The following is a 72,089-nucleotide window of genomic DNA, read 5'->3' as shown; positions in this document are numbered from 1 at the left end:
CCAGCTGGACTACGTCTCTCATGATGCATTATTGTCATTGACTCCCATGGGAGATGTAGTGTGATCAAGGAGCATGGTTCAAAATATCATTTTTAACCAGATCTATTTGTTTACTTAGATGGCAAACTCTTTGTAGCAGAAACAGACTCTATTACCATGTAATTGCACAGTGCCTACCACAATGTTAGTTGGGGTCTTTGAAGGCTACAGTAGTACAAATAATAAATAGGGGGATTACTTAGTACTTGCTGAAACAGGCAAATTCATTTATGTTCACACATATTTTAACCAAGTTTCATATCACTTGAATTTGTATTTGGCATCTGAATCCAAGATGGGGAAAAAATAGGTGAGGGCCAAGAAGGCTGAAGTGTTTAATGACCATTTTACTTCAATCTTCACTAAAAAAAGTTAATGGTGATTAGATGCTTAACACAATTGATACTAAAACAACAAGGGGGAAGGAATGCAAGCCAGTATAGGGGGAAGAACAGGGTAAAGAATATTTAGATAAGTTAAATGTATTCAAGGTGGTAGGGCCTGACAAAATGAATACTACAATATTTAAGGAGCTAGCCGAAGCAATCTAAAAACCATTCGTGAATATATTTGAGAACTCATGGCAGATGAGGGAGTCCAATAACACTAGAGATGGGCAAACATAGTACCTATATTTGAAAAGGGGAACAAAGAGGACCATGGGAATTATAGACCAGTTAGTCTAACTTTGAAAAGACACTAGAAAACAATATTAAAGAATCAATTTGTAAGCACCTAGAGGATAATGGAACAATAAGGAATAGCCAGAATGGATTTATCATGAACAAATCAACCTAATTTCCTTCTCTGTCAGGGTTACTGGTCTCATGAATGTGGAGGAGCTGTAGCTGTGATATACATTGCTTTTAGTAAGGCTTTTGACAAAGTCTCACATGACATTCCTATAAGCAGACTCGGGAAATTCGGTCTAGATGAAATTGCTATAAAGTGGGTGCACAAGTGGTTGAAAGACCATGCTCAAAGAGTAGTTATCAGCGGTTCACTGTGAAACTGGGGGGACATATTTAGTGGGGTCCTGCAGGAATCTGTCCTTGGTCTGGTACTAGTTAATGTTTTTATTAATGACTTGGATAACGGAGTGGAGAGTACTTTTATAAAATTGCAGATGACACCAAGCTGGAAGGGCTTGCTAGTCCTTTGGAGGACAGGATAAGAATTCAAAATGACCTTACTAAATTGGAGAGTTGGTCTGAAATTAACAAGATGTTTATTCTTGAGAAAAGAAGACGGAGGGGGACCTGATAGCAGTCTTCAAATATGTTAAGGGCTGCTATAAAGAGGAAAGTTGTCCTCCATGTCCACTGAAGGTGTGACCAAAAATAATCTGTTTAATCTGTAGCAAGGGAGATTTAGGTTAGATATTAGGAAAATCTTTCTAACTATAAGGGTACGTTTAAGTATTGGAATAGGTTACAAAGGGAAGTTGGGGAGCCCCCATCGTTGGAGGGTTTTAAGAACTGGTTAGACAAACACCTGTCAGTGAGGGGCTTACGGTTCTGCCTCATGGCAGGGGGATCGATTTCTGATCTCTCAGGGTCCCTTCCAGCCCTATGTTTCTATGATTTAAAAAAAAATGTTTATTGAAAGCTCAAGTTTTCCAAATCTTTCAAATCTCCCCTGCAACATTCAGCTAATCAGAGTTTACTTGTATTTCTAATCTTGGGCACTTAGCTCCTTTGTCTAGCTTTATTGAGTGACCAGAGAAGGAGACAGATAATTTAGTGTAAACTTGTGAGGGGAGAAATCTGTCACAATCCTGGGTTAACTGCACGTCCGACCCTCTCGTGCTCTCAGGCCTCCAGTCCTCACCTTTTACAGAGTGGAATCCCACAATTCTTTCCCTCTGGACTGGGGGCCTAAGGCTGCAGACCCTGCCATTCACTGTGATTGCCACAACAGGTCTAATACATTTGCATGGTCTCTTCTCTCCTGGGAAAAGACAGGATTATATCTAGTGACCAGCCGACTCTCCTAAACCAATGTGCTATTTATTCAGAACAAAAATCATCTCAGAGAAAAATTGTTTATGGAATGAAATTTATGAAAATTGTTTATCATAAAATGAGAGACCGCTTGCATGAATGCCTGGCTTACCAGGCGGTCACTCATCTTCCAAACAGAGACCCTGGTGGGTCTAAACTCCTTCAGGGCCTGTCACTGATTGGATGAATTCTCTTTCCCCGGGGTCAGAGGCTGCTATTTAATACAGTTTCATGTGCTTTGTCTGCCAAGGCCTTTGAACCAGATCAAACCAGTCTGTGTGCTATTAAGTCTCGAGGGGGAGGAAAGAAAGGGGAAGGTCTGAAATTTCAAAAGTTCTGTTACCTCATTGTTTCAGTACTGGGGATTTGCATTACTTACTCCCCCCTCCCCCATTTTTAGTTCCTGCAAGAAGCATTTTTTTCTGCCTAATTTAGCCAGGAATATAATTACTTGCATGCCCATAAATATACACTGTAGATTGCTGGCCTCTTTCCCCAGCGCAGGAAGGACTCATGGCCATACACAAGTCTCTTTCAGCGCACCGTTTTATTCTTCAATATAAAACTTAGACCAAACAGCAAATCAAAAAGCAGTTCCTCTGCCCACTGTGGGCTACAGCTCCCAGAGGCTTTCCCCTTGCCTTTCTCAATACTGAAAAGAGGACGGGCGGATGTCCCCCTGCTTCAGAGCCTACTGCAGGAGCCCATCTGTAATATATAGTTCCTTCTTGGCTGAGCCTCTGAGATGGCTTTTTATAATCATTTGTTCCTATTTCCCAGCTGGGTCTGATTAAGGACGGGGAGGCCTGGGGCCAGCTCGCCCTTATCTATTAGGGGCAAGTCAGCCTGTTACAATGCATATCAAATGAGTTCAATAGCCTTTTAATATCAGGCTTTCACAGTGTGGCCCTATCACAGGGACATAATTAGGAGTAATAGAATAAAATTGGAAAAAGGAAAATTTTAGGGTAAATATAAGGCTAAACTTTCACAAGCCACTCATTAGACTGGTGTGAGAGAATCTAACTACTGGGTTCCAGGTGTTTTAAGCTTCTCTGGGTCTCAGCAAGCTGCAGCACTATTTTCTGGGTATCGATTTTTCTAGTCTTCTACTGCTTCACAGAAATGGAGTCCCTCATCCAACCTACCTTTAAACCCCTGTGAATAGTGCTGATCCCCAAGATACCTCTGTAGCTTAAACAAACCCTCTCCCAGAATCCCACTGAAGATGTGAAGTATGAATTAATAAATAGGAATAGCAGATGCTATCACAAAAAGGGGTGTAAGATCCACCCTGAGGGGTACCCCAGCCCTGCTCTTATTTGAGGAGGGAGAAATGTGATGATTTAGGGAATCTGCCCAATTTATAAATTCTGGTCGATATTGTGAAGTTGCTGTGAAAATTGCTATATTGTAAATGCCCCTCTGTCTATGTTTGTGGATTCCACCATTCCTGTCAAGGTTCTGTCATATCTCTGCCAGACCAGGTACAAGGGTGGGTCATTAGAACCCAAACACTGCTTATTCAAGGCAAAGCACCTTGGGAAGATGGGCTTGCTTCAACTATGAGAAATACTTCTTCCTCTTGTCTGAAGGGAGGGGGGAGTGGAGATACTGGAAAGTTACCAAACACAGAACAAAGAAACGGAAGTGGTGGTGGTAGGATAGGAACAGGAAACTTGCGTGGGAGAGACGATGGGCACAGACTTTTCAAGAGAAGGCCAGCTGGGCTGGAAGACCAGGGAGAAGCAACTCAGTGTATAGAAGCCTGATGAGGCAGGGGACCCTGCCCATCTACCTGAATTGAGATGATCCCCAAGGACTCTCAAGGGAAGGGTAGGTTAGTAAGGGGCTTTGGGTGTAAGATGTTTGTTGTTTTCTAAATTATCTGTACTCTGTGTACTTCTTGTGTGATTAAGTAAAAGACCAGCGGTGTTGGAACCTGTGCAAAGCCTGGCTGTATGTGTTGTGTGACACCACATGCCTACTGAGACAGTTACTCTGTAACTCAAAAGATTCATACCCTTAGTGTGATTCTGGAAGAGGGTGTGTTTAAGCTGTGGATGTGTCTGAAAGGTTAGCACTAAACCCAGGGGCTAGGCAGCTGCTTTCCAACTCTTAGGAGAATTTGCTAGATAGAGGGTATGCATGCCGAGCATGTGCCTAGGGCCCCTAAGACTGGGGAAGTGGGTGGGCCCATTCAGGCTCTGGAGGCTTAAAACACATGGTTATCCAGCACCTGACTCCATTGTGTGGCCTGGAGGAAGCAATGGACTGGAGCTGTGACATAAACTTCCTCCACTGAGGCTGTGTCCCAAGGAGGGACATGGAAGCCCAACCATTTTTCAAATTGAAAATATGAGCGGGTAGAAATGTGCAATTGGGAACAATCCTGCACTCACATCGAGTTAGGCTGGATGGTCTAATAGGTCTTTTTTATCCTTAGACATTATGGCAAATCATACTGAATCCAAGACTCAGACCCTATGGGCTTTACTAATAATTCAGTGGGAGGGTTTATTGCTCACACAATCTCACAAACTGGTAAATGCAGAGAGGAAGGCTGGCCCAGTGTTCAGGGTGCTAGCCTGGGAGACACAGGTTCAATTCCCTGCTCTGGCAAATGCTTCCTGTGTGATCTCAGGGTAGTTACTTAGTCTCTTTCTGCCTCAGTCCGTCCCTACATCAAAGGGCTGTTGTGAGGACAAGTGCATCAAAGGTTAGAAGTTGCTCAAATACTATGGTAATAGGGCCCATATAAATACCTAAGAGAGAGCAGCAGAGCCTAAGTTGAAACATCCAGATCCAAATGGGGAACTGAACCGGCCCATGTGTTAGGGGTTTGAAGCAGGTGGTATGATGCAGGTCCACTTCTAAGCAAGCTACAGTGCTCCCTTACCTTTTAGCCTACACTTCAATTCCTTCCTATGTCACAGTGTGAATTATATATTACTTCTACTGATGTAGATTCACATCTACTAGCTGCTGATCGTCAAGGACATTTTGTACCACATATTGACTTGAAAGATTTAGGTCCCAGGAATAAAAGGCAAGTACTTTAATCCACTCAGCCAGACCAGACTCTTGATTTTACATTTCAGTTTTTTCTTCTGGCTTTAGAAGACCTTTTAATATTTCAAAACTGTGCCAACTCCTTCAGAAGCTTTCTAAAGGGTGAACTGTAGCAGCTGTATTCGAACTGCTGCTGAATCTGCTGTATTTGTTCAGCCCTGAAATGTCCTTGATAGATGTGAAAATAAAATGTTCCAACAGTGCTGAGCTATAAACATACAAATGACCAGGGATAGCAAAATATATGTCCTACAAAAAGCTATCATTATGTATTAGAACATTTGTTCAGCTTTCTGCATGAAACCCAATTATTGCATTAACCTGATTGTACAGCAGAGCTGGTCGAGTTATAGTCACCAAATTATTTTTATAAGGAACTTCAAGAAAAGATTCAAATTAAATATTGGCTGTTTGATTCCCACATTATACAACCTGGTCTATTGTAACATCTTTATTTAGAAGCAAAGAATAAATTAACTGGGGGATGGGGAAATCACATGACTCATTTACAGTTAATAGAAATAACCTTGTGAATAACAATGATAGAAATATTTGCAGCATCACATTAATTATTTGGATTTATACAAATGCTGGAAAAGAGGTGCCTGCCCTCTGGACACTATTGCCTTTACTTGAAAACCAACCAACCAAACAAAAAGACCACCAATCAAATCAGGCCCCAATTCAGAGCACAAACTTAAAGTTAAGCTTTGCTTAGGCAATTACCTGAATTAGGGATGCTTTTTGGAACGGGGGCCTCAGTGGCCAAACCTAACTAGAGTACAATGCAGTGTAACTCACCACAGAGAACCAAGTAACTTGAAAAATTAAGTCCTTCACCTATTTTAGACCCTGACTCCCCAATCATCATCATCAAATGCCTGGGGGGGAAGAAGATTAATTTTGCAGTGTGCCCTGAAAGGACACCAAGTTCGGACTGTTATGGACCAAGGTGTGGGAGGAGGAAGCAAAGCCAATTCCAAAATGACAGGGAGGGATCGAGAATGCACTATCAATAGCCCCTTCTCATGTATGCCAGTGAGGCTGCAGCTCACACACCTCTGCTGATGGCAGCTGCAATGGCATAGCCTGAGGAGCGATGCAGTGTCTTAAGTAGATAAGAACTGAGAAAGTTAAGACTTTATAGGTCAAAGCCAACATCTTAAACTTCAGTCAGTAACCTGCAGTCAGACAGTGCATATCATGGCAGATGGGTTGAATATGCTCAGTAAATATGTGAATAATAAATAGATCTAATGCCTCTCTGTGCCAGGGTGGACAAAGGTGCTAGAAGTGGGGATGGCAAGTCGTCATCTCACTGATGTTCTCCCGGGAGGCTAAGTCAGTAAGGATTAGTGAGATGCTTGCTATTCAGAGGTCCTTAAAATAGGAGATAAATGAGTAACTGCCCCAGCTGGCCCTGCCCCCCTGTCCTGTCAACATGTAGGAAGTGTTGCAGGTCTGATGGTGACTAGATTGGGAGAAGCAAGAGAACACTCTTTAAAAGCTCTTTTCTGCTGAAAGGGCTCCTATTTGGGTACAGAGTTAGCTGTCAAGGAGGGAAGTCTGTGACAGATGGGCTTCTGCCTGAGTTTAATAGTAAAAATGCTATTGCTCCCTGGGGCAACTTAATATATTAGCAGAACTAAATTTTATACCAAACAGAGAGAATCAGTTCTTTTTCCGCTAGAATCAGATTTTTGAGATCACATTAAGTTAACCTTAATCAACTTCATGGCAGAAAAGACTCTTCTGTAATTGAAGATGAAGGCATTTTGGCCAAAAGACCATGTCAGAGGGTTACTGGCCCTCTGAGATCTTTTATTAAAAACTCCAACTGTCATAACAACAAAGGCAGACAACAGAACATACAAAGAAACATAAACAACAACATACAATAGTCAAAAACAGAGACCATACTAATGCAAGACAATACAAACCTCCCCCTCCTTCCAACATTTCCGATTCCTGTGACAGAAGAACCCCAGCACTGAAGTCTTGCCCCATCCTCCAAATACAGGCCCATTTGGCATCCAACGTCCAATCTAATAGAAGTCAGTCCCAGAACAGGTGCTCCAGAGTCCATTACATCCTCTGAAGATTCTGCTTCTGAGGTCCTCTCAATGGACATAAACCCAGCTCCTCGATTCACAGAAATGAGTCCCTCCATGGAAAAAAACAAACAAAAAAAAGGACAAAAAAAGACAATGGAAAACAATCATAGCCCACAGCAAGAGCAAAATCCTCACAATATTTGCATAATATTGATACTCCATGCCCTTGACATACTAGTCAATAAATCATACTCTTTGTCCAACCTAATTACCCCACCCAATACAATAATCTCTTTCCAATTCCTACCATATAGTGAACTAAAATATATTCCAACATCCTCTTACTCCTTCACATGGTTGCCCTGAACTTACTTCCAAAGGCCTCTGGTCCTATACACCGGACTCCTCCCTCATCCTCAAAGGAAAGAGGCCCGACCCAAACTGAACCCATTTTAAACATGGATTTGACTCTATCACTTCCTGTCCTTCTCCAGGCCAAAGTTCCTGTCTGCATGTCTCAACAACCCCGGCTCCTTCTGGATTGTGTGCACCAACTCCTCTGGGGAAGACCATGTCTGAGGACTCTTCTGAAACACCACCTCATTCCTCAGCTTCCAGAGGACTGTGCTAATGAGATAAAGGGTCTACCCCTCCCATTGCTGATACCCTGGCCGGAAAATACCCATATCTCTCTTGTCTTAAATTAACTAGCACTTTCAGCACTCTTGCTAATCCCACTTGCACCTTCTGAGTCTATGGGCATTCCTTCAACAGATGCTCCAGAGACTCTTGGACCCCCCCCCCTATGACTTTGGTAGACCAAGTGCAAGCTCTGACCAAGGCCGTAGGCATTAGCTAAGAACTGACAAACTCATAGCTGGAAACCAAACCAGCTCACTTGTACATTAGTTTTGTTCAAAGTAGGTATTACATTCTTATAAAATTATTTAGTGTTTAGACTCTATGACATGCTTGTAAATTGCTGTTGCATTAATCTCACTTGTAATATCTGTATTCCATGTTGAAAGGTAAAATACAACTTTTTATTTTATAATTGTAAAAGTGCCTTCTCTGAACTCAGATGAGAAGAGTGGCTCTCCAGCCCATTCAGGAGGACTATCAACATTATGTGGGCCAGTGGAGGGTAAAAGCTGTGTTGATTGCTGATTTACTCATGGAGGAGTACATGCAGAAGGCCTCGTCCTACCACTAAGGATCGTGGACATGAAGATTTTTCATCTCTTTGCTGTTTGTACTCTTACACGGGCTGGAGCTAAGAAACAAAAAAGCAGAGCTCCCAGGGCTGACATCCAATGGTGACAGATTACTGCATCTCTGTCGCCTTTTGAATCACAGACTGAGGGCAGGTCTACACTGAAAACACTGCAGTAGTGCAGCTGCACCCCTGTAGCACTTCAGTGAAGATGCTACTACACCAACAGGAGGGCTTCTCCCGTTGCCATAGTTAATCCACCTCCATGAGAGGTGGTGGTTATGGTAACAGGAGAAGCCCGCCCATCAACACAGCACTTCTTATACCAGGGGTTCATAGAATCATAGAATAGAATATCAGGGTTGGAAGGGACCTCAGGAGGTCATCTAGTCCAACCCCCTGCTCAAAGCAGGACCAATCCCCAACTAAATCATCCCAGCCAGGGCTTTGTCAACCCTGACCTTAAAAACCTCTGAGGAAGGAGATTCCACCACCTCCCTAGGTAACCCATTCCAGTGCTTCAGTTAAGTTGGTATAACTGCGTCACTCATGGGTGTGGATTTTTCACACCTCTGAGCAACGAAGTTATACTGATGAAAGTTTCTAGTGTAGACCTGGCCTCAAACTCATTTGTGTATATATGCTTGCTTGCTTGACCTTGTAAATAACTAATTTCTTTTTCCTAGTTAGTAAGCCTTTAGTTAGTTTGTTACAGGATTGGCTACAGACATTGTCTTTGGTGTGAGATCTAAGGTACAAATTGATCTGAGGTATGTGACTGGTCTCTTGGGACTGGGAGCAACCTGAATATTTTGTTGTTTTTGGTGTAAGTGACCATTTATCACTAAGTCCGGCTTGCCTAAGTAGTAAGACAGACTGGAGAGCCCAAGGGGACTGTCTGTAGGTTTACGATAAGACTGTTACTGTGATCGCATTTGTTACTGGGTTGTTGAAATCTAATTGTAGAACATGCCATCCATTTGGGGTGTCTGCCCTGCTTTTGACAGTCTGCCCTGAGGTTGGAACTTTGCGTCGAGAGCCATTCCAGACAATATGACACCCCCTGAACACAGCTGTTGCCTGGGACACACCTGGTCTTGGTTTTTGCAAGGTTTTTTCACACTTCTCACCCAGCCACTTTACCATGGCAAACCCTCCAACCATCTCTTTATATTTAAAGGGGACCCTCCGGGACTATAGAACTGTCGGAGTCCCTAAAATGATCATATCATCTGGGCAGCCAGCCAACTACAAGGACTCATATACTTGAGGCTTCAACACCTGCTGATACAGCCTCTAGCTGGTCTGTTCTCTGTTCCCCTCCTCCCAGCATATCCCCCATATCCATAAGAACTGGAACACTGAAAAAAAGGTATTCAGGGAGCTGGTTCTGCCTACTCATCCTACTTCTCCATCCTTGCCAGGGCTTCACAAGCTTCCCTTCCCACCCCTGCAACAGTGCCCACCCCTGCTCCCTGTCTGCTGAGGGCACTAAACCCAGACTGGAATCATTCCCTGAATAAGACCCTCTTGGTTTCTCAGGAACTGCTTCATCCCTTGCAGATAAAAATGCAATTTTAAGGTCCTGAAAAAACATCTCTGGGTGTCTGATCCTAAGCCTCCATGTTCCACCTCTCAACAGACCAAAGACCTCCTAATGAATGGATACATCTTCTGTCCCAACAAGAAGAGAAAAAAAAAATCCCATCACCCTCCCATCAACTGTCCTGTTTGCAGCACGTACACTCTGGCCAAATGAAGGACAAGCAGAAGTGAGTACTGATTATCCTTCACACACTCTGAAATATGGAGGGTCTATGCCAGCTCCTCCATCACTCCACCCCCCTGCTCCAGGGCCCTTTCCCAATGGTGTCTCACAGTTACCCCTTCCAAGCAGAACTATAGTTCCAAGAGCTTCAATACACCTTCCTGTTGTCTACTCTGCAGCCCTTCCGAAGTCAGCAATGCTGGACCATGGCCACCCCTGTCCCACTCATTACCCAACCATAATGCCTTTTTCTCTCCAAATGTAACTTGCCCCCTGACACTAGCCATATGCCACAGGAGGCCTGTCATGCTCCTCTCAATTTGGGACCATGTGACGTATCATCCACAAACACTGCCACCCTACGGAAACTGACGTGGCCCTGCTCTCTTCCCGACCCCCCATCCACTTCCAGAGGGATTCAGTGAGAACACATAGGGCAGTGGGTTGAAAGGACAGCCCTGCCTCATCCCAAACCTCAGTGGCTAGCCTTCTGCCTTAGCCAGCCATTAACCAAAGGGTAGCTGACTGCCCCCTTGTGCCGTGTCTGCAGCCAAGAGGTGAAGGTACTTGGGATCCCATAGTTGTGTAGTGTAACCCACACACCTCCTGGGTGTGGTGTTCTGGCCCATCTAGTGGCACTGAGACCACTTAGAGAGAGATTAATGAGTCTGCTCGAGAGCCTTAGTTAACAGCCATGTGGCTTTTAGCTCATTCAGTAGAGACTCGCACATTAAGCTTTAGAGATCCTAGGTTCAATCCTGACTGCAGACGACTGGGGTCTGTCAGCGTTATAAGTGGGGGCTCGTCCCGGATTTCAGCTGGGAAGTTTCTAAAGCTCAGGACACGCTTCCTCAGCTAGGGGAAGTATGTAACCCACACACCGCCTGGTTGTAGTGCTCTGTCCCATCTAGTGGTACCGAGACCACTTAGAGAGAGAGATTAATGAGTCTGCTACAGCCTTACCTAAGAGCCAGTTGGCTTTTAGCTCATGCAGTAGAGGCTCATGCATTTAGCTCCAGAAGTCCCAAATTCAATCCCACCTGCCAATGACCAGGGTCTGTCAGTGTTTCAGTAGCACATCCCACAGATACTTATCCCAGCCTTGATCAAAGGCCTTGTTTTGTTCCTGGAAATACACGACCTTCACCAGGCACTTGCTGCCCCTGCCTCAAACACGTCATGAAGATTGCATGGTGAGTCTGCTAGCAGCCCACCCTTGACTGCACTGGCCTGGGCCCAATGGATCAGCCTTGGAACCATCCTACTAAGCCACTTCAGGAGCAACTTTCATAATCTGTCTTCAAGAGGGTGAACAATCTCCAGTTTTGTAACAGCAACCTGTACCCCCCTTAGCAGAGAAAAGTGCTGTTCAATATGATTGTAATGGCAAATTTGCATTGAAATCAAGGGGAGTTAGGCTCCTAAGCTGGGTAGACACGTTTAAAAATCTTACCAGGCCTATATCTGCATCTTTATGCACCTAAATTCCTTTGAAAATCTGGCTCTCTGCCACTTGGAAATTAAAGATATGATTTATACTTTTCCACCATTGCCAGTAGGTCAGAAGGTATCTATGATTAATGAAGATACTGAAATCTTTTTTTGGAGAGATGCTTCATAAGTTTCGCATTTGGCTGTTGAGAATGAGTTGAGATGAGCTTACAAGAGAACAAATATGAGAAGGATTTTGTTTTCTGGTGACACGTAAGAGATAATGGATCCTAAAATATTAGTCATACCCTTTCTAGCAGTGTAAGAGATGCAGCTACCAGAAAGTTGTATGATTCTGCCGTGTCTTTGATCTTTTATTAACGTAAGACACACAAGAAAACATATCAACTAGATCTCTGTACCAAAGGATATTGATTAAAGCTAAATACAGGACGTTGTATGCTGACACTCAGATATTTTGATACTTTTTGTTTTAGAAAAAAAATACAGAATGAATATTATGACACGTTTTCTTAGAGATTTGTCAGCAAAGTTGGCTTTCATGCTAGCCAGCTGGGGACTTGGGGCTCTGCATGAGAAGAACTACTCAGCTATGTCTTGAGGCCAATACTGAAAAGGTCTTGAGATTCTCTTACATGGAAGGAATTAAAGTAAGCCGAAAAGTGCAGGAAAACATAATGTTCCATCTAAATGATGGAACTGATTTAGTTGTGTACATGTCTTTGTCTCTAGAAAATGACATTGAAATAGGTTTGAATGTAGGGGATGATATTTCTTCACCAACTTATTATTTAAAATGATGTGGAACCCAAAATGTGCTAGTCCAATTCCAAACACAACCACATAATGGATTTTATCTGTGATGAGCAAAGCAGCCATTTGCAGTACATTTGCTGAGACCCTTTGGCCTATAGCATTTAATGAAGAGTTTGTTTTGTTTATTTTACAGTTCAGTGGAATGAAAAATAATTTTTCTTAAGCATTCCTCGAGGCCATAAGACAGTGAGAAGGGATAATTTATTACTGCTGCATGCTCACAGGAATTTGAAGTTATCCATAAAAAGGCAGGGAGGGGGGGGAAGCAATAAATCTAGATAACCTTGATTAAACAAACAAACAAACAAACAAAATGTATTTATACTTCATGAGCTACTATATTTCTCATCCTGATATTGTTCACCATGTAACGTTCAATATTTGATAGGGCTGAATGAAACTGGTGATTTTTTTTTGCACAAAAATACAAGTGAAATATTTCACCTATTCATTGAGTGTGATTTTTGAACCCCGGACTAAAAAGGGATTCAGAATGGAAAATAAGAAACCTGGAAATGTGCCTTTTTTTTTTTTTTTTTGCCTGCTCTCACATATAGGTTGGTGGAGTGAGGAGCTCGGTGGAGACAGGACATCTTCAGTTTTAGTCCTACTTCAGGCTTATTAATATTTGCACCTGAAAAACCCTTTACAGCTTTACCAATAGGATGAGGTAAGGTAAATAACAACTGTCCTTCATTTTACAAATGGGTAAGCTGAGGCTCAGAGAGGATCAGTGACTTACCTCATGATACTGTGATCTAATGTATTAATTATAGGGCTGGAACTTGGAGACTTGAGGCTCAATATTGCTCTTGTTGAAGTTAAAGGCAAAACTCTCATTCATTTCAGTGCGTGCAGGGGTTAGCCCTTATTTTCCTGGCACTGACTTGCTGTTTTTGATCTTTGGCAAATTGCTGACCCTCAGTTTTCACCATGTGTAAAATGACAGCAGTGGCACTGAGGATTTGTAGAGGATTTAAGATGTTCACAGATAAACAGGAAGCCATTACTAGATCTCCAGTTTACAGAACTGTGGGTGTCACATATGTACTAGGGAAGCACTTCAGTGGTGCTAGGCTGAATTTACATCAATGTAATGGGGAGCAGAATCTGACATAATTTTTAATTGCATTGAAAGATCTAAAAAGAGGCTGAAAACCCCTATGAGGGGCTCTTAACTCTCATTGAAATCAATGGAAGTGGAAGGCACTCAGTGCCTTACGTGTTCAGTACACTGCAGATTTGGAATAAAAATGTCAAAGAAGATTTAGGAACCTAAATCCTATTGAAAGTCAATGGAATTGATGCTTCAAAATCACTCTGGCACTTTTGAAAATGTCACCCAAAGTCTCACTGAAACTCAGTGAGACAGACTGCAAACTCCTATTTTCAATAGTGACTTAGGCTCCTAACTCACTTAGGGGCTTTTGAAAATTTTACTCTTAGGCTTTACTTGCACACCTAAAATTCCCACTGACTTTAAAGGGTGTTTGGGCTTGGAAAAAATGCATGAGTGGACTCATGGTATGTTAGAAACCGCTGAACTGTTAAAATGTGTTCTATCATAGGTAGAACTGCGTGAGATTTTTTTGGATGAATAGTTTATTCATCTGAAAAATGCAGTTTTGGTCAACCTACAACTATTTACAAAATTGGACCCAAAATGGATAGCAGAGGAGGGAAAGTGGTGCTGATGATTCTCTTCCTCCTTTCTCCCTTATAACCTTCATCATGGTGGTTAGGGCACTCATTTGGGCTATGGGAGAAGCACGTTTAAATCCAAGCTCTGGAATTGACTTTTCTGATTCACCAAAATTTCCAGATAACTTCAGATTTGGTTTGACCTGAACCAAAATGACTTTAGTTTTTCATATCTGTCCCTGAACTGAAAAATCAGTTATTCACACAACCAATCCCTCGAAGGTGAGCTATAAGTCACACCAGACTGTGGAGTGCTTAAGCAGCCTGCAAGAGGGGGCTAATGGGAAAAGAGCCTGCAAAGTGGCCCCTGGCCATGAGGGGGTGAGTGAATGGCTACCCTGCTACAGTATGTATTTGCATTATTTTGTATTTCCTTTGAAATTCTTTTGTAAGCAAGGACTAATATGGAGACTCTCCTGGGGTTTCTGCGCTTTTTTTTTTTTTTTAGTGGAATCCATTGTTTTAAAACTCAAATGCAACACTTCTTATGTGAAGGGTTGGGAAGTCAAGGTGAATGATACCATAAGTTATATTTAAGTTATGTCATTATTTTTGGGAGATGGCTAAGAGCTTTAGTTCAATTTTCTTATTAATAACACTTCTTGCTCCTCTCACTGTGTTGAAAAGGATGTGTGTATTACAGCGAAGGAAGAAACTAGTTAAAGCCTGCTGCATGAATAGGTCCAATCAGGTGCTGTTAGGGCCTGATCCTATGAGCTTTCAGCAGAAGGCATTCACATTAAAATTTCTTTATATTGGAATTTGTTTAATGAACTGTTTAAGTACCTTGACTTTGAGAGCTGTGGTCACAGTGTGAGATCTGAGACACCATCTCCATGTACAAAACATATAGGAACCTGTCACTTTAACTATTTATTGACAATACAAAACCAGAGTGATAACAATGAAAAAAATGTACAGCAAAACAGGAGGGAAAAATACTATTGAAATCCCTCTGGGTTAGGGAAATGGGTAACAGAGTCTAGTGTGATCAAATAAATGACAAACACAGAACATTTCTTCCACATATGTGTAAGCAGGGTCTGAATGAACTCTCCCCTGACAGCTAGCTGGGAAGGAGGAGAGACTTCAAGAGCAAACTGTATTTATATGAATATACCTACACAGAGTAGGTATCTAGCAGAAAGCAGTTGTATAGTTCCAAGTGATCAGCTTTGGCTGGTGTTGGGTTACAAATCTCTTTAGTACTGAATACAAGGGTAGTGAAATGTTACCAGTGTTATCTTGACTGTATGACTGAAGGGGAACAGAATTGTGTTGAGCTTGTCCCGATTGAGGGGTCACCCTCACCTGAAAGGAACTTGCTAAGGTAGGGGCACGAATGCCAGACCCCTGTGAAAGTAAGAGAGGTGGGGACAGGTGTTCCAGCCAAGTGGTGTGGATTTTCCCTAAGGGTCCCTGGTCTGGTTTAACCTGTTCCTCTCCAGTGTTCAAAGATAGAGCTAAATAGGCTTCCTTAGGAACCTTTTGTTATTTTAAATACTCAATAAAAGCTGAAAACAGTTGTGGTGGGGCAGTGTTTCTTCCCAACTTGCTGAAAGCTAAAAGTCACTAAGAGACTGATCTAAAGAGGTTGCAGCAGAAGGTGACTGACGTGTGGCCAGCAGAAGCAGCCGGCGAAAGTGGTGAGCAGTCAGAAGCAGCTGACTGGGTGGCCAGGCAGTGAGGAACAGCGGCTGGCGAGGTGGCCAGCCAGAGCAAGTCCTTAGATGGTGGAGCAAGCCAGGTGCCTTCTTCTCTGGGTGGGAGGTGAAATCACACAGATTCACCTCTGAATCCTGGGTCCTCACTGACCAAGGACAACCACTATGAGATATGGGAGCAGAGGGGGGCACAGAAAAGGAACTTTTGGTTGTAGAACTCAAGAACATGAAGCAGAAGACTCTGCCCCACACACTCTGGGGCGGGTGTCCTGCTCACAGTTTTATGATTATGAATCCTGCTTACGACATTTTCCCTAATGAATGTCAGGTGACTTCTCTCCTTTCATTAAAAGTTTATTTTCTACACTCGCTCTGTGCTTGTGAGTGGGGAAGCATTGCCTCTCAGAGGTGCCCGGGGTGGTGTGTAATTTTCCCAGGTTACTGGGTGGGGGCTTGAGCTGGTTCTGTGTTCTATGATTGAAAAGGAACCCCTAGACATTGAACCTGGTCCTGGTTGCTGCCAGCTCCACCTGGAAGACCAGTTATGTATGTATATGCAAGGGACCATCCACAGCAGATGTCCTATACATGCACAAAGAAAAGACAATAGTGCTTGATTGCCCCCTTCTTCCCTCCTCTAGACAGAAGAGGGTGTCATGGAGGCCAGACCCAGGCTCCCCTGCTCGACACCCTCTTCTAGTTCAGCCCTGGGATATCCGAGTGGATCTTCTAGTGGCAAATCTACTTCTAACAGCTCCCACCTTGACTTCTGCTGCCATGTGGGAAGGAGGCAGTCAGTACAGGGATGCGGAAGGGCAGCCATCCCTGTAAAATGGCCCCTTTCCCATGGATCTGTTGGTGCCCTTCCCCAGAGATCCATGTGGCTGAGGTACTATACCATCTCCATCCTGCAGCCGTGAAAACTAGATGCTGTGCTGGGAACTGATGTGGAGTTTGCTTGCTTCTCTTGCTTCTTTCTGAAACAGAAGACATTTGAAAATATGGCTGTTCCAATAACAAGGAGATCTGTGAACAGAAGCCAAATTTAAGAGAATAATTAGAGCAGCAAAAACAAACCCTGAGCAGGAGAATGTCTATTTCAGCTAATGAGATAATGACGAATTCTTCAGATGCTTTCAGGGTGGCTTGATGGTACAGAAATTATGATCTTAACACTATATATCGCCTTTTATCCTGGAGTATGCCAAAGTGCTTTGCGTACCCAACAGATTGATGTACAAAGGAATCCCTTAATCCAGGACTAATATAAAGCTGCCTGTGTGGTGATGCATGGCAATTACTGAGCATTGCATGGCAGCACTACAAAAGGTAGAGAGAAAGTAGATGTATCGACTAAAAATGAATGGAGCACAGAGGACCTGATTTTGCTCTCAATTGCACTAGTTTTACATTGATCTATTTCCAGAGGCTTCACTGGTTACTCCAGTGTAATCAAGATCAGGTCCTCCTGTATTTAGAGATGAAGGGCCTCATTTTCCACCATCTTGCATGTTTTGCATCTGTGCAAAAGAGGGTATGTGCTCCTAAATTGGAATGAGAGTGTTTTACACTCATTTTGTTGTAGGTGTGAATGAGGGTGGAGAGCTGAGGATATTCAGACCCTAAATGTTGTCCAAAAATGGGATCATCTGACCTGGTAAGATGGGGAACATATTTAGGAAAATAAATCTGAAATGAGATAGCATTTAAAACTAATGAAGTCTGAAGACAGGACAGGTCCTGGCTATTGGACAGTGCCCAAAATATATATAAATTGTCTTTTGGAAACCTGCTACAAGAGACACAGTAATACATTTATTTCTGTCTGGGTTAACCTTTCTCGGCTGGGTAGTTTGTAGTTTGCCTGCTGTTGACCAATTTTTCTTTGCTAGTGTCTTCTTTCATCACCTGTGTTTATGTACTTTTGACCCTTTCCCTAGCAGAGGGTCCCCTGCTTTCTGTTGTGGCTTTGTTTGTTTAATCTCATGCTTGATTCTCCTTACCAGACTACTTTCCCAGTAGTCTTGTTTAATAGCTAAATTGTATACATAGATTTCCAAGTGCTGTAGGAAGGAGGTAAATTGAGATTTGGGCCGCATTTCCTATTAGGCACAGTAGGCACATGCCTAGGAGTGTCTAACTTTTAATCCACTTTTAAATTTTAATACATACAGCTCCCCTGCAGGCGGGTGGGCTGCTGATGCAGGTTGGCGGCTGCCCAGGATGTGGGTCTGGAACAGGGTGAGCATCCAAGTCAGCCCGCCTGGGGGCGCTGTGGCCTGCAGCTGGGTGGGGCAGATGCTGAAGGTGCTAGGAAGGTCCCAGCCCCTTCCCAATCTCAGCCCCATGCCAGGGAGTGAGAAGGAGGGTTGTGTCTGGTGCCCCGTTCACTTGCATGGGCAGAGCTAGAGCCCGGCTGCCGCCCCGGTCTGCAGGAGGAACAGAGGACATTGGGGGACCACTTGCCATGGGGAGCAGAACAGTCCCTCCCTTACACCTCACCTAGGGTGGGTGGGCTGCACTCCAGCTCAAGCTGGGAGTGCTGTCTGTGGCAGAGGGTCTCGTGCCTTCCTGGAGAAGCTGTGTTTATATCTCTTTTCATTTAATTTTTTTACAGAAAACACCAAGACCAGCTGTAGGTGGGGAGGCGCTGAAGATGGTATGCCTAGGGGCATGTAAGGTACAAATCCGGCCCTGCTTGAGATATTTTTACCTAATGATGAAGGTATGACAGGGGCTATCAGGTCTTCCCTGCCCCCTGCTGGAGAGGTCAACATCCCTACAGCCCCTTTCCTCCCCCAAAACCCATGCTGGCCTGGGTAGCAACAGAAATTAGTTGTCCAGTATCACAGAAGAGCCAACAAGAGACATTCACAAGCAAGATCTAGCAGGCAAGCAGAGCAGGGGGAATGCTGGGTAGTGCTGGGATAGGGAAAGGAGTTCTTCAGTACTAATATGGGGCCAAATGGTTACTTTTTGTGTTTGTTCTCAAGCTCAAAGGTGAGGACAGCCAAATTTTGATTTTAATTAACTACTAAAGCACTAGCACTGAGTTCGCTGCAGAAGTCACCTTGCTCCAGGAGAGCTACCACCAAGGGCCTTATTTCTGATTTTATGTGTTTGATTAATTTTTTTAAAGGTGCACTCAATTGCATTAGTGTGTGAGACTTTTTAAGGTACTAAATAAATCCTTCTCTAAAAAATGACCCTTGTCTAGGGACCATTCCGTTCATCTCATCCAATAGCGGTGTGTACCTCAAAAGGTGCTTTGAGGACATTAGCTGTGGTCAGGTTGAGCCTAGGTGTGGCATTATCTCCACAAATTATAAGAATACTTGAGATGCTGGGCTCTTCCAATGCTTGTTGTTAATATATTCATTCCTCACAGAGTTGGCTGTAGCCTGAGGCTGGTAGAAAATTTTGTCGGCTTGAGAATATGCTTTTTTCCCCTTTGTCTGTTGTCAGTTTCTTAGTGCACCCATTGTCTCGTCTTGTCAACTCAAGAGGGAGTGGTGGCGGAGGACAGAAAATTGATTCTTTTAATGAAGTCTGCACTCTGAGGACCGGATCCAAAACTACTGCAGTAACTGGAAAGACTGCAGTAAGCTTGGAATCAAGCCCTGAATGGTCTGTATTGAAATTCTTCAGCTTATGGATTTTGTGGTAGCTCTGTCTCTGAGAGCAGTTCTGCAGCTAGGCCAGCCATAGAAAATTATCCTATGGTCAATGCTTTGACTTTCCATTGAGGTGCCATTTCATTGTACATTTCAGTCAGACAAATGTGTAGAGAAAATGCCAGTCAAATATATAGAAACAATCCCTTTCTCAGACTCCACTTGGGCCAGTGTACTAATCAGTCAAATGGAGCCACAGAGGGCCGTGTTTGTTCTTTTTCTATCCCTTAAAGTTCAGAAGGGATTTAAATACCCACACCCTACTTAAGCTCATCTGCCGTCCTGCATACTAACCAGGAGGAAAAGAAATTTAAGACTTCTATAAAGCATAATCAGAAGCAAGATCCAGGTGGGGATTTAGATAAGGTTTGATGAAATCAGAGTCTTTTTAATACTGAAAATGAATACTGCTTGTGACAGTCAGGGTGCCAATCTTCAGATAACTTACATTGTGAGTGAGGAAAAAAGTCTCCATTCAATGATCTCACATCATTGGAAGATTCCTCTCTTCTGAAAACTCAAGCAAATTTGATGGGCCAGATTGCTAGCAGTGGTACATCAGTGTAACGCTATGGACTTCTTGAAGCTAGGGCAAAGTATGCCAGCTAAGGATCTGGCCTAAACAACTAACAGAGGCTATTTCTAGTGGGCACATAATATTGTTCCCAGCATTGCACTCAGTAGTCAGTCAAATCATATCAAAAAGTCAAATAGCACAGTCTGAAATATAGGGCTACACATGTAGAACCAAATTTTGAACAGCTTGCATGGAGACAGATCCTTACGCTACTTAACTGCAGGATGAGTATGTGTATAAGGGTAAGTATTGAGTTATTACTGTACCATGCAAGTGACTTTGACAATTAAGTGTCCTAATACTAAAGCCTGTGTTAAGCCTCTGAGAATGCCCATGGTGAATTCAGTGTTTCCAGAAGCCAGAGTAACCTTAGGCTAAGTTGTATGCTGATGCAATCAATCTGAAGTCCTGTACTTTCTCTTCTGGCTCAGTGCATATAGAATTTGTAGATGAGCCTCTTTGTGCCAAAATGTAGACACACACTAATGGATGGAGTAATGGGCATAGCTATACAGGGCCATATGAAGTGTGTTCAAGCTAGGTGGTTGTTTGGGGGGCAGGCATCAGATAGGAGTCACAAGTGGAGATGGTCTCCTTTAGTGTCTGCTCAGTCAACCTCTCCAGTTCTCACAAGAGTCAGCATGTTTGGCAGAATACTTCTCCCTCCCCACCCCAATGAATGCACTTGGATCTCAGAGACACAGTAACACTGCTAGCATTAGTCAGATGACAGCATATAAATGGAGCTATCTATATACTTCCAAGCGTGTGCTTGCTGTAATGTTGCCAACCCTCCAGGATTGTCCTGGAGTCTCCAGGAATTAAAGATTAATCTTTAATAAAATATTGTAATTTGATGAAACCTTTAGGAATGTGTCTAACCAAAGTTAGCAACCCTAGCCCAATGATATGCCATTGTAAGCAGGGTCTGAATGAACTCTCCTTTGGCAGCTAGCTGGGGAGGAGGAGAGACTTCAGGAGCAAACTGTATTTACATGAACAAACCTACTTTGCATAGCTATCTAGCAGTCTGGAATTGTATAGCTTCAAGTGATCAGCTTTGGCTGGTGTTGGGTTACAAATCACTTTAGTATTGAATGCAGGGGTCGTGAAAGGTTGTTATCAATGTTATCTTCATTGTATGACTAAAGGGGAGCAGAACTGTGTTGAGCTTGTCCTGATTGAGGGGTCACCCTCAGCTGAGAGGAACTTGCAAAGGCTAGAATGCCAGACCCCTGTAAAAGTAAGAGGAGTGGGGACAGCTGTTCCAGCCAGGAGGTGTGGGACTCTCCCTAAGGGTACCTGGTCTGGTTTAACCTGTTCCTCCCCAGTGTTCAAAGATAGAGCTAAATAGGCTTCATTAGGAGACTTTTATGTAGAAGTGCTCATATGAGAGCTGAAATCACTTGTATTGGGAAAGTGTTTCTGCCCAGCCTGCAAAGAAGCTGGAAATCACTAAGGGACTGATGTGCAGAGGTCACAGCAGAGAGGCACGTGGAGGCAGAAGGTGACTGACAGTCGGTTGACGAACAAGCAGCTGGTGTGGTGGCAGCCAGCCAGAACAAGTGCTCAGTTGGTGGCGCAAGCAAGGTGCTTTTTTCCCCAGGTGGGAGGTGAACTTGCACAGATGCACCACTGAACCCTGGGTCCTCATTGACCAAGTATAACCACTGTGAGTGGGGTATGGTGAGGGAGCAGAGAGGGGCATAGAAAAGGAACTTTTGGTTGTCGAACTCAAGAACATGAGGCAGAAGGCACAGCCCCACGCACTCTGGGGTGGGTGTCCTGCTCACAGTTTTATGATTATGAATCCTGCTTGTGACATTTCCCTAATTAATGTCTGGTGACTTCCCTCCTTTCATTGTTTGTTTCTTTTCTACACTCAGACTCTGTGCTTGCAAATGGGGAAGTATTGCCTCTCAGAGGCGCCCAGCAGTGGTGTGTAGTTTTCCCAGATTTCTGGGTGGGAGCTCAAGCCAGTTCTGTGTTGTTTTGTTGAAAAGGAACCCCTTAGATATTGAACCTGGCCCTGTTTGCTGCCAGCTCCCCCTGGCAGAAGGGTTAAACTATAATAGATGCCCATATGACTTCCTCATTAATAGGAAAAAGACTTCTATGGCAATGGCTTATGGCACTGGGGCTTAAAACTGTCAGATACTGTCAAATTACAATAGTACCTTAAAGGCAGCTGGTTACTGTTTACTTATGGTGGCACCAACAATGTGTTTGGAAAGCACCTAACACTAGAGCAGAACGTCCATGCTCCAAAGAGCTCAAAATCTGACAAACAAGTAAACAGTTTAAGGGAAGAGAAACAACAGGTAATTTACATACATGTTAACTCACTGTAAGCAGCAGAGCAGAATGCATTTAAGAAGGTCTTAAATATGGACTGTATCCGAGGCCTTGCTGGTGCACTTAGGGACGTTGTACCAAACATAAGAGGCCATATGGGAGTAGACACAGAGGTGATTGTATGAGAAATTGAGAAACACGTGGCTGAGGATGGGAATATTGGCAAAGTCCAGGAGTAGGGAACAATGGGAAACAGGATAATTTAGGGAGGGGCAGTTATACAGAGCTTTGAAGGGGGGTGTCTAGAACTTAACTTTGAAGTGATAATGGATGGGGAAACCAGTGGAGGAATTCATTGATTTGTCCACATCTTTCCCCTCTTTGGACAAGGAAGAAGACTGGTGTAAAGGGGAGACCAAGGATGGAAGCGTTCACTTGAATCTTAGTTGCATAGAACAAAACCAGGGGTTTAAGCATTTATAATATTTTATTTTGTAAATTCAAAGATACAGACTAAAATATTGGACAAGGCAAAATGGTATCAGAAGATAATGCCACACTGCTTTATACTGGAACTCCATTGTCTTCTAATCATATAGTATAAAATATGTTTATAGTGTAAAAGAGAAGAATGTCTTTATAAATAGCATAGAATTCTTTTCAAAGTTACTTTTTTCAAGAGACAAAGGCGTGAAAGAAAGAAAACACTTAAAATACAATGTCTGTGCACCTGACTAGTTTTGCTGCTGACTTCACAGGGAGCAGGATCATGTCCTATCATTGTAAATATTTTGAATTCATCTTTAGATTGCATTCTTGTACTTTCTTTTGTAATCTATAAATGACCTTCTCATAAGAGGCTACTTCAGTGAAAGACTGTCAGTTCTTTCTGTAGAAATCTAACATTTCTAGTGCCTCTAGAAATTTTACCTTGACACATATATTAATCCACGTGAAGTTTTTCTTTTGAAAGTCATTCCAGATAGGTAACTACATATAAGAGGCACAGTTTTGGGGCAATGTATAAGGTTTGATGCTCAATTCAAAGAAGAATGGACAACTGAAATGTATTAATTCTATCATCGTCGCTGATCCCTCAGGGTCAAGGATGATCTCTTCCACAGCTTTCTATTTTTTATGGGTCCTTCGGTGACTGAGGAGTTCAATCCTTGAACCGCAAATTCAGTGGCAAACATTGTAGGTGATGTTGGAAGGCAGTGTTGGGCTGTTATTGCTGCATGACAATCATCAATCCTTTCTTTTCTGGTGCTTCTCTGTGACCTGGGCAAGGTGATTTTCCTCAAAAGTGTTCGTTCCTTCTCTGACAAGTCTTTTCCAATTAGCCCTGCCCTGGGCTACTGTCTCCCAGTGTGTGGTATCGATGCCACATCTCTTGATGTTTGTCTTGAGGGTGTCTTGGAAGCATTTATTTCGGCCTTCCTATTTCCTTTCTCCTTTGAGTTGGGCGTACAGCAATTGTTTTGGTAGGCGTGCATGAGGCATGCACACACAGTGCCCGCTCCACCTCAGCTGGTGCTGGATAATCAGGGACTCAATACTGAAGGTGTTGGCCTCCATGGAGACACTGATGTTAAGGCAGTGATCTGCCCACTTTATGTTGAGGATCTTCTGGAGAAAGTGCTGGTGCTGGCATTCCAAGTTTTTTAGGTGTTTTCTGTAGGATACCCAAGTCTCGTAGCCATAGAGGAGAGTTGGGATTACCACCGCTTTGTAAACTAAAAGTCTAGTGTGTGTTCTGATGTGGTGGTTATTGAACACTCATCGAGACAGTCTGCCAAAGGCAAGGATGGCACAGTGGATTCTGTGCCAAATCTTGACGTCTGTCTGCTCTCTGTTTGAGATGGCTGCCAAGGTAGGCAAAGTGTTCTACATTTTCCAGTTCTCTGTCAATATAGAACTTCTTTGCTGGGTCTGATGATTGACTAGGGACTGCCTGATGGAGAACTTTTGTTTTGCTGACGTTCAGGGTTAGCTGTAAGCTTCAGAGAAGCAGTTAAGAGCTGTTTGTAGATCCTCCTTTGAGTGTGCAACTACAGCACAATCATCTGTGTACTGCAGTTCAGTTATTGTTGCTGATGTTACTTTATTTCTGGCATGGAGGCGAGAGAAGTTGGAAGAGGTTGCCATCAGTCTGATACTAGATGCCAATGCCCTGCGGTGGGCAATGCTGGATTATGTCTTCATAGCTTCTAAGAAAATGGAGAAGAGGATGGGCGCCAGTACACAACCTTGTTTTACGCAGTTCAGATGGCAAAGAGTTCAGAGATCGAGACACTGCACAGGATGGAGGAAGTTACCTTGGTGATAAATTTGCTTGGGCAGCTGAACTTTGACATGATTTTCCACAGAGCCTCACAGCTGACAGAGCCAAAGGCTTTGGTCAGATCGATGAAAGCCATATACAGCTCCTGGTGGTGTTGAGATTTTTCCTGGCTGGGAAAATCATGCTGGTGGTGCTTCATGATGGTCTGAAGCTGCACTGGGACTCTAGAAGTACTTCCTCAGCAAGAGGGAGCAGACGATTCAGTAAGATTCTAGCAAGACTCTTCCCAGCAATGGAAAGGAGGGAAATGCCTTGATAATTGCCATAGTCAACTCTGTCACTGTTTTTGAAAATGGTGATGATGTTAGCGTTGCGTAAGTCAGCAAGGATTTCTTCATTGTGGCAGATATTGAGGAACCGCAAATGAGGCTTCTTTATCAGTGTTTCGCCCCCCACTTCAGCTGGTATGCCATCAGGACCTGATGCTTTATTGTTCTTCATTTGCTTAATTGCTTTGTGGACCTCCTCAGATGTTGGTGAGTTTCCCAAATTGGGTGCTCAGGGATGGAATCAATGATGTGTTCAGTCAGTCAATTCTTGATTCCGAAGCTTTTGGTAGTGTTCTTTTCAGCGCTCGTTGATGAATTCATTGTCTTTAGTTCTATAATAGTGTCCTAATTTATTCCTGAAGACCCAATCCTGCAAAGAGCTCCATGTGGGTAGATTCTAAAAGTCAGTGGGACTCCATGGAAGTACAGGATGCACCTTTGAAGAGTTCTTCGCAGAATTGGGGTCAAAATGATCTATGTCCGTGATACTCAGACCTAAGTGGTTCAAGAGCCAAACTAGCAATCAGCTTTATCCCAAAGGGACACAGTAGTGTGAATTCATTGTTTCATTTACTATTTTTGTATAATATAATTATTTTCACAACAAAATGACTGACCTGGTATTATTTTAGCAACTACAATTGGTTAATAACATAATAAAAGCATTGTGATTGGTTAATAACTTAGACTGGTTAATAATAAATCACACTGTGGTTTAATATCATGTGCAGCAAAGAGCTGCAGGAAACACATTAAAGAGCCACTTTCAGCTCTCCAGCCTCAGTCTGAGTATCACTGATGTATGTGCTTACAGGGAACGAAACTGACAGGTGAATGTCATCTCTGGTCTATCACTTGTCAATTACCATAAGCTTTCTTTTAAGGATGGTTACTCCTATTGTTAACTAGGGGAACATGGTAGCTAATATGCAAATGAGTTTCCCTGAAATGATGATAAAAATATTAGTATTACAGTAACATTACACTCCAACTGAGATAAGGACCCTATTGTGTTAGGCACAGACAAACACACATAAGAAAAAGTCCTTCCTCCCAAAGAGATTGCAAACTAAATAGACAAGACAGACGAAGGAAGCAAAATAGAGGCACAAAGACAGTAAGTTGCTCAAAGTCGTACACTGCTATATCTGAGAATAGAATCCAGGTCTCCTGAGTTCAAATCCAATATTAGATCTACTAGGCCATAGAAATTATGTCAGCTGTCTTGCACCAAAAAAAGGAAGGAAAAGTTCTGATGCATTACTTTTATACTGGAATCCGCTTATAATTTATTGTGTTAACCTTGGATGTAAGGACGAGTTGGAAATATGCAAGTGAAACAGGCCCCAGCACTAATGGGGGAACTCTGACTTGTTGGCTCCTTTTGCATGTACGTACAACAATGCAGATTGAATGAAAAACAGTCCTTATCCAAAAGATCCCAAGGACCCATGAGCTTTTAAAGACCTAAATTACATCAATAAAGTCTTGACACAAGTAACAGTACTGAACAACTGTTAAGGGCATGTTTTTATGTTGAAAGGCAAAACTCAATTTAAATTTTATTTCAGTTTAAGGAAAACAAGTGAAAAGGAGAAATATGAAGTCCCATGCACAGATTTCTCAGCAACTTGCAAATTTAAATTGCTCCATTGACTTTAATAGTTACGTTGTTTTACACCAGCTGAGGATCTGACCCTCATATTTTAGGATGTAGTTAAAGCCACTAGTTCTATGTAGAACATTAGATCTTAGTTATGCAACAAAGATCCAATCTGGTTTTCTTAATACTGAAAATTAATGAAGTTCTTACATTCTTCACCATTTCTATTTCATTCTCTGTTGCAAGTGCTGTTGTGTAATATTTTAGACATTGAGTCCTCGACATTTAAGATTACTCAGGCCTCTTGCGAGTAATGCAGACATCCTCTATTCATGCTGACTAAACAAATAATTAGATGCCGGGGTCCAAATTTCAACACTGGATAATTTTCCAGTCTTCTAACTCCAGATCCAATTATTTCAGACTCTTCAAAAAAACATTTTACCAGAGCCTGAGAGAAATGGCAGAAACTTGGCAGTCTAAACAATTTTTCTATCCCAGGTTATAAGTGTGCTTGTGTGTGTATTGGTTTTATAATGAAACCTCTGTCTGTCCATATTATGCTATGTATATTATATTTGTCATTGGTTTAGAAGATCCTAAACTTTCTCTGTGGAGTATGGCAGAGATTGTAATACTGGAGACATTTGAGAAACTAACCCATTAAGATATTCTGTGGCAAACTAACCAAGTCTGTTGTTCCTTGGTAATCCCTACTGTTCAAACAATGATCATTTAACTCAGCAGTGCGGCAATGAAAGCATACAATTTGTCTTTGTGGTCACCATTAAAATCCTTCCAATTTCTCCTGTGTAAGGAAACAATATTACCATGGTATTCCCTATAGAGAGGATTCCCATTAGAAAGGATACTTAGGAAATACCAGGGTAATGTTAGTTAATTGCAGAGGTGCTTCTGAAGATCTTAAGGTATGGCACTGTATATCACGTAGGTCCAACCACATCATTAGAGCAAACACAGTTGCCAGTGGATCAGATCCTCACTTTAAGATTCATCCACTTAATTCTGATATAATACATGATGCTGTAAAAGTTCAAGACAGAAACTGGCTGAAAAATACAGGTCTTATCCAAAGCCCATGAAAATCAGTGGATTTACTCTTACTCACTTCCATGGGCTTTGGGTCAGAGCTTATGGGCCAGATATTAAGCTGGCATTAATTCAGTTTCATTGAAGTCAGTGGAGCTACACCAGTTTACACCAGCTGAAGATCTCTTCTTATAGGCAAGGAAGTGCCAAAACCAGAGAGCAAAAGAAAATACAAAGAAAGGGAGAGTGCTGTCTAGCAGCAGCTTGTACAGACAACTCACATGGACCCGAGTGTTTAGTACTTTTGGGGGAAGGTGTTCTCAGACACTGAATCTCTGGTGCCTTAGATGCTGTGGAAAGGGAGTTCTTTCTCTGCAACTGCTCTCAATGCAATTAGCAGCCAGCCCTGCAGAGAGGTGGAAAATTAATGCAATCAGACTTCAAAATCTTCCCCCAGTGCAGCATCTCTTACTGGAGCTTTTCCCTGTAGGGGCATTAGAGGATCAGTAATGGTGTGAGTGTATACTCCAATCACAGATGCAGAGCCAATTGTTCCTAATCAATACAGAAGTAAAGACAGAAGGGGATGTGGCTGTGAAGGTATTACTGTACAATAAGTACAGTATGGTACATAACCTCTGTGCATGAAAATATTGGGTATTAAGAACTGTACAATACTGGCTGCATGATGCAGTGGGTAGCATTCTGGACTGGGACTCAGTAGACCTGGGTACTCTTTCCAGTTCTGCCACTAATCTGTTGTGCAACTGGACAAATTCACTTCATCTCTATTCCTCTGTTTTTTTTTTCCTTCTCTTTTGTAAGGGACTGCGGAAGACTTTGTTACGGCCTAGCTAGGGAACTTCCGCTTTCTTGGAGCCAACGGGTCACTGTAGGACATGGAAAACCAGCTATAACCAGCTTTAGGCCGCTTCTGTCTGCCCTGCATGGCCCTTTGCCAGGTAGCGGAAAGCCCCTTAAGGAAAGTACCTAATTATATATTCATGAGCTGTTTCTGTGTAGTGCTTATTATGGCTCGCTGTTTACCCCTTCGTCGGACTCCGTTCCAGGCAGAGCTCTGGTGCGCTGGGTTCCCCGCCTCCATGACAGCAACGCTTGGAGTCCCCGTTGCGGGTGTGTCACTTACCTTCAATAAAGCCAATAACTCGCTGCTTTGCTGCGTGTAGGCCTCGTTCTTTCGGAGGACTCCTGATAGGCCTGTGGCCTAGCACAGAACACCTTTCTTTCTCTATCTTGCCTATGTAGATAGTAAGCTCCTTAGGCCTGGGACTGTCTCACTATGTGCCTATCACAACTGGGCTCAGATCTCATTGGGACATTTAGGGGCTATGCAGATAATATATATAATCAGAATTAAAAAATATATTCTTTTGACCATTCCAGAACATACCATTCATATAAATCTTAAAAACCATTTGTTTCTTTTAAAATCCTCATACTACTTTTAAAATTGTGTTAGCCTTTCGATTGTCAAGTTACACATTTTGTAGTACCAGTTCAAGGGTTCAGTTTCTTTGTCAATTTCCAGAGCCTTAGGCCTAGTTTACACTACAAAGTTTTCCCTACATAGCTATGTTGCTGAGGAGTTGGGCAGGGGAAGGAGGGTGGGATTAGCACCCAGTAGCTCACATAGCTAAGCCAAAAAAACCCTCAGTGCAGATATCACTAAACCAACAGAGTTCTGTCAGCATAGCTAATGAAATTTTGGAAAGTGGTGTAGCTATGCTGGCAGAAGAATGCCTCCTGCTGCTTTATGCCATGTCTACACTATGGGGTTCTGCTGGCATAGCTATACCAGTCCAAGGCTCTGTAGTGTACACAAACCTTTAGAATGGTTCTCATGGTGCCTGTTGATGCTGTTAATATTTATTGTATTGGGGACACTTAAGCCTTAAACATCAATTTTGATTTGAGTTAATAAGGATCCTGGGGATCTCTGGGAATGACAGGCTTGTGCCCTCTTATGGATAACTTCTGTAATATTTTATAGTTTTCATTACAACATTTAGTTATTTCCTTCTAACTTTCTCTGTTATTTGTTGAGCGCTGACCGTGTGGAGCCACTCTGCATTTATTCTGTGCAGTTATTCTTATATTGCACTTGTGTAAACGAGATCAGAATCTGTCCCAATTTCATAAAAAGAAAAGGAGTACTAGTGGCACCTTAGAGACTATCCAATTTATTTGACCATAAGCTTTCGTGAGCTACAGCTCACTTCATCGGATGCATAAAGCGGAAAATGCAGTGAGGATGTTTTATACACACAGACCATGAAAAAATGGGTGTCTATCACTTCAAAAGGTTTTCTCTCCCCCCCACCCCACTCTCCTGCTGGTAATAGCTTATCTAAAGTGATCACTCTCCTTACAATGTGTATGATAATCAAGGTGGGCCATTTCCAGCACAAATCCAGGGTTTAACAAGAATGTCTGAGGAACAGTGGCGGGGGGGAGGAGCGGCTAGGAAAAAACAAGGGGAAATAGGTTACCTTGCATAATGACTTAACCACTCCCAGTCTCTATTCAAGCCTAAGTTAATTGTATCCAATTTGCAAATGAATTCCAATTCAGCAGTCTCTCGCTGGAGTCTGGTTTTGAAGTTTTTCTGTTGTAATATCGCAACTTTCATGTCTGTAATCACATGACCATTACCAGCAGGAGAGTGGAGTGGGGGAGAGAAAACCTTTTGAAGTGATAAACACCCATTTTTTCATGATCTGTGTGTATAAAAACATCTTCTGTATTTTCCACAGTATGCATCCGATGAAGTGAGCTGTAGCTCACGAAAGCTTATGCTCAAATAAACGGGTTAGTCTCTAAGGTGCCACAAGTACTCCTTTCCTTTTTGCGGATACAGATGAACACGGCTGTTACTCTGAAACCTGTCCCAATTTTATGTTTTTTATAGCACCTAGTGCTCTGTCAGCGCTCAATAAAGAATACAATAACTGTTGTTCTGTATGTATAAGGCTTCTTTGTGTAAGACTAGAAAGTTAAAGAGCAGTATTAAGATGTATTGAAATGAGATGTATCTGTCTTTTTCTTCATACTGGTGGTATTATTATTAAGGGTCCCACAGTAGGTCAATGAAGAAGTCAGCAACAGAACCCAGGACTTCTGATTCAGAGATCAGTGCCATGTCCACGAGATTATGCTGCCTGTTAGAGCATGCTATTGGTAGATCATATTTGCTCATGCCACTCAGATACCTAGGGCCAGATTCTACTGCAAGTTATACTGGTGTCAGTTGAGTGTAATTCCTTGGAAGGCAGTCCTGATTTTGGCCCAGCATTTATTCTTTTGAACTTCAAAGCAAGTGAAAGGTTTTTGTTTTTTTGTTTTTTTAAAATGTTCTAGATTTCATGAGACTAAAATTTGCCAGGAATAAAACCCAAAGTACACAGTCTAGTCCCTGTTAGCATCTTCCCTTTCTCTCTCACAGAACAGAACTGCTTATAGCTTTCTTATGAAGTCAGCACTAATAGAGGTGAGGAGGTCAGCAGAAGTTGGCTGTTCCTTGTCATTTCATCTTCTACAGAAATCCAGGGAAGATCTCATTTTCTGTTACCTTATGCTAGCTAAAGAGAACAGGGAAAAGCAAAATGTATGGATTTTTTTTTTAAGCTGCCTAGTTGGCATGTTTGGATTCCTCGTTTATTTCTTTGTCACTGTGATAAGTGAAAGTATTTACAATGAAAGTTAATGAGTATGTCATTGCTCGTGACAGTTCATTTCAATTAAAACTGTTACTGTTTTCTCCACTGACTGGGGAAAATATTCAGAAAAAGCTTCTGTGGCAATATGTGGAGTCAACCTTGAGTTCTCCATTGCTCGCTGGGATAGGGAGCATTGTGAAGTCCACTTAGCCCTCAGGGGAAGAGAACGTGTCCTTCTTGAAGGAGATCCTCTTTGTCTAGAACACTCAAAATATTATTTCCACTGTCTGTGCCCCTCCGACTTACTCAATCATTGTATCCAACCTGCCCCCCAAGTCCAGTGGTGCAAAAGAAGGCAAATGGAGCTGTAATGAACGTAGAGGATTTTCCCACATGCTCCCACCACGCAATCTCCTCCAGAATGTTCTTCTGATGCAACCATGTCACAATGGTTCTGCTTCATTCAGTTCCCTCTGTGAACGCTGGGGATCGGGGAACAGGGTAGAATTCACCCAACAGGAATATAACTTGATGATTTTTATGGCCTTGTTCTGAGTTGATGAAACCAGCATGGTGGAGTGTGAGCACCAACAACTGTCCATCACCTGTTAATAATTCTGTTGTCAGCCCAGTAGCAATTTCAGAAGGTAAATCCTCCTTAAAGCTGAATCAATGTATCTGAGCATGATAATCAATGCAAACGTGCTGTGGGGGGCCCAATCCTTTTTTATAAGAGTAAATGATATAAAGATCTAGTCCTGCATGCTTCTATGCTTTCTTCTCACTTTTCATTCCTTCCATGTCCCCATTATGTGATCTTTGTTTCCATGGTCTCACCTTGTTGTTCCAATTAAAGAGCAATCATAGGACTGGCAGGGACTTTGATAGGTCATCTAGTCCAGTCCCCTGCACTCATGGCAGGACTAAGTATTATCTAGACCATCCCTAACAGGCGTTTGTCTAACCTGCTCTTAAAAATCTCCAGCGATGGAGATTCCACAGCCTCCCTTGGCAATTTATTTCAGTGCTTAACCACCCTGACAGGAAGTTTTTCCTAAGGTCCAACCTAAACCTCCCTTGCTGCAATTTAAGCGCATTGCTTCTTGTCCTATCCTCTGAGGTTAAGAACAATTCTTCTGTCTCCTCCTTGCAACAACCTTTTATGGACTTAAAAACTCTTATGTCCCCTCTCAATCTTCTCTTCTCCAGACTAAACAAACCCATTTTTTTCAATCTTCCCTTATAGGTCATGTTTTCTAGACCTTTACTCATTTTTGTTGCTCTTTTCTGCACTTTCTCCAATTTGTCCACATCTTTTCTGAAATGTGGTTCCCAGAACTGGACACAATACTCCACTTGAGGCCTAATAAGTGTGGAGTACAGCAGAAGAATTACTTCTTGTGTCTTGCTTACAACACTCCAGCTAATACATCTCAGAATGATGTTTGCTTTTTCTGCAACAGTGTTACACTGCTGATTCATATTTAGCTTGTGGTCCACTATGACCCCCAGATCCCCTTCTGCAGTACTTCTTCCTAGGCAGTCATTTCCCATTTTGTACATGTGCAACTTATTGTTCCTTCCTAAGTGGAGTACTTTGTATTTGTCCTTATTGAATTACATCCTGTTTACTTTAGACCATTTCTCCAGTTTGTCCAGATCATTTTGAATTATAATCCTATCCTCCAAAGCACTTGCAACCCCTCCCAGCTTAGTATTATCTGCAAACTTTATACATATACTCTCTATGCCATTATCTAAATCATTGATTAAGATATTGAACAGAACTGGACCTAGAACTAATCCCCACGGGACCCCACTCATTATGCCCTTCCAGCATGACTGTGAACCAGTGATAACTACTCTCTGGGAACAGAGTTATGCACACCCCTTATAGTAGTTCCATCAAGGTTGCATTTCCCTAGTTTGTTTTGATACTGTCTCACATGACCTTTTCATAAAGTTTTACTAAAGTCAAGATATACCAAGTCTACCGCTCCCGCTCAATCTACAAAGCTTATTACCCTGTCAAATGAAGTGCTCAGGGTGGTTTGACACAATTTTTTCTTGACAAATCCATGCTGTCTGTTATTTTTCACCTTATTATCTTCTAGATGTTTGCAAATTGATTGCTTAATTATTTGCTCCATTATTTTTCAAAGGATGTGATCATTCCCCTCTATTTGACATTGGTTAGGCGTCATTTGGAGTACTGTGTCCAGTTTTGGGCCCCACACTACAAGAAGGATGTGGAAAAATTGGAAAGCGTCCAGCAGAGGGCAACAAAAATGATTAGGGGACTGGAACACATGACTTATGAGGAGAGGCTGAGGGAACTGGGATCATTTAGTCTGCAGAAGAGAAGAATGAGGAGGGATTTGATAGCTGCTTTCAACTACCTGAAAGGGGGTTCCAAAGAGGATGACTCTAGACTGTTCTCAGTGATAGCAGATAACAGAACAAGGAGTAATGGTCTCAAGTTGCAGTGCGGGAGGTTTAGGTTGGATATTAGGAAAAACTTTTTTGGTAGGAGGGTGGTGAAGCACTGGAATGCGTCACCTAGGGAGGTGGTGGAATCTCCTTCCTTTGAGGTTTTTAAGGTCAAGCATGACAAAGTCCTGGTTGGGATGATTTAGTTTGAGAATCGGTCCTACCTTGAGCAGGGGGTTGGACTAGATGACCCTCTGAGGTCCCTTCCAACCGTGATATTCTATGATTCATACTTCCTATGTTTCCTACACAGTCTGTAGTGTTACTCCTTCTTTCTTTATTGAAAGACACTGAAGATTTCTTTGCTCTTCTACAGTACTGTTCTCTGAGGATCTCAAAAACTTTACAGCGATTAAGTCTCTCAGAAGCTCTGTGAGGTTTGCTACACCCATTTAACAGAAAATTAAAATGAGGCACAAGAGGCTATGCTTAAACAAATTATTTACATAGCATCAACCTTTACTAGATGCCTTATGGACAAATAAAATGGCAAAGTATGCCCTAAAGATCTCTTCATCTTGAAAAATGACTTCCCCAGGATCACATAGCAAATCAGTGGTAGTGCTAGGAAAAATATTTCAGGAGTCTTGACATGTAGAACCCTGCTCTAATCACTAGATATACCTCCTCAGTGAAGCTTACTGTTGGGTATTTGCTCTCTTGTGGGTTCTTCTTCCCAAGGTAGACATCAACACTGTTTAGTTTTAGGAGAAGATGGAGTCTCTTTCTTCCCTCTCAAATGATGAGAAAATCCTCATTAACTCACGTTTCTGTCACCATTATTTTTCCTTCTTCCTCCTCATTTATTGCAGCAATTTCATTAACATGTCACAAACTCAACCTATTATCAAGAGCAAACATCTATAACTATTTTATAAATGATGAGACTTGTGATGTCCCATCCCTATACATTTTTGAGGACTCTCTCCTCTCCCCAGTGTGAAGCCTCACTTTGGTGTTCATTTCAGTTTTGCCGGCAGAACAATAAAGAAAGCTGCAGCAGACAGTTATGTGTCCATCAGCTCCCTCTGTCTGCGAACCCCTTCTCTGCTGGCTCTAGAAACAGAACAAGTTATTATTGTTCAATCCATCATATTTCAAGTAACAATCCCCTCTGCTTTGTTCACCAGCTGGCGGTATATTCCTCTGAGAGAAATCAATACACTAGTCGCTATTTACAGGAATGCTGTTGGTGGCAATGGCAATTGTTCCATTGTTCAAGTGTCCTTATATCTGGAGAGGGCTGTCAAGAGCCTCTTCCACTTTGGCCTACTTTTCTCTGCTGCGTCCATGTGAACATGTTGGGCCAGTTAAGTTATTTTGTTAATGATAAACTGATTACAAGATAACTGAGAGGAGGTGAAGACCCTGAGGCTTGTCAGATTAAGGGATGGTTAAGAGGCTGTGGAGGACTGGTCTTGGCCCTGGTCTACACTAGGACTTTAGGTCGAATTTAGCAGCGTTAAATCGATTTAAACCTGCACCCGTCCACACAATGAAGCCCTTTATTTCGATTTAAAGGGCTCTTAAAATCGATTTCCTTACTCCACCCCTGACAAGTGGATTAGCGCTTAAATCGACGTTGCCGGCTCGAATTTGGGGTACTGTGGACACAATTCGATGGTATTGGCCTCCGGGAGCTATCCCAGAGTGCTCCATTCTGACCGCTCTGGACAGCACTCTCAACTCAGATGCACTGGCCAGGTAGACAGGAAAAGAACCGCGAACTGTTGAATCTCATTTCCTGTTTGGCCAGCGTGGCAAGCTGCAGGTGACCATGCAGAGCTCATCAGCACAGGTGACCATGATGGAGTCCCAGAATCGCAAAAGAGCTCCAGCATGGACCGAACGGGAGGTACGGGATCTGATCGCTGTTTGGGGAGAGGAATCCGTGCTATCAGAACTCCGTTCCAGTTTTCGAAATGCCAAAACCTTTGTCAAAATCTCCCAGGGCATGAAGGACAGAGGCCATAACAGGGACCCGAAGCAGTGCCGCGTGAAACTGAAGGAGCTGAGGCAAGCCTACCAGAAAACCAGAGAGGCGAACAGCCGCTCTGGGTCAGAGCCCCAAACATGCCGCTTCTATGATGAGCTGCATGCCATTTTAGGGGGTTCAGCCACCACTACCCCAGCTGTGTTGTTTGACTCCTTCAATGGAGATGGAGGCAATACGGAAGTAGGTTTTGGGGACGAAGAAGATGATGAGGAGGAGGAGGTTGTAGATAGCTCACAGCAAGCAAGCGGAGAAACCGGTTTTCCCGACAGCCAGGAACTGTTTCTCACCCTAGACCTGGAGCCAGTACCCCCCGAACCCACCCAAGGCTGCCTCCTGGACCCAGCAGGCGGAGAAGGGACCTCTGGTGAGTGTACCTTTTAAAATGCTATACATGGTTTAAAAGCAAGCATGTGAAAGGATTACTTTGCCCTGGCATTTGCGGTTCTCCTAGATGTAGTCCTAAAGCCTTTGCAAAAGGTTTCTGGGGAGGGCAGCCTTATTTCGTCCTTCATGGTAGGACACTTTACCACTCCAGGCCAGTAACACGTACTCGGGAATCACTGTAGAACAAAGCATTGCAGTGTATGTTTGCTGGCATTCAACCAAAATCCGTTCTTTATCTCTCTGTGTTATCCTCAGGAGAGTGAGATATAATTCATGGTCACCTGGTTGAAATAGAGTGCTTTTCTTCAGGGGACACTCAGAGGAGCCCATTCCTGCTGGGCTGTTTGCCTGTGGCTAAACAGAAATGTTCCCCGCTGTTAGCCACAGGGAGGGGGGAAGGTTGAGGGGGTAGTCACGCGGTGGGAGGAGGCAAAATGCGACCTTGTAACGAAAGCACATGTGCTATGTATGTAATGTTAACAGCAAGGTTTACCCTGAAAGAGTGTAGCGACTATTTTATAAAATGTGTCTTTTTAAATACCGCTGTCCCTTTTTTTTTCTCCACCAGCTGCATGTGTTTCAATGATCACAGGATCTTCTCCTTCCCAGAGGCTAGTGAAGCTCAGAAAGAAAAAAAACGCACTCGCGATGAAATGTTCTCCGAGCTCATGCTGTCCTCCCACACTGACAGAGCACAGACGAATGCATGGAGGCAAATAATGTCAGAGTGCAGGAAAGCACAAAATGACTGGGAGGAGAGGTGGAGGGCTGAAGAGAGTAAGTGGCGGGCTGAAGAGAGTAAGTGGCGGGCTGAAGACAGGGCTGAAGCTCAAATGTGGCGGCAGCATGATGAGAGGAGGCAGGATTCAATGCTGAGGCTGCTGCAGGACCAAACCAGTATGCTCCAGTGTATGGTTGAGCTGCAGCAAAGGCAGCTGGAGCACAGACTGCCACTGCTGCCCCTCTGTAACCAACCGCCCTCCTCCCCAAGTTCCATAGCCTCCACACCCAGACGCCCAAGAACGCGGTGGGGGGGCCTCCGGCCAACCAGCCACTCCACCACAGAGGATTGCCCAAAAAAAAGAAGGCTGTCATTCAATAAATTTTAAAGTTGTAAACTTTTAAAGTGCTGTGCTTAAAGTGCTGTGTGGCATTTTCCTTCCCTCCTCCACCACCCCTCCTGGGATACCTTGGTAGTCATCTCCCTATTTGTGTGATGAATGAATAATGAATGCATGACTGTGAAGCAGCAATGACTTTATTGCCTCTGCAAGCAATGATTAAAGGGAGGAGGGGAGGGTGGTTAGCTTACAGGGAAGTAGAGTGAATCAAGGGGCGGGGGGTTTCATCAAGGAGAAACAAACAGAACGTTCACACCGTAGCCTGGCCAGTCATGAAACTGGTTTTCAAAGCTTCTCTGATGCGTACCGCGCCCTCCTGTGCTCTTCTAACCGCCCTGGTGTCTGGCTGCGCGTAACCAGCAGCTAGGTGATTTGCCTCAGCCTCCCACCCCGCCATAAACGTCTCACTCTCACAGATATTGTGGAGCACACAGCAAGCAGTAATAACAGTGGGAATATTGGTTTCGCTGAGGTCTAAGCGAGTCAGTAAACTGCGCCAGCGCGCCTTTAAACGTCCAAATGCACATTCTACCACCATTCTGCACTTGCTCAGCCTGTAGTTGAACAGCTCCTGACTACTGTCCAGGCTGCCTGTGTACGGCTTCATGAGCCATGGCATTAAGGGGTAGGCTGGGTCCCCAAGGATACATATAGGCATTTCAACATCCCCAACAGTTATTTTCTGGTCTGGGAATAAAGTCCCTTCCTACAGCTTTTGAAACAGACCAGAGTTCCTGAAGATGCGAGCATCATGCACCTTTCCCGGCCATCCCACGTTGATGTTGGTGAAATGTCCCTTGTGATCCACCAGAGCTTGCAGCACTATCGAAAAGTACCCCTTGCGTTTATGTACTCGGCGGCTTGGTGCTCCGGTGCCAAGATAGGGATATGGGTTCCGTCTATAGCCCCACCACAGTTAGGGAATCCCATTGCAGCAAAGCCATCCACTATGACCTGCACATTTCCCAGGGTCACTACCCTTGATATCAGCAGATCTTTGATTGCGTGAGCTACTTGCATCACAGCAGCCCCCACAGTAGATTTGCCCACTCCAAATTGATTCCCAACTGACCGGTAGCTGTCTGGCGTTGCAAGCTTCCACAGGGCTATCGCCACTCGCTTCTCAACTGTGAGGGCTGCTCTCATCTTGGTATTCATGCACCTCAGGGCAGGGGAAAGCAAGTCACAAAGTTCCATGAAAGTGCCCTTACGCATGCGAAAGTTTCGCAGCCACTGGGAATCGTCCCAGACCTGCAACACTATGCGGTCCCACCAGTCTGTGCTTGTTTCCCGAGCCCAGAATCGGCGTTCCACAGCATGAACCTGCCCCATTAGCACCATGATGCATGCATTGTCAGGGCCCATGCTTTCAGAGAAATCTGTGTCCATGTCCTGATCACTCACGGGACCGCGCTGACGTCGCCTCCTCGCCCGGTATCGCGTTGCCATGTTCTGGTGCTGCATATACTGCTGGATAATGCGTGTGGTGGTTAATGTGCTCCTAATTGCCAAAATGAGCTCAGCGGCCTCCATGCTTGCCTTGGTATGGCGTCCGCACAGAAAAAAGGCGCGGAACGATTGTCTGCCGTTGCTCTGACGGAGGGAGGGGCGACTGACGACACGGCTTACAGGGTTGGCTTCAGGGAGCTAAAATCAACAAAGGGTGTGCCTGTACATCAAGGAGTATTTCAGGCAGGACTGCACGGATGTTTCCAATAAGAAATGGTGCACCTAAGTTATCGTTGTTATTGGAACAAGGAGGTTAGCCTGGCCTCTGATTGAGACATGGCTAGATTTACCTCGCTGCACCTTCTCTGTGAGTGACTGCAGTGTGATCTAGACAGGGGAGGAGGCAAATGAGTACAAAACAAATCTGGTCTATTTCTTGTTCTGACCCACTCCATCTATCTTTTACATCTTTGGCTGGCAGCAGACGGTGCAGAAGGACTGCATGCCATCCACATCTCATGGCTGCTTGGCAGAAGATGGTACAGTACGACTGCTAGCCATCTTCATCTCTTGCCTGTCTGGCATAAGATGGTACAATATGACTGCTAGCAATCCTCATCTCTTGCCTGCCTGGCAGAAGATGGTACAGTACGACTGCTAGCAGTCCATATCGCCTGCCCGCTCACCATAAGACGGTTCAATAGGACTGCAGGACTAAAGAGAATGACCTGGTCAAGTCACTCCAAATTTAGTCCCTGCGCCCATGTCTGCCCAGGCGCTCCCAGCCGACGTGGCCAGGAGCACCTCGGAAACGACGAGGACGACTACCAATCGTATTGCACCGTCTGCTGCCAGAAGGCAATGGGTTGCTGCTACTGTGCAGCAAAGCCGTACCGCGTCTGCCAGCACCCAGGAGACATAGGGTGACGGTTACCTGAGCTGGCTCCATGCTTGCCGTGGTATGGCGTCTGCACAGGTAACTCATGAAAAAAGGCGCGAAACGATTGTCTGCCCTTGCTTTCACGGAGGGAGGGAGGGAACGGGGGCCTGACGACACGTACCCAGAACCACCCGCGACAATGTTTTAGCCCCATCAGAGTACTCCATTGTGAGTGCTCTGGACAGCACTCTCAGATGCCCGATTGTTTGCCATTGCTCTGACGCTGGGAGGGGCGCTTACAGGGTTGGCTTCAGGGAGCTAAAATCAACAAAGGGGGTGGCTTTACATCAAGGAGTATTTCAGGCAGGACTTCACGGAGGGTTCCAATAAGAAATGGTGCACCTAAGTTATTGTCCTTATTGGAATAAGAAGGTTAGTCTGGCCTCTGATTGATACATGGTTAGATTTACCTCGCTGCACCTTCTCTGTAAGTGACTGCAGTGTGATCTAGAAGAATGAGTCCCCTAGACAGGGGAGCGGGGAAGCAAATGAGTACAAAACAAATCTGGTCTATTTCTTGTTTTGATCCACTCCATCTATCTTTTACATCTTTGGCTGGCAGCAGACGGTGCAGAAGGACTGCATGCCATCCACATCTCATGGCTGCTCGGCAGAAGATGGTACAGTATGACTGCTAGCAGTCCGTATCGCCTGCCCGCTCACCATAAGACGGTTCAATAGGACTGACTGCAGGACTAAAGAGAATGACCTGCTCAAGTCACTCCAAATTTAGTCCCTGTGCCCATGTCTGCCCAGGCGCTCCTGATCGACCTCACAGAGGCGACCAGGAGCACCTCAGACATGACGATGACGGCTACCAGTAGTACTGTACCGTCTGCTGCCACAAGGCAAGGGGTTGCTGCTACTGTGTAGCAATGCCGTACCGCATCTGCCAGCACCCAGGAGACATAGGGTGACGGTTACCTGAGCGGGCTCCATGCTTGCCGTGGTATGGCGTCTGCACAGGTAACTCAGGAAAAAAGCAAAGGAGTACTTGTGGCACCTTAGAGACTAACCAATTTATTTGAGCATGAGCTTTCGTGAGCTACAGCTCACTTCATCAGATGTTTACCGTGGAAACTGCAGCAGACTTTATATACACACAGAAATCATGAAACAATACCTCCTCCCACCCCACTGCCCTGCTGGTAATAGCTTATCTAAAGTGATCAACAGGTGGGCCATTTCCAGCACAAATCCAGGTTTTCTCACCCTCCACCCCCCCACACAAATTCACTCTCCTGCTGGTGCTAGCCCATCCAAAGTGACAACTCTTTACATAATCAAGTCGGGCTATTTCCTGCATAGATCAAGGTTTTCTCACATCCCCCCCACCCCCATACACACACAAACTCACTCTCCTGCTGGTAATAGCTCATCTAAACTGACCATTCTCCAGGTTTAAATCCAAGTTAAACCAGAACATCTGGGGGGGGGGGGTAGGAAAAAACAAGAGGAAACAGGCTACCTTGCATAATGACTTAGCCACTCCCAGTCTCTATTTAAGCCTAAATTAATAGTATCCAATTTGCAAATGAATTCCAATTCAGCAGTTTCTCGCTGGAGTCTGGATTTGAAGTTTTTTTGTTTTAAGATAGCGACCTTCATGTCTGTGATTGCGTGACCAGAGAGATTGAAGTGTTCTCCGACTGGTTTATGAATGTTATAATTCTTGACATCTGATTTGTGTCCATTTATTCTTTTACGTAGAGACTGTCCAGTTTGACCAATGTACATGGCAGAGGGGCATTGCTGGCACATGATGGCATAGATCACATTGGTGGATGTGCAGGTGAACGAGCCTCTGATAGTGTGGCTGATGTTATTAGGCCCTGTGATGGTGTCCCCTGAATAGATATGTGGGCACAATTGGCAACGGGCTTTGTTGCAAGGATAAGTTCCTGGGTTAGTGGTTCTGTTGTGTGGTATGTGGTTGTTGGTGAGTATTTGCTTCAGGTTGCGGGGCTGTCTGTAGGCAAGGACTGGCCTGTCTCCCAAGACTTGTGAGAGTGTTGGGTCATCCTTTAGGATAGGTTGTAGATCCTTAATAATGCATTGGAGGGGTTTTAGTTGGGGGCTGAAGGTGACGGCTAGTGGCGTTCTGTTATTTTCTTTGTTAGGCCTGTCCTGTAGTAGGTAACTTCTGGGAACTCTTCTGGCTCTATCAATCTGTTTCTTTACTTCTGCAGGTGGGTATTGTAGTTGTAAGAAAGCTTGACAGAGATCTTGTAGGTGTTTGTCTCTGTCTGAGGGGTTGGAGCAAATGCGGTTTTATCGCAGAGCTTGGCTGTAGACGATGGATCGTGTGGTGTGGTCAGGGTGAAAGCTGGAGGCATGCAGGTAGGAATAGCGGTCAGTAGGTTTACGGTATAGGGTGGTGTTTATGTGGCCATTGTTTATTAGCACTGTAGTGTCCAGGAAGTGGATCTCTTGTGTGGACTGGACCAGGCTGAGGTTGGTGGTGGGATGGAAATTGTTGAAATCATGGTGGAATTCCTCAAGGGCTTCTTTTCCATGGGTCCAGATGATGAAGGTGTCATCAATATAGCGCAAGTAGAGTAGGGGCTTTAGGGGACGAGAGCTGAGGAAGCGTTGTTCTAAATCAGCCATAAAAATGTTGGCATACTGTGGGGCCATGCGGGTACCCATAGCAGTGCCGCTGATCTGAAGGTATACATTGTCCCCAAATGTGAAATAGTTATGGGTAAGGACAAAGTCACAAAGTTCAGCCACCAGGTTAGCCGTGACATTATCGGGGATAGTGTTCTTGACGGCTTGTAGTCCATCTTTGTGTGGAATGTTGGTGTAGAGGGCTTCTACATCCATAGTAGCCAGGATGGTGTTATCAGGAAGATCACCGATGGATTGAAGTTTCCTCAGGAAGTCAGTGGTGTCTCGAAGGTAGCTGGGAGTGCTGGTAGCGTAGGGCCTGAGGAGGGAGTCTACATAGCCAGACAATCCTGCTGTCAGGGTGCCAATGCCTGAGATGATGGGGCGCCCAGGATTTCCAGGTTTATGGATCTTGGGTAGTAGATAGAATATCCCAGGTCGGGGTTCCAGGGGTGTGTCTGTGCGGATTTGATCTTGTGCTTTTTCAGGAAGTTTCTTGAGCAAATGCTGTAGTTGCTTTTGGTAACTCTCAGTGGGATCATAGGGTAATGGCTTGTAGAAACTCGTGTTGGAGAGCTGCCGAGCAGCCTCTTGTTCATATTCCGACCTATTCATGATGACAACAGCACCTCCTTTGTCAGCCTTTTTGATTATGATGTCAGAGTTGTTTCTGAGGCTGTGGATGGCATTGCGTTCCGCATGGCTGAGGTTATGGGGCAAGTGATGCTGCTTTTCCACAATTTCAGCCCGTGCACGTCGGCGGAAGCACTCTATGTAGAAGTCCAGTCTGCTGTTTCGACCTTCAGGAGGAGTCCATCTAGAATCCCTCTTTCTGTAGTGTTGGCAGGGAGACCTCTGTGGATTAGTATGTTGTTCAGAGGTATTTTGGAAATATTCCTTGAGACGGAGACGTCGAAAATAGGATTCTAGGTCACCACAGAACTGTATCATGTTCGTGGGGGTGGAGGGGCAGAAGGAGAGGCCCCGAGATAGAACAGCTGCTTCTGCTGGGCTGAGAGTATAGTTGGATAGGTTAACAATATTGCTAGGTGGGGTGAGGGAACCATTGCTGTGGCCCCTTGTAGCATGTAGTAGTTTAGAAAGTTTAGTGTCTTTTTTCTTTTGTAGAGAAGCAAAGTGTGCGTTGTAAATGGCTTGTCTAGTTTTAGTAAAATCCAGCCACGAGGAAGTTTGTGTGGAAGGTTGGTTCTTTATGAGAGTATCCATTTTTGAGAGCTCATTCTTAATCTTTCCCTGTTTGCTGTAGAGGACAGGACAGGCCTAACAAAGAAAATAACAGAACGCCACTAGCCGTCACCTTCAGCCCCCAACTAAAACCCCTCCAACGCATTATTAAGGATCTACAACCTATCCTAAAGGATGACCCAACACTCTCACAAGTCTTGGGAGACAGGCCAGTCCTTGCCTACAGACAGCCCCGCAACCTGAAGCAAATACTCACCAACAACCACATACCACACAACAGAACCACTAACCCAGGAACTTATCCTTGCAACAAAGCCCGTTGCCAATTGTGCCCACATATCTATTCAGGGGACACCATCACAGGGCCTAATAACATCAGCCACACTATCAGAGGCTCGTTCACCTGCACATCCACCAATGTGATCTATGCCATCATGTGCCAGCAATGCCCCTCTGCCATGTACATTGGTCAAACTGGACAGTCTCTACGTAAAAGAATAAATGGACACAAATCAGATGTCAAGAATTATAACATTCATAAACCAGTCGGAGAACACTTCAATCTCTCTGGTCACGCAATCACAGACATGAAGGTCGCTATCTTAAAACAAAAAAACTTCAAATCCAGACTCCAGCGAGAAACTGCTGAATTGGAATTCATTTGCAAATTGGATACTATTAATTTAGGCTTAAATAGAGACTGGGAGTGGCTAAGTCATTATGCAAGGTAGCCTGTTTCCTCTTGTTTTTTCCTACCCCCCCCCCCCCCAGATGTTCTGGTTTAACTTGGATTTAAACCTGGAGAATGGTCAGTTTAGATGAGCTATTACCAGCAGGAGAGTGAGTTTGTGTGTGTATGGGGGTGGGGGGGATGTGAGAAAACCTTGATCTATGCAGGAAATAGCCCGACTTGATTATGTAAAGAGTTGTCACTTTGGATGGGCTAGCACCAGCAGGAGAGTGAATTTGTGTGGGGGGGTGGAGGGTGAGAAAACCTGGATTTGTGCTGGAAATGGCCCACCTGTTGATCACTTTAGATAAGCTGTTACCAGCAGGGCAGTGGGGTGGGAGGAGGTATTGTTTCATGATTTCTGTGTGTATATAAAGTCTGCTGCAGTTTCCACGGTAAACATCTGATGAAGTGAGCTGTAGCTCACGAAAGCTCATGCTCAAATAAATTGGTTAGTCTCTAAGGTGCCACAAGTACTCCTTTTCTTTTTGCGAATACAGACTAACACGGCTGTTCCTCTGAAACCTGTCAGGAAAAAAGGCGCGAAATGATTGTCTGCCCTTGCTTTCACGGGGGGAGGGAGGGAACGGGGGCCTGACGATATGTACCCAGAACCACCCGCGACAATGTTTTAGTCCCATCAGGCATTGGGATCTCAACCCAGAATTCCAATGGGCAGTGGAGACTGCGGGAACTGTGGGATAGCTACCCACAGTGCAATGCTCCGGAAGTCGATGCTTGCCTCGGTACTGTGGAAGCGCTCCGCCGAGTTAATGCACTTAATGCACTTAGAGCATTTTCTGTGGGGACACACACACTCGAATATATAAAACCGATTTCTAAAAAACCGACTTCTATAAATTCGACCTAATTTCGTAGTGTAGACATACCCTTGGAGTGTTAACTAAGACGCCCCACCCCCAAAGCTTTCAACTCTGCTCTCCAAGTAAACCTACAGCTGGTTTCTTGTTTCCAGTGGCTGCAAAACAAACTGCAGGGCTCAGTTCACAAACCCTTTTCATGAACCCTTGTGGTCGTTGTATAGCCCAGGTGTGGGTTGGTTGGTTGGTTGGTTTGTTTGTTTCAAAGTTCTCACTACAGATTTTCTCAGGCCAAACACTCTATAGACGTGCAAAGTAGGATTGTGATATTTGTGACTGGAACAATCCCCTCAAATCCTGTTTGATGCTAGTCGCTGCTGTCCTTGCACTGCTTCTCATGCCTCTCTTCTTCTTACCCCTCTTGTTAAAGGGGAAAGTGCACTAAACTGGCTTGCTATTTACAAATTGGAACCAGATTAAACTGCAGGCTAATCTGACAATGTGGAGTCAAAGTCCCTGCTAGGAAGAATTTAAAGCAACCAAAAAGAATAAATTACTTGGCCCAAGAAGTCAACCTTGATAAATCCTATTTTAAGACCTGGGTTAATTTAAGAGGCAGAGTGAATAGAAGAAAAACATAAGTCAATCTTGAGTCTCATTTGTTTAGCTTCATGTTACAACAGGGTTCTAGAAATGAGAGAAAATCAGGCGGTGGCATCCAAAGAACGTGTGCACCTGTTTTCTTCAGTGAGACTAATCAATGTTGGATTTAATCTGAGATTTGCTCGCATTTAGTTCCCGCAGTTAATATCCCATTTTTTCTTGTCCCCCATAGAATTTTACCCTGTATATATCTCTGTTCTTACAGGAGATGGATCCAGGCACCCATGCAACTTTGGGAAAGCTTGAATCTGGAGGAGGATGTGAAATGCACAGCTGAGCCCTGTCTCTATTATCGGTAAAGCTGATCACAAAATGGTATTTCTGCTCCACAGGAAGTTCTGATGTTATTTAAAAAAATCATTCTGAATTGGGGAATAAAATTGAAACTTAGAAACGTTCTGCAGAACAGAAATACCAGAAAAACTTGATTTGGGAACATTTCATTTCAATAATATAAAACCATTTTGTTTTGATATTGCATAATGATAGATTTAATATTAAACTATCATAGTAGGATGTCTTGAAATTAAGAACTGTATAAATACAATACTATATCATTCTACTTGTATTTATTACGATATTAATTTTAATAAAGTTGACATGAAATGTTTCGCCATTATCAGAATAAAACATCTTGATATTACATAAATGTTTAAGTGCTTTTGAATGGGAACAAATTGTTTTTGTTTTGAAATGTTTCCTGGAAACATTTTCATTTAGATAAAATTTCATTTTCTAATGGAATATTGTTCTGCTGAAAATTTTTCAATCACCTTTAATTATGGGTACTTAGGTAACATTGGGTAGAGCTGGATAGAAAATTTTTAGAACAATAATAAATGTCATTCTAAATATGCTGTTTCATCAAAACCAAAACTTTTTGTGGAAATATTTCAGTTTTGACAAAAATTTCATTGCAAAGGCTTTTGGATCGAGCTTGAGAGAGGTACAGATCTCTGCTGTACCTCCTTCAGAATGATCTAGAATGGAAAACTCTGTTCTAAACTGAGCAGACGTGAACCTTGATCTCCCACACCCTAGCCGAAGGCCCAACTCACCAGAGTGCATACACATGCCCCATAGCCTTCCTAGCCATTTCAATCCCTCTTCCTGAATCAAAAACCGCAGTTTTTGTTAGGAACATTGACACAATTCAATTTTTGTGAAAACCAGTGTGGAACAAAAACAAATATCAAAACCTTGGAAGTTGCCATGAAATGAATTGTCATCATCCAGTCATTCAAAGCACTGTGTGGGTTAGTGATGCAGCAGAGAATAGACCAAGGCTGTTAAGATAAGGATCTTTTAAAAGATTTTTAAAAGACTTGATCAACACATTGCATGCTTAGTTCCCTTTAATATGAGAGAGCTATGTGCCGAGTTATAAAAGCAATAGAAGAAATTCAGGCCCAAATCCTGATCCCATTGAAATCAATGGCAAAACTCCAGTTGATTCCAGTGGGACCAGGATTGGGAATTATGAGCTTGCATCTTTTTGTATAAATACAAGCCTGAAAACTGCATCCACATCCCATCAAATTTTGGAAGAGTTCAGGTCTGGAACCAGATCTGATTCTTATTTTCTGTTGCTTTCTTGTTGCAGAGTTGAGCTAGTGACAGGAACTCATTACAAATGGCTGAACATCTCCTGTATCTTAAATGGAAACCCCTGGAACTTGAGAAAACTAGGATCCTTTTCTGAACTTTGTCTCTCAGGACCCATTTGTAATTTAAAATGGCTTGTTCTCACAGCAGTGCTCCTTTCAACTTGTGGGTTATTTTTATGCTCTGACATAAGCATTCCTTTTATCTTCTAACAATGGGCCTGATTCTCTTCACTTACAGGAGTGTGAACTGGAAGTAACTGCACTGAAGTCAGTGGAATGACATGGGTATGTGAATGGAGAATCAGCCTGTGGTTTTTAGTGTTCTGGGTTGGTTTCTCTGTGAAATTTTGAAAGTAATCACACTAAATACACTTGCAGCATTTGCCCTAAAAATAGCAAAGTGCCACATGAAGGGCTCTGATGCTGTCTTGAAAAGTGTGATTCATAGAAAGCGAGTGGAGTGATGAATGGAAAATTTCCAAGCCAATATAATTATGGTGATATCCTGAATATACAGGATGAAGAAAATATACAGCTGTTTTTACATGTGCTCCTACATAGACGCCTCAGGCAGGAAAGACTATGACAATTGGCTGACTGTTACTGGGGTTGAAGGGGATGTATGTATGACTAATTGTAATATGTATTGCAGTAAATATTAGATTTAACTGTTTCAAACTACTAATGAAGAGGGGTTTATTTATTTTTGGAAGGGATTGACCTTGTCCCCCTCTAGTCCCAGTACTAAGGGGGAAGATTGGTTACCATTACAACTTTGCAAGAGCTGCTCAGATACTGCGTGTCTGTAGGTAGACAGTCAAGAGATTTCCATACAAGGTAGAGAGAGATCTGACTCATAAACTTCAGATCTGCATTGAGTCCAAACTTCCTGAAAGTTCATGTGTTCAGATCCAGGAGTTTTGGTTGGACCCACTTCTGAGAAAATATGTGGATGTTCCCTCCTATTTTTGCTCTTATTTACTTGATGTAATTTCCCTCACTAATAGCTCCTTTCAGCCAAACAAACAATGGTTTAGTAGCTCAAGTGAAAATCAGTAGCGGACACTTTTTCAGTCTGTTTTACCATCAAGTTATTTACTTTCAAAGGTTAACATTTTTATCCACGTTCTCAGACATACTGTACTATCTATCCTAGGTACTTATTCGGCCCCATGACCATAGTGTCTAAGCACCTCAATCTTTAGTGGAATTGCCCTGCCCAATGCCCCTATGTGGTAGTGAAGTACTACTACTCCCATTTTACTGGAGGAAGTAAGGGTATGTCTATGGTATGCAAAAACCTCTGACCATGAGTCTCAGAGGCTGAGTCAACTGACTTGGGCACGCAGCGCTTCCACTATGGGGTTAAAAATAGCACTGAAGTAGGTTCCTGCTTGGGCTCTGAAACACAGCAAGGCAGGGTAGGGGTGTCTCAGAGCTCAGGTTTTGGAGCCCAAACAGGAGTATCTAAACTGCTGTTGTGAGCCCCGCAAGCCCAAGTCTATTGACCCGGGTTCTGAATCTTGCTGCCTTTATTTTATTTTATTTTATTTTATTTTATTTTCAGTGGACACATACCCCAGGTTACTTATCCAAGATCTCACTGGAAGTCTGTGATGGAGCATTGAAGTGAATGTAGGTCTAAAGTTCCACTCTAATCCAATGGTTAGGATACTATACTTACTCTCTTGAGGCTGGTGTAAACAAAATTTTTGTACCATGTCAACGATCTCTATATTTAGAAACTGATATCATTAAAGTGGTACAACCCATGTGAGTGGTCAGTTATTCTGCTACACAGGAGCTTACATGAGAACATCTTTTATTTTTACATAGATTCTAAAATATTTGGAGCAGGGGACTCTTGTTGTGCTGTGTTTTGTACAACACGTATCACAATGGGCCCTGGTCTATGACTGGGGCTCCTATCTGCTACGGTAATACAAACAATAATTTCCATAAATTTAACAGCTCGAGCAGTACAAAAACTATAGACAAGCTCATAGTTTTACATGCTGTTTAGATGTGTAGCACTTCTGAAAGGCTGGCAAAAATAACCCTTTCATCTATTTGTTCTGTGAGAAGGGTAAAAATGCCTTCTTGGTTCATTATCATATGCCTTAATCCATGGTGAAAATTTATGAGGTCACTGGGACTTATACTAGCAGATTTGGTAGCCTTTTATGTCTCAGTCTAAATACATATCAATCTGAATTTGGGAAGTATTTGTCATTGGCTTTGAGACAGATACAAGTTTTTATTATAGCTATAATTTACACTATTCTGTTTCATTGAGTTTTCTTTTAATTTTCTTTTGTTGGTTTGCAAATGTTGGCACAGTTGTAAGAGCAGGATTTTATAATTGTACTATAAGAATAGAGGTACTAATGAATGTCTTGATTTCATTTTACCAGCCACCACATTTGAATAGCAGAAAGGAATGACCCTCTGGGACATTGGTAGAAATGCATCTGACAGACTGCCAGTGTCTGTACTGATGTTAAGGCAGGGACAGACCAGAACAATCCTTATAACTGATTATGGTCACCCTTTTGTTTTAGGATAAGTTATGTCTATTATGGTTTCCTATATGTATTACAAATTAGGCACTCCAGTTAAATACACATTTCTTTTTAAGGTTTAGTAAGTAAGAGACCAGATCTTGTATTGTGTCTATGTTAAGGAGACTCAAAATAAACTGACACTGTTTATATTCTCAAAGGTCTCTGTAAAAAGACTGTTTGTGTGAATGAGGAATGTATCCATCAGAAAAAGATAAGGTGTGAAGGCCATTGTTAACCAGGTGGTCAAGAAAGGAGGAGCAAAGACACTTATTGAGATTTGTTGACGCCAGCAACGCGCATCCATGATTGAGGAAGGACAGATTGACAACCCTGAGGTGAAGACTGGCACCCCTAAAGACAGGACAATTGATTAAATCGGAACCAGGACAGGATGACCCTCTCGGAGGTGTATTGGAATGTTTAATCAAAAGATACACCAATTAAGAAGTAACCGATCACAAACTGACACAGCAAAATCCATAGACTTCAACAGAGAAAAAAGACTATATAAGAACAGGGCGCTTGGCCATGGGACTTTGGGTTCATCTTGCCACACTCCAGGAGCATCGGATTGTGACAGACAGAACCCTGCTCCCCTCTGCGACCAATCTGGCTGGCCATTAGATTGATCCAGACTCTGGACTGGTAACTATAAACATCAACTGGCAGGACTGTGTGTGTCTGTGTGTGTATATGATTGAAAAACATATGCTAACTGTTGTATTCTCAATAAATGCGGCATGCTGCCTTCTTCCCTGTAAAGATCCTGTGCGCTTCTAATAAGCATAACACAGCTGGGAGTGCTTTTCTCTTTTTGACTTTTTGTTAAAGTAAATTAAGAATTTCAAATATTTTGCAAAATAATGCAAATCAAATCCATCTTTAGCAATTTGGTTTGAAATCCTAAAATCCCAGATTTTGCCATATTTGCTTGTCAAGCAGTGTTTTACTTTGTGAGTAGTCCCAATGAAACCTGCACATGCCAAGGAGGGTACTAATCAGTAAGATTAAGGGCATTGTAGTCTAGCCCATAGACATTAAAGAAGGAAAACCCCTGAAGACTTTACCCTTTCTCTCAGTGCAGGATTATCCTTTACAGTAAATTTTCTAGTTCTTTGTCTGGTCTAATATTAAATTACTAAGAACATAAGAATGGCCATACTGGGTCAGACCAAAGGTCCATCTAGCGCAGTATCCTGTCTTCCAACCATGGCCAATGCCAGGTGCCCCAGAGGGAATGAACAGAACAGGTAATCAAGAGATCCCTTCCCAGCTTCTGGCAAACAGAGGCTAGGGACAACATCCCTGCCCATCCTAGCTAATAGCCATCAATGGACCTATCCTCCATGAATTTATCTAGTTCTTTTTTGGACCCTGTTATAGTCTTGGCTTCACAATATCCTCTGGCAAAGAGTTCCACAGGTTGACTGTGTGTTGTGTGAAGAAATACTTCCTTTTTGTTTGTTTTTTAAACCTGCTGCCTATTAATTTCATTTGCTGAACCCTAGTTCTTGTGTTATGAGAAGGAGTAAATAACAGTTACTTATTTACTTTCTCCACAGGAGTCATGATTTTATAGACCTCTGTCATATTCCCCCCCACCCCCTTAGTTCTCCCTTTTCCAAGCTGAAAAATCCCAGGTTTATTAATCTCTCCTCCCTTATAATTTTTGTTGCCCTTTTCTATACCTTTTCCAGGTCCAATATATCTTTTTTGAGATGGGGCCACCAGATCTGCACGCAGTATTCAAGATGTGGGCGTACCATGGGGGATGTTTTTCCCCCATCATATTCTTTTGGAGACTATTCTACAGGTTAGGTCTTAATCCTGCATTGAAAACTGAACAGGCAGAGCTCCACTATAATGATATTATAATTAGGCCTAAGTAAGTTTACTCTAATTGTAAGTTCAATTGTAAAAAGTATATCAAAGTTCATGAAATGTTACAGTAACCCATTATAACAAATCTTAATAGAAAGCAAGGCAAGTTGCTTTTAGTAATGAATATTAGAAACAGATGGAAAAGAACCAGAGACTAAATTAGTTCAAACAAAAAGACCACCTTGATATGTTTCAAGGGCTATGTTGAAATCCTGCTTGTTAAAATCAGAAGATGTGGAACTGGAAATTAATAAACCCAAATTAGTGTGTCAGTATTAGGCCTAATTGATGAACAAAATAATTAAGGGGTGGGCCCCACCCACCAATCCCTTGTGTGTTCTTAAAGAACAGATGGAGCTACTGAAGTAAGTTTCACCATCACTGCTTCCACTCCCACCATCTCCTGGGACTTTGCCATCCTAATCCTGAGATGTTCTGATCAGACTAGGCCAAAGAGAGAGACAGATAACATCTGAGGAAGTGAGCTGTAGCTCACGAAAGCTTATGCTCTAATAAATTGGTTAGTCTCTAAGGTGCCACAAGTACTCCTCTTCTTTTTGCAAATACAGACTAACACGGCTGTTATTCTGAAACAGATAACATCGCCACCTCTACTGGCTCCAGCTGAATGCCAACCACCTAAAATGAAATGAGATTATATTTTAACAGTAACAACATCTCAACTAACTTCTTCTCTTTTTCCCCAAAAGGACAGTTGTTACCATCTTTGATACCCTCTAAGACTGTAAAACAAAGGGAGTGGGGGTTCCTTGCAAAAGCACTCTCCTGCTTAAGGGAAAGTTAACAAGAAATGTTAAAATGAAAGCTTAATACTTGACATTTCAAATGCTTTAACTGTCCTTCCTTTTCTATATCTGTAATAAAAAAGGTTAAAAGGATTTTTAATGGCATGTTTGCCATGGTACTAAGCAGGCTGAGGTCTCTGTATACCAATCCTTGTTTAATGTCGGACAGTGAAAGTTTATAACACCATTATCTCTTTTGACCTCTGAGATCATTACCACAGGCTCTAGGCAGGGACAGGGTCTGCTCAGCCGTTCTCAGCCTTGTATAGCTATACACAATCCTGTGATATCAGGAAGTGGGGGTTTCCTGATATTTAGAATTTAAATATAATTAAAAATCTATATTCTTAAATAAGATGCCGCCACCACCACTGTACACATAAAATGACTAGAGTTAGCAGCAGAATTTTGTTGACTACCAGGCTCTGTCAATAGCTGGCTTCATCCTCCTGCATACCCAGTTTCCTTGATTACATGCTCCCCCCTTGGTACTTAGTGGTTCTCATAAGCCAGATTTTCAAACTCTGAGACAAAGATGTGTTGGCACTTTTGTGCCTAATTTTTGTTAGAATACCTTGACGCACCAAGATTGGATTTTTGGGGCACACATCTCACTATACATTTCTACACACAGGTACCTAATTTGTGTGCACGTTCACAGTATCTGGGAGTGCATGTTGTGTACGCAGCTCCACCTGCAGGTGACTCTTAGCATTTCAAGATATTTAATTAGGAAGATGCTGTTCTCCAGCACAAGTACCTCATATGTGCATGCAATTGCATGAGCAAATTAGATGCACATGCATATCTGTATCCAGTCCTAGGCTCCTTCATGCCAGTTGTTTAAAAATATTCAATTGTGTGAAAGATTGTGCCCATTTCTGGTTTCTGACTTTCAGTTTTAGCTGTGCAACTATTGAATTATTTGAGTTTTAGTTCTTAAGTGAGCTTAGTGCTCGTGGCTGCATCTTTTTAAAAGTGTAGCCCAGGTTCTACTTAAAAGGCTACCCTGGTGGGTATTTAAGTAAAGCATTATGTCTCGAAATCAGCGCTGGCAGATGTAGCACAACTCCCTCTGAGGAGTCAGGATTCAGTTTGGTGCAATAGTTTGCCCTACAGGACACTTCTATTATTGATGAAAATAGTTTATGTATAAGTTAGAGCAAGAAAATGTGTGCATCATTCCTCAGATATTATTTCTGGAGAGTTTTAGATGTGGACTGTGATGGCAAAATTGGCCCTTTAATTTGGGAAAGTTGGGCTTGCAGTTAGGGTACTGGATGGGGACTTAAGAGTGCTGTGTTCAAGTCCTAGCTTTACAACTGACTTCCTACATAATCTCACTGTGTCAAAGTCCCCCATCTGTAAAACCTGAATAATAATATTTTGTTTCGGGTGGGTTGTTGGGTTTTTTTGTACTATGATAGCATATAGGAGCCTTTGTCATGCACCAGGACCCCTTTGTCCAAGGTGCTGTACCAACACACAGAACAAAAAAACCCAACAACTCTTCTTTGCCTTAAGGTACTTACCATCTTAAGTACAGGACAAGACACAACAGATTGATACATGCAGACGGGAAGCACAAGGAAACCATGACACAGTAATGGTCAGCAGGATATAGAGTGATCTCAGCACACCAGCTGCCTAACTGTTGTTAATCCTTCCTCTTTTCCCATCGTATGTCTTGCCTGCATAGTCTCTGTGAAGTGGAGATGGTGTCTTGGTAGGTGTAGGTACAGGCCATGCACTGTGGAAGTTTGCTCTCTTGGCCCTGTAAGCATGCTGTAACACTAATAACTACTCAGTTGTCTATGGAGTAAGGAAAAGCAAGAAAGGCACTTGCTATCTGTGGAAAATCTGCTGATGTACTTGTTCATTAGCCATCCATTTCAGACCAAGGACCTTAATTTAGGCTCCTAAATCCCTGTTTAGTCATCTAAATATTTTTTGTTTAAAATTACCAAGGACCTGTAGTTTCCACAAAAGTCAGTAGGATTTCTGACTGCTCAGTACTTCTGATAATCAGACCTTTTATTTATGCAGCTGCTTAAGTTAGGGTGACCAGATGAAACATACAAAATATAGGGACACATGGGAGAAGCGCAACCCCCACTCCCACCCCCCCCAAAAAAAAACAAACCGCCAGAGCGGCCAAAGCTGCAGTATCGGGACAAATGGCGTCCCGACCGTGCATCGGTCAGGAGGCGGGACAAAGAACTAAAAATCGGGGCAGTCCTGATTTTTATCAGGACGTCTGGTCACCCTAGCTTACGTATACATTTAGGTGTGTTTCAAAATGTTGGCCTATGTTCAGCTAATCAAAAAGCAAGGGAGCATGCAAACTTCCCAGCTCTTCACAGTACAATTGGCTAAGAACTGTAAGTTAGGAATAAGAACTGCTCTTGCATTCACACAATCTTCTGTACATGAAACCTGATTCCCAAACAATTAGCTAAAATACCCTGGATCTAAGGCAAACTTCATAATCTCACATTACCAGCAGAAGAATACATTGCTTACCGAGGGGATGGGGGAAATCTTTATTTGCAGTTTCACTGTCTTGCAGTCTCTGGTGTGGGTTGAGGTAACATTTGAGAAACATTTATCCTGGGGAAAAGTGAAGGCACCTGACGGCAAGGTTAAGAAGTCAAATGGCAGATGTTTGAAAAGTCAAACATCAAGGGAGTTTGAGAAGCGAAGCAGCAGTTGCGTAGCAAGGCACAAGGGCTCACCTAAGAGAGCACCTGTCACTTTCTCATGCACCTGTTCAATTTTTAGTTAGTTATAGTTAGTTAGTTAGAACTATAGTTAGTGTGTGCGTGGATGGGTGTGTGTGTGTACACAGTGGTAGTTTAAGAAGAATGGACGATAGATAGACATGGGATAAGAGTGCTTGTCTCTATTCAGGTTAGTGGCATAGCTAGCCCAGTGCAAACCCTTAGTATAGTCAGGCAAAGCAGGCATTTGCACTGATGAGCTTACTCCAACTTGAAAAAGGGGTAAACACCACTAGTGCAAATAGCAGCTTTGTCCGTCTACATTGGATGTTGCATTGTTGTTGCTACATTGGTAGCAACTGGGGTAAATACCAATGTAGATTAATGAAGGCCTTATTTGCTATTTGCTACAGTCAGTTAGCAGTAAGGCCAGGTTGAAATCCTTGTCATGCCTACTATCTTTGAGGTCAGGAAAGGAAAGTGGTGTATTAATGTCACCTATACATTCATGTACACCTGTAAGATAGTGCTCTCCTTATGGCAGCTTTTGATAAAGAGCAAGAGTGGGAATGTGAAGTGTAGCATAGTGCTAATCCTTAGGATATGTTGCCTGATTGGAAAAAGACAGGAGACCAGGCACTTTAATGACTTTTCACAGTAAATATAAATAATCCCCAAAGGGTAGTTGACTTTGCTGTGGATGCTTATTTCATAAGCCAGTAAAGAATGAAAGATTTTATCCAGCATATTATGGGGATTACTTTTTAATCCTCCAAACCCAGGAGCACTGTAGATTCAAAAATGTGAATATATGTCTGTTTCTCACGTGCTTTTGGTATAATGTGGAGCATGTATGTAGGTATCCTTTGAATGTTTCATGCTAGGATCTATATAGAGATTAATTGAAGCCTCACCGCAGCCTCTGATAAGCATTATTTATTATATCCATTTTCTCAATAAATGAAACACGTGGAAGTGATGGTAATGGATTGACCCAAGCCTGTCATAGAACCCCGCAATACTTACTGCCTGGTCACAGCTCTAACACCACATTGCTTTCTGTGGGCCTGATCCGAAGCCCATGGGAGTCTTTCTGTTGAGTTCAAATGGGCATTAGCTCTGGTGCTACCTTTCAGTGAAGAAATCTCAAGCATGAACACTTCTTCCAGCTGCTCTACATTTCCATGAGAGGGAAGATGTAGTATACATATGCACACCACCTTTTCAGAGCTGTTTAATTTCACAATGCTCATAACCTGAATTCTTCCCCCTAGTGCATGTGTCAGTGACACATTGATTCTCTGAAAAGTGGAACTGAATAAATCAATAACAAGATGTAAAAATATATTAAACCTAGAGTTACCTATGAAGCTGTCATATTCTAAAAAGGACTTTCATGGGTAGGTTTTCCCTTTTAAATGTTTTTTTCTCTGTTATTATATTGTATCATATTTTAAAGTTCAGTGTAAATGGGGGAATAACATTTATTCTGTTTCTTCCCAGAGCTACCTATTGCTCTTTCCACTTCCTCATCGTTTTATGGTCATATATAATGTAATAAGTATTATACTATGAGAGCAGTTACGGAGCTCAGTTCGGTGCAACTTCAGTTATATAACACAGTGTATTAGGCAAATAGCTTTCTATCACATAGTTAAGGGAGTGTTCTAGCAAATCTAGCTACAGATTACAACCCACCTGGGTATGAATTGGCTGAAATTCAGATGGAGTGTCTCCTCCACTTTCTTTTCTAAAATCAAATAATGTATTAAAGTGTTTTCATTGGTATTCCATCTTCAAAGATCTTTACAAATATTCACGAAATAAGCCTCACAACAGCTACTGCACCTGAAATAGATAAGTACACCTTATTAACATACAGAAACAGTGTTTAGGAGACTTTCAGAAGCAGAGCCAGGAGTTGAACCCAAATATTCCTTGTTCTCAGCCAATTGTTCAGACCCAATAAGCCACATATTTCTTTCCCCAAAGAAAATCTTTGAGGCCCTGAGGCACAAGGTATCTAGCTACCCTAGAAAAAATAACACACTCTAAATTTCTTTAGTAATTCTTTTTTTTCATTCAACACACACTGGCTGCACCTAGAATCTTGTGAACTGGTGGAACTTTTTATCTAACTCCAGATCCATATCTCCTACCTTGAATAGGAATTTCATTAAACTGGTAGAACCTTTCAAACCAGTGGGACTTAGCCAGCCCCACACTTCAGCCTTGACTCTACACTCCATCTGGCCCCCATGCTCAGCTTCTTCATTTCTTTCCCCCTCTTACTGCCCTTTCTTTAACATACTTCTCCTTTCATGTATCTTTCCATTTCATTAATCCCCTCCCCACTTCATCCACCCAAAAAGGGGAACTAAAATGATGTTTGCAAACCATCACAATGTTCACTCTGACTGCATGATATCCCTTTTCCCCACCATGTTTTGACTATTCACGCTGTTCTCCCCTCCTCCCCCCGGATTCGTTTATCTTGGGAGTAGCATTTACCCACTCCTATTACACGTAAACAGGTTGGATCCCATGCTGGGTAGTAGAATACTGTATCACTAAAATAACAGCTTCCTGCTCACAGCGAGGCCTGTGTTTTGGGGGTTGGACTAGATGACCTTCTGAGGTCCCTTTCAACCCTGATGTTCTATGATTCTTTGAGAAAACATTCAAAACTCTGCAGCTGTGAACTCTGATGTGCAAAATGTCCCATGACATCAAGGGTTGCAGTGATTTTTGAAAATCCCACCCTTGGACATAATTTCTTAATGATGCAAGCAGAGTAGAAGCAAATTAATTGTTGAAGTTGAGTGAATGCACACAGGCATTGTCTTATGTGGTAGTCACACTGCCCCAATATGGAGTAAAACCAAAGGAGTAACAGTGGATTATGCTACTGTAACTTCCCTCAAGGCTTCCTCTTTGTAGTCAAATCCTTTTGCCTTTGTGTGGTTAATGGCGATTTTGCTGTCATGAAGGTTTCAGAAATGAAACTGATGGGGGTGTAATTGTAAACTATGCGTTTTTTTAGTCCACTTAGGGCATAAACGAATTATATGTAGTGACTGGAGTTTGCCTTTAATCAGGACAAGCAGTTATATTAGTGAGATTACAGCTGACTTTCAACAACCAGAAAAAAAACCATCTTCCTCTGAGTAAATCTGGTCCTGTAAAGCCAATCCATGTATTTGCAATGGAATTAATGTCTCCTTGATATCCTTACAGCAAGACGGTTTTAATCCATCAATGACAGATGGTAGGCCAGTCATTGGTCCACTTTGGTGTCAAGTCTCTACGGTTCATTTTTAATTTGGAAAATTGTGTTTGCCAGGGATTGCTCTCAAATCTGCTCCTGGACTCGACATTTTGAAACAACCAACCTGTTTTAGATGAAAAATGCATTTAAATAAACTAATGAAACGGCTCCACAAAAGAATATTTTCCAAGAAGTGTTCATTGAAAAATTCTGCAAGGGCAATATTATTTCTGATGAACAGCAATATATGATCAGTTTTGATATCTAGAATGCTGAGCAGGGGAAACAATCATAAAGGTAGACATCTATTTATTGTTACCGCCTACCCAGTTAGGGGTTGTGGAGACAGAAGATCACTTGTCAAAAGGATAGCTGAAGTGGAAATAGATTTCAGACTATAAGATTAAAGAACATGTTCTTGAAGAGAGTGTTATTCTAAAGTTTGTAAACAAAGAAGAGTTTAAAACATAGAGAAGACCTAATCAAAGGAAAGAAACCCTGTATCCTATATGTGATGAAGGCTTCTGTGAGAATTTGTTTGCCAACAGTTTCATGAGCCATAAAGGGAAAAAATCTCAGTTTCAAACACAACTCCCCCCCCCATCCCCATGTGCAGAAATAGTTCACATCTTTTTGATTTGAAACATTTGCACGCTAAAATGGAACAAAGCTTGGCAATGAAAGAAAGAAAACAACTCCAAGAATGGTGAACAAATGCCTCAAAGTTAAATTTGGACATTGCAGAATATCTGGGCCAGATTCTGCAGTTAAGATAGTGTAAATCCTAAGTGTGGGTGGGTGGATAAATGTTCTGCTCTGCTATTTAGATAGGCATTTGTGTGACTATTTGCATTGCTTTTTAATAAAAGACAGTACTTATCATATGCAAATCCAGCATTTCACAGTAAACAATGTACCCTCTGAACTGCAAGCTATCGCACCTCCTGCTCTGTGTATTGTGGAATGGCTTTCAAAACACACAGCAAGGTTTTATACCGAGTTTATTTAATATCTAACTTTATTGTCCCTTTAACTTTGTTTGTTTTTTCCCAAACTCATTCTGATGGTGATTATTATTCCACATTTTGGCATAACAAGTGAAAAAATTGATGAAAGGTTATAGTAAGGGAAAGGAGAGAAAAATCAGTCTAAAGAAAGGCAATAACTGTTCAAACAGGAGCAGCCCCCCTTGGTATGTAAGCATGTAGGTGTGGGCTACAGAGGTTGAAGGTCATTCTCAGTTTTGGAAGGCTGGATAGCTTGGGGATGGAACAGATTGGGGTTGGCTGAAGCTTACTGTAGGATCATTGCTGTGACATATACAGTTCAAATATAAATAATGTAATTGTTTAATACACGTTCTCTGTGTCTTAAGAAGAGAAAAACACTAACCCCTTGCAGAACCCAGACCCATATCCTGCAAAAGGTTGAAGGATGCAGTGACTTCAGAACCATCAGTGGCCGCTTGTGATGTTCCTGGGTGGGCTAGGGTTAGGGTCTTATTTTGGGAGGTGCAGTGTAACATGTAGGTGATAGGGGTAGTGTGAAAAAGAGCCACATGATCTGCATCTCAAGCTTTCAGTTAAAAAATGGCAGGGACAACATGTCAATCCAAGAGAGGTCAGTAACAAAGCAATAATCAGCAGACTGACACTAGTGATTGACTTTGAAATGTGTCTGTAAAAATGTCGCCGTGGGGGTTTCTGGGTTTTTTTTTTGTTTTTTTTCCCCCACCCTGAGTGATCCCCATATCAAATGTGCTCAGTTTATAAGAACACACTGTCTGCCCCACCGGCTCCAACCAGGATCTGAAATTCAAGCAGCGTGCTTTCCTTCTCTCACTTCATCATCAGTATTCCAGGTTCTACAGGCTCAATTAGGCTGTCACTATAACACCTGTGCAATCTCATTTACTGACTCATTTATTATTCACGTGTTTGTTGTGTCTTCAAATCCATCTCTGCAACCCCAAGGCCCTCCACCAGAGGTGCAATCATTGGAATTTAAGGCCTGATTATATTATTGTTGCTAGTGTTGAGTAACACTTTACTCTATCAATAGTTCCAATGAAGTGAAAGGTCCCATGGACTGAGTTAGGGTACTACTCAGTGTGAGCCGCGGTATTGGAATCTGGCCCAGAGCAAACAGCTCAAGAAGGACTAGAATCCACTTCAAGCTCTCTTAGCTGTGTTGGCAGTGCAGGACTAACAGTTGTCAAATATTTGTTGTTGCTAAAGTCAGCATCACTGAGTCTAAATACCAACCATAAGCAGGTAATAAGGGTCATTTCCATGTACCTGCTCTTGAGAGTAGAACTGTGCTTTAAAGCAGTTGGGTTTAGCTGTGCATGGTCCAGGTTTTTTAGTTTAAAATTAGTGTTTGCACTGAGGAAAATGATACAGGAGGAGCATGTAGAATGAAGATAAATGGGAATCTGAAATGAGGGATTAGACAGCCCAGAATTACATTTTTAGAGGATTTGCAGCTGTGATGCTCCCAAGGGGCAGCCAAGGTTGTGAGGCACTTCACCACCACCTACTCTCAGCCTAAGGAAGTCTTATCTGTGTCTGCTGTGGATCAGCTCCTTGAAACCACCAGCCTCTGGCAGCACAGGTGCTACCTTCCAAACCCCCTCTCTGTACAGGTGTCAGGAACCAGGGCCTGCAGTGGAGCTAGTCTCCAGGGAACCTCATCAGTACAGCTGGCCTGCAGCAGGCTGCCTGATTAGCCATACAACCTGATTGGCTGCAGAGGCCAGCAGGCTGGCTCTTAAGCCAGCAACTGCAGCAGCTGGCTGGCTTCTCAGCACCCATGCTGACAGCTGTGCCTGCTTTTGTGTTATCATACTCCTGCCTTGCATGCCAGTCTTGCCTCTGTTGTGCCCCTGTTTTGACTCCCTCCTTGACTGCTACTCTGCTTTCTCTGTTTCTGACTGCTGGCTTGGCTCTGGCTCCTGACTATGGGCTGCAGCTCAGCCCTTGACTCTTGTACCCTGTTTCTGCCTTCGAGTTTTACCTTTGGGTTTGGCTCCTGACAACTGACTGCTCTTGCCACTAGGCTAGACTGCCCTCACCCCAGTCAGCTGACAACAGGTAGCGAGCAATAGACACACATCAACCCCCTGAGTCCTCGGTGCATTTCCTCTAGTGTCCACCCCCTTTTTCTCTGGCCGCTCTCAAAATTACCAGGCCTACTGTTTCCAAAGGAATGGTACATACAAGTTAAGATTTAACTCAGGCCCAGCACTTTGGTTAACACCACAGCACTTAGATGTATTTATATTGAAGATAAGAATGTTTATAATCAAAGAACTGAAATTCAAGTGACACTGAGAAAGAATATTGGAAACCAATGATTACAATATAAAACAATTGCATAACATGTTTTCTAGAGCCTAAAGTTAATTAACAAGGTACCCTCCTGTCTAAAGAAGCTTATTTTATCCAATGTTCTCCCAAGTGTTTTCAGCCAATCCTGGTTGAGGCCCCTCTTTCATGAAGAAAACACACTGTCCATTTACTTAAATGGTGAAGAATGATGGTTTCTTCTGTGTCTCCCAAGTATACGTAAGCAGACCTTTTGGTTTGCATCTCATAAGAACAGCCGTACTGGGTCAGACCAGTGACCAGACCAGACCATTGTGAACTATAAAATACTCAGTTTGCATGCAAACAGCCAGCTAGATAAACTTGTCTTTTCTGACAGAAAACCTGTTTTTACCCTTTGCTGGTGACTGGTCCCTGGACACAGACCTTTTAAGAACATAAATTTCTGTGCATATACATAACTCCTTACACAACATCTGTGCATATGTTTCACAATGATACAAATGATCAGTGTGACACCAGCATTCACTGCAGACCTCTCATGACCCTCTTGGCTTAACTAGAATGTGCATACCAGACTCAGGACGTCCCAAAACCATTTACAACCCCTCTCTGCCCCTGGCCAGTGGGCACTAAGAAGTTCCTAGGTCACAGCACCTCTAACCTGGGTATCTGTATCTGCTGTAAAAGGTTCCCGTGGTGTTTGAGCCAAAGAACATGTTCAAGATGGGAATAACCTGGCCACCCATGAGCTGTGCCCAACAAACTTTGCCAAGAAGTGTTACTGTGGGTCAAAGCTGCAAAATGTACCTACCATTGGATTGTCTCCCCAACACATCGGACTGCAGGTGCACAGTCAGGTGCAAACCCTTTGCACCAGAATATGGACCCATAGCAGCTTACACACGGCAAGCAGCCCAAACTCAATGGCAGAGCTTGCCTTATTAAATCCATCACCTAACAAAGAGTTGCTGAATGGAAACACAGACCTTCAGTCATTGTACTGAAGGACTTGGTAGGTGGTTAGCTAATATGGAGACCATAAATATTACCATCAACCTCAGGCAAAGGGCCAGAACTGGATTCATCTAGGTGTTGGTGCATTCTGGCTGTATGGTTAAAGCAGCAGAACAATCTATCTGCTGTCTATTGTAATAGTATCTCTGTGTTAGGTTGTGCTACCCACCCATTTCCACCTCCACCATTCCCCTGGATAATTAGGTTACTTTCCGTATCCCTGCCATCACTTTTAGCTCTCAGCTCATCTTCAGACTAATAGGTTGGTGTCCTGTGCCCTTCCCTGCTGCTTTTGGACTAAATACCTCTGCATCCAGCTTTTCCAACCTCTCCAGCTGAGTAGCTGGGGTTTCTGAAACTGTAGATAGGCATAATAACATGCAGGCAGTTGCACAGCCCTTGGCTCTCTCACTTTTTCACCTACCCATTGTCCTTCTGGGTGTATTTTTTTGGCAGATGAAATGCTTCATTTTCAAGCTTATTTGGAGAAAAAAAAAGAATAACAAGGTGGACACGTAACTCTGGCCTCTGCACATGAGTGCAGCTGTGATTTTTTTTTAACGTGTTGAGATGAATAAAATAATGAGAGACATTTGAAGATGACAATCTGTCTCAGAACTTTATTCAATGCCTTTCCTGCTTGGCTATGTATATTTCTGAACTGCAACAAATAGATGGCCTGTCTAGTACAGTACTCCTTGGGAGGAAAGAATGTTCTTAAAATGCTAGCTACTGCATTTGGGTCCTATTCAGTTCTCTCTAACCAGGCAAAACTTTCACTGAAATGACCTGTTGTTATAGAAGTATGTCAGAGCGAGGCATCTGCATGTTTCTCTGTGACCATAAGGCTGTCTATTTTACACACGGGGAAGGATAACCTTAAACTCCAAATAGCCACAGTTGCTCTTCCAGTGTTTCAGGGAAATATTACAGCAATTTCTTTAGTGTCAACAAATGTAGCTTGACTACCACTTAAACATTCTTCGGGGAAATTTTCAGGATGCTCATTAAGCCCTTTTTTTTTATTGACAAGAGCATTTTAGTCCCAAATAGCATATGATGGGAATCAGAAAAGAATGAATAATATATCTCAGCAAAGAAGTAAGTAAATGCATTTAATGATCTATGTATCCACAAACTGGCACCGCGCAAGTGTGGGATATGTTAAATAAAATGTAAAGGAGCCTGAGACAGTCTGATCTACAAGGTTTACAGCTGCATGCTATTTATCACCCACCAATCAGAGAAGAGCAGGTGACCATCTACTGCGGCACTCAGTGGAGTTTTCCATCTGCATGCGGACTGTATCAGAATTTTTTGTTAGTTTTTTAATCTTTAGTACAAGTCCATACCAAAGTAGTTTAATCTGTTATTTAGACTTGTGGTGTTAGTTTTAGCTGACGGACATATTTTTGGTTACACAACAGTTCTATTGGAGAACAAGACAGCTGGGGAATCAGGGTGGTCTATTTTATGCCCTGCAGTAACATTTCATGACTTGCATTTAGAGTTTGACTGGAAAAATTACTAGAACAGAGGGGATAGTCCTGTACTCGTGGGCATGAACTAGTTGACATAATATCTTTCCCATTTCTACTCTCTGGAACACTGTACATTTAATGTGGATAAATGTAAAGTAATGCACATAGGAAAAAATAACCCCAACTATACATACAATATGATGGGGGATAATTTAGCTACAGCTAATCAGGAAAGAGATCTTGGAGTCATCGTGGATGGTTCTCTGAAGACGTCCACACACTGTACAACGGCAGTCAAAAAAGCAAACAGGATGTTAGGAATCATTAAAAAAGGGATAGAGAATAAGACAGAGAATATTTTATTGCCCTTATATAAATCCATGGTACGCCCACATCTTGAATACTGAGTACAGATGTGGTCTCCTCATCTCAAAAAAGATATACTGGCATTCGAAAAGGTTCAGAAAAGGGCAACTAAAATGATTAGGGGTTTGGAACAGGTCCCATATGAGGAGAGATTAAAGAGGCTAGGACTTTTCAGCTTGGAAAAGAGGAGACTAAGGGGGGATATGATAGAGGTATATTAAATCATGAGTGGTGTGGAGAAAGTGAATAAGGAAAAGTTATTTACTTGTTCCCATAATATAAGAACTAGGGGCCACCAAATGAAATTAATGGGCAGCAGGTTTAAAATAAATAAAAGGAAGTTCTTCACACAGCGCACAGTGAACGTGTGGAACTCCTTGCCTGAGGAGGTTGTGAAGGCTAGGACTATAACAGGGTTTAAAAGAGAACTGGATAAATTCATGGAGGTTAAGTCCATTAATGGCTATTAGCCAGGATGGTTACACAACAGTTCTATTGGATAACAAGACAGCTGGGGAATCAGGGTGGTCTATTTTATGCCCTGCAGTAACATTTTATGACTTGCATTTAGAGTTTCCAGAGGTGTCCCTAGCCTCTGTTTGTCAGAGGGTGGAGATGGATGGCTGGAAAGAGATCACTTGATCATTACCTGTTAGGTTCACTCCTTCTGGTGTTGGCCACTGTCGGCAGACAGGATACTGGGCTGGATGGACCTTTGGTCTGACCCAGTATAGCCATTCTTATGTTCTTAAGACTCCTTGAGGCTTGTACTCTGTATTTTGATTACTAGTTTGATCTCTCTCTTTTTCCCCTTCTATCCTGATCTTACAAGATGCTGTCCTAGCTCACATTGACTCTGGTAAGAGTGAAAGGCACTGAAGCCCAGATCTTCAAAGATATTAGGCTCCTAACTTCCACTGATTTCAATATATATTGCCATCTTTACTCTGGTGTGTGTATTCTAACTTTTGGGCACCACCAATTTTGAATGATCAACTTTACTGGTACAGCTTTGTGCTCTTCTTTTCTGCACTCTCCCCCTCCTGACTCCCTATTCATAATAATCAGGCACCAAGACTGAACTTTTTAAAGTTATTTAGCCATTGTGGCACTCAGCATTGCAACACTTAACTAATTTAGGAGTCTAATTTCATTTTCAAAAGGGATTTAAATCCTAAATGCCTAAATCCAAATCCCATTCAGTGCCAATGGGATTTTGGCTCCTACATAACTAAATCCCTTTTGAAAATGAGATTTAGGCTCCAAAATCAGTTAGGCTTTAGACTGATGAGCACAGAAACCCCTAAATACCTTGAAAAATCATGGATTAAGGGCCTGATTCTCCTCTGATAGGGTATGATTAACAACTCTTGTTTACTTCCAAAGGAATTATTCCTATTTTGTGGTGGGAGAAAAGTGCCAAAAGTGCTTCTGTTTTCTTGTTTAAAAATCTACTTATCCCAGGACAGGTTCACACCTCTAGCTTCAGAACATAAATCTCTTTTGATATTTCCACTGATTCAAATTAAATCTCAGATAAATATTAATTCACAGCTGCCTTTCCTCTCTCTCGTACAAGGGTTGAGGTATCTTGATGTCAAAATATTAACTTTAAGGAATTTGTTTTGTTTTGAGAGGAGATAAATAGCAGGGCATGTGACAGAAGTATATAAAATAACATGGTACAGAGACAGTAAATTGGGCACTCCTGTTATAATAAAGGTTATAATAAAAGGACAGAGGAAAAACTACCGAGGCAACTAATTTACAACTGATCAAAGGAAATACTTTGTATAGGGCAAATAATTAACCTGTACAACTCACTGCCACAATATATCTTTGGGGCAAAAAACTTAGAAGAAATCAGAAAAGGGTTGAACATTTACATGGATGATTGTCATAAATATAAGGGTAAACCCCTTTGAAATCCCTCCTGGCCAGGGGAAAGCTCCTCTCACCTGTAAAGGGTTAAGAAGCTAAAGGTAACCTCGCTGGCACCTGACCAAAATGACCAATGAGGAGACAAGATACTTTCAAAAGCTGGGAGGAGGGAGAGAAACAAAGGGTCTGTGTCTGTCTGTATGCTGGTTTCTGCCAGGGATAGACCAGGAATGGAGCCTTAAAACTTTTAGTAAGTAATCTAGCTAGGTATGTGTTAGATTATGATTTCTTTAAATGGCTGAGAAAAGAATTGTGCTGAATAGAATAACTATTTCTGTCTGTGTATCTTTTTTGTAACTTAAGGTTTTGCCTAGAGGGGTTCACTATGTTTTGAATCTAATTACCCTGTAAGATATCTACCATCCTGATTTTACAGGGGGGATTTCTTTATTTCTATTTACTTCTATTTTTTATTAAAAGTCTTCTTGTAAAAAACTGAATGCTTTTTCATTGTTCTCAGATCCAAGGGTTTGGGTCTGTGGTCACCTATGCAAATTGGTGAGGCTTTTTATCCAACATTTCCCAGGAAAGGGGGGGTGCAAGTGTTGGGAGGATTGTTTATTGTTCTTAAGATCCAAGGGTCTGGGTCTGTAGTCACCTAGGCAAATTGGTGAGGCTTTTTACCAAACCTTGTCCAGGAAGTGGGGTGCAAGATTTTGAGGGGAAGGACGCGTCCAAACAGCTCTTCCCCTGTAACCAGTATTAGTTTGGTGGTGGTAGCGGCCAGTCCAAGGACAACGGGCGTAATATTTTGTACCTTGGGGAAGTTTTGACCTAAGCTGGTAAAGATAAGCTTAGGAGGTTTTTCATGCAGGTCCCCACATCTGTACCCTAGAGTTCAGAGTAGGGGAGGAACCTTGACAATGATAAAAACATCTGCAGAGTTACATGAGATTGTGTAAAAAAAAAAAAAAAAAAAGTGGGGGGAGATATAAATCTTCATGCGTATAAGCAAACCTCTAACTGATGGGGTTAGGAAGAAACTTCCTTTGTGGGCTATTTGATAATTGCTCATTATGAGAGTTGGTATATTTTTCTGAAGCATCCATCATTGGTCAATTTCTGATGGCACTGGGCTAGAACCAACATTAGTCCGGTCTGCTCCAGTATATCATTTTTTCTTTTCCTATCCTGCAGTGCAAGTCCTAGAAATTCAGCTAACCTTTAGAACTTTATTGTGCTTATCTGAACAAAATTACTGAACTCTGCAATGTCTGCAACAGCTTGCAGAAAGTTGGACTAATCTTAAATATTCATTTTAAACTTATTTATCATTTAGTTTTACAGAAACCTCTGGAAAAATCCTGCACACAAGTCCATGTATGTCACTTGATATAGTCCTTCCTTAGTACTTGGCAAGCAATACTGAAATTACTTGAGTTATCATCGGAAGAAGGGTGCACCCATTTCTAAAGGTCCTTGAGGTCCATTCATCCTCAGAAAATAATAGAGCTCATCTTTCATGATGCAGGCTAGTTGCCAGGCATCAAAATGTGCTCATTCGTGTTCTCTCTCTCTCTCTCTCTCATACACACACTTACACCCCAACCTCCTCCTTTCACCAAACTCTATCTCTTAACAGCAGAGATTATTTTTATTCTTTTTTGGTGACGTCACTGGCCTAGGTGCTTTTCATAACTCTCAAATGTTTCTCATGTCTCTCATTTCAGGGGTTGTCACTCAATCTAGTCCCAAAGCTACCTTTTTTCCACATAAATTTAGTGTCCTCTCCCTTTTATTGATGAAAATAATTTACATCAGGAATAAAAACTCACAGAACAGGGACTATTGATGCTGAATGAAGCAACCCCGCAGTATTTCACCTTTTTCCTGCATGAATACATTTTGGTTCTGTCACATGTTATGTCCCATATGTGAACCTTGTCCAGCCAAACAGTAAGATACAGTTGGCTTTTTTCTTGTTTCAGTCTGTGTTTGTTCGTTAAATTCTCTCTCTCTTCCTCATCCGCTGATTTCTGACTTGCAATTTGTTCAGACCCTATTTCAGCTTCAGATAACTTCCTAGGTTTGTGGCTCTATCTTATTCTTCTGTGGGATACTCTCTTTGGCAGGTCATAACTTGGGTCATTACATTTCCCTATGGGCAGCAGCTGTGACTTTCTTCTATTTGTCTTACTCAACAGCTGTGACGTCTGGCTATGGGTAGCATGAGTTTATTACTTTTGTCCCTAGTGGTTTTTCTCTTTTAGCTCTACCAAGTCAGAGAATACTGCTAAGCTATCAGAACTCCTGCTTCATTGATTTCATTCTGAATCTTTTATTTTTGTCTTTACTACAGCAGCCATAGCATCATTCTCAGTTCTACATTGGTTATAACTTTTTATCTCAGTGGGTCACTATCCTTTTAGCACTCTGCTGCCTGACCCCTGCTCTCTACTTTCTATTGTTGGTAGCTACGTTGCTTTATATATTGTTGAGAGGTGTTTTCCAGAGTATATTCTTGATGCCAAATCTAGTAAGGTGAGTCCTGGGATTTCTTTCCAGTGTACATTTTTCTGCTCCTCCCCATCTGTTTAATAGATGTTTAAGGCCCGAAGGAACCATAATAAACATCTAGTCTGACCTCCTGCATAATATAAGCCATAGAATGGCCTGATGATGAGGAAGGTATCATGAAACGTCTATGGTGTGATAACTTAATCAAGCCTAAATTTCCAGAAGCTTGTATACATACAAATGCCCATATTAACATTTATTCTAGGGCACAAGAATGTAGAATTTGCAAAGGCAGTTGCTGGACAGAGTCTGTGTGATGAAGAACTAGTGTGTACAAATAAGTGGGGATGGGATGTGGCATCTAAGCACCCACAGCCTACTTTTAGAATTGGACTGTCTTAGAATGACTTAGGCAAATGCAAGCTGTTTGTGGTTCAGGCAGGTGTTAACCTCCATGATCACCTCCTAGTTATTTCCAATCGGCCATCCAATGGCTGCAGGGCCATACACTGTAGTTAAAAGAAAGGTAGCAGCTGAGGCATATAGTGCATTGCTTATTTACTTGCCCTGCCTCTGATTGCCTATCACTATGACTGAATGTGGCCAGTGAAGTCCTAAAACATGTCCTTTCCCTGCTCTCTCTTTGCAGGGTGAAGACAGAGCTGGTCAGAGGCAGGTTTTGATTACTAGAGAAGCATATTACTGTTAGTGTATTGCGGAAAATACAAGTGCAACCAAATATCAGAGGCGATACAAATGTCAGTTTATACATAAATTGCTACACTTCAGACCCCTGTCAAACTGGCAACAAAGCCCTCAGTGTGACAAGATCTGGGCAACTGGCTTAAAAATCATGAGATTTTTGAAAACAATAAATGTGGGGTTCTTTTTATTTGTTTACAGCTGTTTGAGCTGTTAGGGTTCAAATTTTCCTGATTTTATTCTCAACCGCAAAGACTAGAGGCATACATTTTATTTTAAATAAATGTGACATTCTCATTGCAGCAGGGCAGTCTGTTCTTTTAAGGGCCTGCAGAACCAGGGAGCAGAAAGCCCTGGCCTAAACAGAAGTCCAGTAGGCAGGTGTTGGGAATAAGAGGATCTGGGTAAGCAGCAACTAGTGATTGTTCTGATTCCCAGCTGGAAGATATAAGTAAAGACCCAAGCTCTATAATAGAGAGTAGGAGAGACAGTTGTAGTAGGTTGTAATGGGATCTGGTTGGCTCTGTGATTTCCCTGAGGCTAAAGGCGGGCTAAGACCTTGAGCTACTGGTGGATAGAGGACCCTGCAGTATCAATCCAGGTCAGGATGATCACTTTTGTTTCTTTTCTTTTTTTTTTCCTCTCCATTTATGTAAGAGAATAAAATTGTCTGCCTGGAAGGCTAAAACAGAGTTGGGTATGGCTCGCTGTTTCTCTCTCTCCACCTGAGCTGGTGGCCAAACCCACCAGATTACACTCATGGCCTCAAATGAGTCCCAGAAAAACACCAAGTATCACAAATGTTGGCAACACTAAAAATTAAAACAGAAGGATTTTTCTCCCCCACAGATTGCCCTATTTTCTTGGGGAGAAAATATCTAGGGGTTAGGAATGCAAAGAAATGTAGTAGATTTTTTTTTTCTTTCTTCAAGATGGTAATGCCCTGTCTTATGTATGGAATACATGTTGAGCTATGGCAGCTGTTGTTTTTTCTGAACTATAATAGAGTAAAATGAGAGCTTCTGTAATTTTTGTTACTTCCTCTAATTTATTTTAATTAACTATTTTGCTCCATTGTACTTTGCCTCAGTAATAAGGATGTAAATAGAAGCAGAACACTTGTGCTGTGCACAATTTTTGTTATGAAATCTGAAGCCAGGGAAAACTTTCCCAGTTTTGGGATTTGTTCCAAATTGCATGGTAATCCTTCAGCTGGCTTCATATGGATGCGACAGTCTGGCCACTTTAGCTGGAGTTAGAGGGTCAGGGTCTTGGAGCTTAGCATAAGAACCCATGTAAGTTATAATTGGGATACAGAAGAATTCTAAAAACAAGCTGCGTTTTGTACAATGGCAATAGTACCTCCCTCCCTCACAGATATCTTGCAGGATAAATTAAATTCATGATTGTGAGGTGCTCAGACAGTATGACGATGTGAACTATATAAATAGGTAGCTAGCTGGGTAATAAGATTTCTTGACGAGGACTCTGGGGTTTTTTTTGGAGGGGAGGGGGCATTCTTTATATTTTCAGTTTTCATCATTTTATAGCAGTCTAGACAGATATCTGAGGCTGTCCATCAACAAACCAAGTGTGATATAGACAAGGAGAACACTGGTTTTGAGACACATCCATACACTGCCATGAGAATTCACAGGGGAATTCCCATGTTTCTGCTGCTTGGGCAGCAGAGTGCTCACAGAGGCATGTCTCCTTTCACAAGGAAGATGAGTCCTCTGTGTTGCCTGTGAGCACTATGAGGTGGAGGGGGTTGTGGGCGTAGCCAGTTGGTGTGCATACACCGTGATTTAAAAGAGCCAAATCCTTTGAGGAGAATGAGGGAAATTTAGTTTTATAAATATCAGTTTTCCTTTTGATGTTCTCCTGTCTGATTGCAAGGAGTCAAATCAAAGGAGGTTGTTAAGGGGGGAAGAAATAAACTGCCTAGAGGTGGAGGTAACTGGACTGAATGGAATTTACCAGAGCTTGCAAGAAAAGATGAAGGTTTAGATAAGGGGAAATGTGTTTATTTCCTTTAATGTTTTTACACTTTGCTGTGCCAGCTGTGTACCCTGGGGTGACTATGCTTTGTTTTGAATATGCTGTTTTTTGAATCACGTTAACCAGCTGCAGTCACATGTTCCCCAAAGGAAAGGGGCTTACCCAGCAACATTTGGCCCCTGTCTGTTGGGTTAAAAGGCTGGGAAACAAGGGGTGGGGAGCTGCAGCCCAGACATAAAATGGCAGAGCTTGCCCTGTAACTGTGACCCTC

The 72,089-nt window shown here is 42.6% G+C and overlaps 1 protein-coding gene across 1 annotated transcript; it reads left to right on the top strand.

Annotated features, from left to right (window-relative positions):
• The first annotated feature begins 35,270 nt into the window (after nt 1-35,270).
• LOC140908127 (uncharacterized) lies at nt 35,271-45,958 on the top strand. Its single transcript, XM_073335096.2, has 3 exons — nt 35,271-36,121; nt 36,710-36,780; nt 45,887-45,958. Exons 1-3 carry the CDS (start codon nt 35,539-35,541, stop codon nt 45,956-45,958), a joined length of 726 nt encoding a protein of 241 aa, XP_073191197.2. The 5' UTR covers nt 35,271-35,538.
• The last annotated feature ends 26,131 nt before the right edge of the window (nt 45,959-72,089 follow it).

This window comes from Lepidochelys kempii, chromosome 3 (genome assembly GCF_965140285.1).
Source record: "Lepidochelys kempii isolate rLepKem1 chromosome 3, rLepKem1.hap1, whole genome shotgun sequence".
Classification (NCBI taxonomy): domain Eukaryota; kingdom Metazoa; phylum Chordata; order Testudines; family Cheloniidae; genus Lepidochelys; species Lepidochelys kempii.
This window is presented reverse-complemented; position numbering and strand designations above follow the sequence as displayed.

Coding starts and splice junctions, on each gene's coding strand:
- LOC140908127 (XM_073335096.2), top strand. CDS start 35,539: ATGCAGAGCTCATCAGCACAGGTGACCATGATGGAGTCCCAGAATCGC. Junction 36,122..36,709: donor AGGCGGAGAAGGGACCTCTG/GTGAGTGTACCT, acceptor TTTCTCCACCAG/CTGCATGTGTTTCAATGATC. Junction 36,781..45,886: donor AGCTCAGAAAGAAAAAAAAC/GCACTCGCGATG, acceptor CTGTTCTTACAG/GAGATGGATCCAGGCACCCA.